Source organism: Aptenodytes patagonicus, chromosome Z (assembly GCF_965638725.1).
Source record: "Aptenodytes patagonicus chromosome Z, bAptPat1.pri.cur, whole genome shotgun sequence".
In the NCBI taxonomy this organism is placed as follows: Eukaryota; Metazoa; Chordata; class Aves; order Sphenisciformes; family Spheniscidae; genus Aptenodytes; species Aptenodytes patagonicus.
In genome coordinates, this window is record NC_134982.1 from 29,787,856 (window position 1) to 29,848,803 (window position 60,948).

The 60,948-nt window shown below is 40.1% G+C and overlaps 1 protein-coding gene across 3 annotated transcripts; it reads left to right on the forward strand.

The window, feature by feature from the left end:
* The first annotated feature begins 14,453 nt into the window (after positions 1-14,453).
* Positions 14,454-49,406, forward strand: ZNF366 (zinc finger protein 366). 3 transcript variants are annotated; one of them, XM_076362543.1, is made up of 6 exons: positions 14,454-14,592; positions 31,169-31,238; positions 35,450-36,777; positions 38,938-39,129; positions 44,852-45,026; positions 47,562-49,406. In XM_076362543.1, the coding sequence occupies exons 3-6, from the start codon at positions 35,479-35,481 to the stop codon at positions 48,092-48,094; spliced, it is 2,199 nt and encodes a 732-aa protein (XP_076218658.1). In that variant the 5' UTR covers positions 14,454-14,592; positions 31,169-31,238; positions 35,450-35,478; the 3' UTR covers positions 48,095-49,406. The 3 variants fall into 3 exon arrangements, with proteins under 3 accessions (XP_076218658.1, XP_076218657.1, XP_076218659.1); XM_076362544.1 differs by lacking the exon at positions 14,454-14,592 and adding an exon at positions 15,758-15,842; XM_076362542.1 differs by lacking the exon at positions 31,169-31,238.
* Positions 49,407-60,948: the final 11,542 nt, after the last annotated feature.

The window sequence follows — 60,948 nt, forward strand, 5'->3', positions numbered from 1 at the left end:
GAACTTGGATGTTGTAGCAAATGTGAATCAGAACTGAAAATAAATAAGCAGTTCAAGACAAATAGAAAGTGTAGTGGATTTTCACTGACTTAAACCTTTTTTAAGAATATTTACTGCTATTTCATATTAAAGATATGGTGTCACATATATATCTTTCAATCTTTCTTTGAAAATGTACTGCCACACTTAAGTACCCCCACTGTTTTGTTGAGCTTCTTGTGAAACTCCCTGACCACTACAACAACTCTTAAGTGGTTAACAAGTTACTCCAAGGCCTTATTGCTTGTAACTTAGTAGTAACAGGTTATCCCTTGAAGCAGGGATTCATGATCAGGCATGGTGATAAGAAACCCTGGATTCGTAGATTTGACTAAAACTCATCAGCGCTTTAGGCAATAATAAGAGATTAAGTCCATGTTGTCCTGGTTAAATTCTGATTTACCTGTCTTGTGCTGACATTTCGTTCTCCTGTAGTTTCAAATGGAGTGTGCTGTTTTTAATTTGCCTTCTCAAAAATGGTTGCACAACATTGGTAGTACACAGCAGCTGCTTTGGTTACATCTATCTCAGACACTGAGCCTCGACACTGGGTGGAATAACTGGTGAGATACTTCAACCCCTAAATATTCTGCAGGAAAACAAAAAGCTCTAACCATATAGAAATTTAGCAGTATAGACATTTTTTGTTAAAATGCATATCTGGTCACAAAGTTTGCTCTTCAGAAACCCATCTTTTTCCTTGCTTATATCAAGTTTATCTGATGTGATTTCAGAAAAGTCAGAACAGCATCAGCTGAGACACAGAAGGACTAAACCAACTTTTAGCAGTCAAAAACCTACAGAAATAAAAAGGAACTTTAAAAAATGCTCCAATTCAAATTAAATAACCTACATTTAAAATATTCTTGTTTTCTTTAAGATCTCTGGGAAGAGGTCAGCTTTTCTTAGGAAATGGCTTGGCTATAAAAAGCACACCAAAGCACACCAAATACCAACTATTGAGACTTGGGTCTGTTAACTGGGATACCAAAAAATTATGTTACTTTCACGTTTTTTCCTGCTCGGGACAGAGAAGCCCACAACTCACACAACTGAGAGCCCAAGCAAACATGGCTTTTCCTATTCTGTGCACACCTGCATTTGTGGGTTCATTTCTAGCACTCGGGCACGGCAAGGAGTGCTGGGTAACCACCTCCCCTGGCTCGTCTCAACAGGATGGATTTGATCTAGAGACAGGTAGTAACGTGATGCTGACCCTGATTTCAGGGTAGGCGACGAAGGCACAGGTCCAGCTCATGGTCCCTGGGGATGGGCTGGGGCACTTCTGTGGACTGCAGGTGGAAAACCTGCTCCCTGCTCTGCCTGTGTGTTGGAAAGGGCCTTGTCTGGAGAAAAGCAAAGCAGGCAGGGAAATGGAAAGAAAAAAATCTGGTTTCTTTGAGGCCTTACAGACAGTTTGGGTGCAAAACAGGTATAGTAATAGCAATATCTTTTTCTTTCTTGGGTGCAACGCAACAAGAGAAGTGTGTAAAGGCTGAGGCTAGTAGCTGGAACAAACCGGCCTCTCATGTGAGTCTTCACAAAGCTTTATTGGTAGTATTTTCATGCTGGTAGGTTTTAAATGATTTGTTACAGTCTATCATTATGACCCGTTTTAAATCATAAGGGGTGCCCTATTAATTCTGTAAAACGCCATCCTGAAAAGGGGAAAGTTTTTCAGACTGTCAGAAGTTCTAAGTTTCGTTACTTTCCAGCCTCAGAAACAGATTTTTAACAGGAGGATTTTTTCCCCCTCTCTCATACTATATAGAAAATTATTTTGAATGAGCAATTATGTTTATTTTAACATAATCTATTCCTAAAATCAGATGGACTATAAAAGAAGGATAAATATTAAGCTGTAGAGTTTCTATCCAATAACTGTAGAGAACTATTTTTATCAAGTATGTAACTTTGGGACAAAAAAAACACCTGATGTGTTACAGTAAGGCAGATGGGGCAACTCATCAGAGGGAGGTCAGAGGCTGGAAGAATTAGCACAGGAGTCTCATACAGATCACCTCTACTTAATATGTTTTTGTATTCCAATAGGTAATCACATACATTTTTGTATTCCAATAGGTAATCACATAAACATCGTCTGCACGCTTAAATGTTGAATTTAGCATTTCAAATCACAAACTGGACACCTTTTAAAAGCTGGTGAGAAGGACATAGCTTGGGAACCACAGTTTATGCAAAACACTCAAGCATGGGCATTTGCTGTGGAGATGAAGACATGGCTTGTCTTTGGGGTACTAAGTAACAGTTTCCCTGCTTGGGAGTAGCAGAGGCCCCTATCAAGCATGGGGCTGGACATCCTCACTTCTTTTCAATGAGGATTGGGGAATTCAGCACCTTGCAAGAACTGGATAATGTTAAGGAACTACAGTGTCATATTTTGCTGTAATTTGCTGTAAAGCTGAGAAAACATTCCTTTAGTAAATTGTAGTTGGAGAATTATTTAAGCATACTGCAAGTCAAATTTTTGATGCTGTAAGCACTAGGACCATTTTCTGCAACCTATTTATCTGGGGTTTTGTCCAAAACACATTAACAAAATTTACTGATTCATTAGGGAATGCACCACAATGCACAATGCCCCACAAGTACCTCTTGACAAAATGTAATTGTTTTGCTTTAGCAAACAAGGATGTAAAAGGCAAAGACTGCAATACATGAATATGACTGTTCACTTAAGGCCATGCTTTTCAAAATGTAGTCATCATAACTATTTGTTGGCAGTATGCTTGCTGCTCTGCAATAGCAAATAAAATCATATTTTAATATCTTTGAGCCAACATAGCAAAAACCAGACATGACAGAAAGGAATGAAGATATTAATATTAATATCAGTTAATAATAATTTCAGTTATTGCTGTTAAGTTCCAATTTTATGGCTACTGTAGAAGAAATGAGTTGTCAAAATGGATTGAGTGGAGAGCTATAACTTTGGTGAGATGAAATCAGGAGGATTCAAAGCACAGTTTCCAGATTGTGTTGGTCCTGTCATATGGCTCAGGCAATGGTCATGCCATGTAGTGGGCACTGGTTTTATAATTTTACCTGAAATCTACCCTCTCAGAACACCATATAATTTCTTGAAATAATACTTAGCTCTCCTAAAACTGTGGGAGAGATGTTGCAAAGGCTGAACCCCAGCATTCTCAGGTTGTTTTCTTTTATCATTTCCAGGTATCATGTTTAGCCTTCATCTAGACAAAACTACAGACGAAAGGTGACTATCCATTGATTTTCCCCCCTTTTCTTAAATACACATCATACAAAATATGGTGTGGAATTTAAATCTGTTTTGGCTTGCAAGAAAGCCCGTAATGGTAGCAGGAATCCAAAATAAGGAATACATAATAGATAGGATATATGAATATATATCATAGATAAGAAAACCTTTCTTTATTTTCAGGATCTGAAAATAAAGACCCTGAAAAAAAGAGGTCTGAAAATACGAGCAGGCAGGGAGGGGAAGTCCCTACATTTTTATGGGCTGTTACACAAATATGCCAAGACACATACAGCAAACTAGGAAGAAAGCTCAGGACAGGGATAAATAAAGAGCGGTTCACTCTAGCTTTGCCTAAGGGAGAGAGAGGGTGGGGGTCTCTGGCCGCCCTGGGAACTCTCTTCGCTGAAGGCACAGAGGAGCTCTTGATCCGAGAGCTCTGCAGGACTGCAAGGTGGCCTTTGGATGAGGGGCTAAAACGTCACCTTTCCCCTTGCTTCCCCACCCACCTTTCAGAAGGTGGTTGATTCATGAGTCTGTGGCTTCCTGACATGACGTTTTGGTGACAGAACCTGCTGTCAGTGCTGCTGCCCCCATTGCCCCACCCTACATGCACGCTGCATGGCAATGCTGTGGTTTCTAAGTGACCCAGGAAACAGAGACTATTCCTTTGCTTTGGGATGGATGAACCATTGTGCCAGGCGGGACTGTTTACTCACAGGGTCTCGACACCTCAGCACTGCCTGTGGGACCCTTCTTGCCCTAAGCGCTGCAGCTCTGTCCTGGCTTTTCATTCCCTCCACCACCAGTAGCTCGTTGCTGCCCCTCCACAGCCCAGCTGGAAGAATGAGTGACAGCACCGGGGAGCCTGCTAGGAAGATCACATGTGTGTACAGCAGGTTCTCTCATGCTCTTCCTCATATTCCAGGAGGTCCCAGGGCATGGAGGTGTTTTAGGGCCAGATGAAGAGAGAAGTGAGACAGCCATGAGAAAAGTGTGGGTCTTTGTGGGCCCAGCTTCTCCTTTGAACTGTGATCAACCCCTGGGACGCTTCATAAGACAATTAGAGCTTATCTGAGGCAGCATTAACACCCAAGAGATGTATTCTCACTGTCTAATTTTAGACATCTAACGTATGTGCTCTGACTAGTCTTCTGAACAGCTCTGTCTCTCTCTCCATTAACTCTGTTGGGAGCTCAGGCATCCAGGCTCCCCTCGCTGTTACAAGCCCAAAGTGGCCAAAATATTGAGACTACACAGTTGCACAAGCCACAGCTCTGCTTTCCTGAGCTCAACGCCAGGAGCTGCTAGGGGGTGCGTGAAGCAGAATGCCCTCAGCATTTCTTCTGCTGATGGACCAGCCCCTGCTGTGCATGGGGAGGGACCAGGGTAAGGACGTCTCCCCGTCAGCGAGCACTGCTGAGCGTTTGCACCCACATGTTCTCTGTGGTGCTCACCTGGACAGACCCCTTCTCCACAGCCACGCTTGAGCTTCCTCTGTCTTCCAAGGGAATGGCACAGGGACCCATGAGGCTAGGACTGTTATAATGAAGGCACACAGAACACAATAAAAAGCCTAGCAAACCAGCATTTCTAGTCTTTTTCAAGAATGGGTGATATTTTTATGAAGTGCTCAGCTCCCGCTTTATTCTCTAATAGGATGTGATCTGTCTTGCAACTGCAAAGTACTTCAAATCTTATCCTTTAGTGACATTGCGTTTTATGAAGCCTGTGAAAATGATGAGACACACCAGAGACTGAGGACTGTTTGCTTAGTGGATTACAGGACCAAATCGTTAGTGCTAACACACAGAGGATCTTTCTGTGGTTGATCTCTCCATGTATCTGGTTTAGTGACAGCTGTTGGCAAAGAAGATGAAAAGGGAATCTATGTTACAGGTGGCCATGGGGGAATGAAAAGAAAAGAAAAATGTCTTCGTAGTCTGTGAGTTAGTTTTTCATTAGTGCATTAAAGAAGTTTTAGGAGTGTGCTATTTGCTAGTCACAATAAAAATGTTAAAAGTAACCAACAGTTAGTTCAAGTCCAAATTTTACTGCTCCCAAAACCAATAAAATAAAGGTTTACAAAAGCTAAAGATTACTGAAGTATCTTTCAGATGCATGTGTTACCGAAAGATAATTTTTACTTTGGATTTTGTAAAAAACAATAAATGATACTAAACCTGACTTATAAGAATGGTATATCTGATTAATCTTATTTTTCTGAACTGAATGAAGGCAAACACTGAGCAAACATGAGAAATAATGAAAAATATATGGACTTGAAAAAATACTACTGAAATTCAAGAATCAAATTCTAGATTTGCCAATGCAAAAATGGTTAACTGATTTGCTATGAAAATGTCTGACTGTCCCTTGCTAGGGAGCGGGGATCCTCACTTGAACAGACATGCGGTGGCATTCCCATGACACCTGAGCACGTGCTACTTCCCACTCCTGGCCATGCATGTTAAAGGAGTGGTGCAGCCATTGTACGATGTGGATGCAAGGAATCAGTGTGGTGTGGGCAGCTGTCTGTCAAAGACTACAACCCTTCGTCCCCCACCCACCCTGCTCAGCGTGGCACAGAGATCGTCAGTGATTCTAGCCGCTGGAAAAAAAAAATCACCTTCTTTGAGTGTTTTTTTCTTAATCCTGTGCTGAATCACATTCAGTATACATTCCTGATCCTGTGGAAAGAGATCCAAATCATGTGCTCTTACAAGGACAGTCCCTCTTTCCCCTGCAAAAACTTGCCTAATCTTAGCTCCCCCCTGCCCTTGCAGAATGACTTAATTTGTATCTGATTTAAAGATCAAATTCTACTATTTTTCTTTAGCTACATCGATCCTGCAGATATTCAGATGGTATTGTGGAAACTGAATTTTGATATTGTTCTCCTTCACTCAGATTTAGGGTATATTCCCTGCTGTTCTAAGTTGCTACATGATAATTTTCACCCATGGAGAATGTGTTTGCTAGGTTCTGAACCAAAATCAGACCCACCCTAAACAATCTTGCCTTTTATTTCTGTTCTTAGCAGAAACCTCTCACTTCCCTCCTGGGACCTTCCCTCTCCCACATGTGGGACATTTAAGGCTCCATTTTTTCCCCTGCATGACTCCAGAATTGTTCTGTTTACTTAGAGTGAAGAAAATCAAGACATAAGCAGAATCAGGCATTCAGTTTCTGATTTGGTTTCATCCTGAAAGCAGGCTTTGCATGAAAATCAGCCATTTCAGTAAATCCAGCTAGCTTTTTCAACATACTCTCTGCCTAGGTTAGCAGTTGGAAAAGCCAGGTGTATTGCTCTGAGTAGTTCCTAGCATGCACACAAACTGGAAGATACTCAGAATAGCACAGAGCTTTTCGGTGAGCTCAATCTCCGTGAAAAGTAGACATCCAGACTGGCCAAGCAGAGATGTGTCATAAGCCTGCATATACATTCCTCTTGCACACAAAATCAAAACTCAGGCTGTTGGTTGGGAATATACATGATTTAGGAGATGAAGCCTATATAACAACTCTGAAATTTTAGCACTTTATGTTTTAGCAGTTTAAGTTTAAACTTTTGTTCATCTTAGACTTAAAGACAAAAATAATAAACAGGAACAATTTCATAAGTGATCTATCAATTTTCCGTAAGAATGCAATTAATTCGGGAGCCAAAGAAAACCTGGATTTGTTGTTATGTTATTTCTGCAGTATAAAATAGGTTTCTAATATCCGTAATTTTATTTTCTTGAAATGTGGAGGAAAACAATGATTACAAGAAAAACAATTAGTGATGTTTTTTGCAATGCTCTAGCAGCACAGTAAATCAAAAAATACTCAGTAAATCCAAAATACTTTGGTGGACTTCACAGGATTCATGCTGATGTAAGAGATTAAGATCATATTCACAGTTATATAGGGCAGGCTGGAACCAATCTTGCCATGCATTATAAAAATCTTAATCCACATCGTGACTTTACATGTGGAAAATTAACAAAAGCAATATTGCAGTTGAGCATGAGAATTATGTCACTACCAGTTGCACCCCATTGACAGCTATTTACAGTATTGTCTTGAGAGTGCTGATTCACTCCCACAGCCTGAATTGTGGCGTTAAAGTTATTAAGAAAAAGAACAGAGAAGAAACCTGCTCCTTATGTTATTGCTATTTGTTAACCATCTGATTTGGAGCCACTTGGGCACGTACTGTGTGGCTATAACCTCTGTGGATGGGACGGCTGCCAAGCAGAGAACATACGTACAATCTCTCCCCCCCTTTTCATGCTCACTGCCTGGCGCATGTAGGTTGCAGCATTATAGAAGCTAACAACCTTTGCAATGTAGGTGGTTTCAGACAAATAGAAGAAAGGCAAACAGCATGTGTGAGAAGGGAACAACAGGTTTGTCTGATGGCATCCCCACGCTGAGGGATGATTCACGAGCTCATTTGCATTTCTTTTCTCTTTCCCCAGCTTATTAACCTACTCATTGTCAGACGCCTTATGACAAACTGAAAAGGACAATGCTGTATGTAGACTGATTGTTCAGCTTCTAGGCAGCTTTCCCCAAGCTGGCACCTACTGGAGCTCGCTGCGGTTTCTGTCCAGGGCATGTGTCTGGGTTCGCTTTACTGCTGTGTTGTTGGTCTTGCTCCTAAACAGAAAAGCAATACAGGCAGAGTGTGCCAGGGCCTGGGGAGCAGCCTGTGCAGCTGAGGGTGCAGGCTAGAGAACTTCTGCAGCCAAAGAATTTGATTTTCTTTTGATCTGAGACTTCAGTCTTACCGAAAAACCCACCAACCACAAGAAAGGGAATTATGATCGGACGTTGTTGTCTAGGTCTGATAGTGTTTTAGACTGAGAAAGTCTCTCAAAGGGACAGTCCAGTGAGGAGGAAGCCATACAGCACCACTAATGATGCTTTAGTGGGCTAATCTATCCCTGTGAAAAGGGACCAGTTGTGATATACATTAGTGAGAAAGGAAGAACCAGTCCAATGAAGTTAGGAGGCTTGGAACAGTGTAAAGTAATCAGACCTAACAGCAACTTTTATGAAGGATTTCTTCTTGGAAGGAGACAGCAAAAGGCAGCAAACAGTATGCAGACTGTCACTGTGAACAGTGCTTCTAGCTGCAGTCCATTTCCAATGCTCTACCTAAAGCAGCGAGAGAAAATGTCCAGCATTTCAAGCCTGTGGTTGACAGGAGAAAAAAAACCTGCAGAAAGTTCAACACACAACCACGCAAGCCTAACAACCCAGAGATAATACCTGTTCTGTAACTGCAGTCTTCAGTTCTGCCCCATGTTGTTCTTCCACCCTCCTTTTTAATGACTGTTGCCTATGACCAAGTATTGCGAAGTCAAAAATCTCAATGGACTTTAAAAAATAATTAAAACTGCCCCACAAAATAGCGCTGTTGTCAGTCACTACACACACACACAGACAGCTTCTCCAGAAATATTCAGGAACCATGCAACACTGTTTACTGAGTAATAACTTCTTAGAAGGGATATTCGGGCATTATGCATATACAGAATGACCACCAGCAGTGTTGTATCAGGGTATGCTTTTGGTGTATGAACTGAAGTGAGCAGCCCTGATGAGCAAAAGGGAAATGTACAGCTGAAGAAATCCCAGTGGCAAGACTTCTAGTGTAGTCTGAGGTTTTTCCTGTAAATGGGGTTTTTTCCTGTGCTTTAAGTTATAACCAAATGCTTTTCTATGAAACAATAGCAGTCTCAGCAAAAGTGTTTTGTTAAAATAAAAAAACAAGGACCAGAAACAAAACCCGTTTAAACTTTTTGAAGAACAGAGGAAATCTAACAGACCTAAGAGCTCTGCTTTTCTTTTCCCCTAATTATTCTTGGCTAGATGTCTTAACACTCACTTTTTATTTATTGATAACTGCTTTGAACTCCTGTGAGCTCACGTGTCAATCCATATGCTCTGTCACATGCGGTCAATTAGTTTACATTGTCTGACTACTGGCTGTAGCCTTTAGTACGTGTGGGACCTAACACAATTATCTCCAGTTATGGGGAAGTAGTCAGTAGTTACAGCAGTCAGTAGGAGTATCAATGAGGATGAATGAGGACTGCAGGAGTACAGTGTTTGCTTTGCCTAGTATTTCCCAAGTGTCAACGTACAAAACAAACCCCAAAATACAAGAAAATCCCAACTCAAACCCAAAATAAAGAAACAAACACCCCCAAACCCCAACCTGAACACAAGTAGAAGGATTCTTCCTTTCTTTCTCTAAAGCACAGAGAGTTTAAAAAAGCCTTAGAGACACAATTTATCATCATTCACACAGGTGTGGAGAACTGATTTCCCAAGAGTTTTCTTGGCTCTACAGCCTAGCAGCTATAAATCAGAGGTGCACTACTTGCTAGCAGCGGTGGTAGGTTTTCACTATCTTTAGTTTGCTCCCAGAAAGGGCCTTTTTTAAGTGCCCACAGCACTTCAGCTGTAGCACAATCACTGAATACTTTGGAAAAATATCACAAACTAAAGGACAAAAGCATATCTCAAAAATCATTACTATTATTTACTTCATATGAGACAGAGAATACATTAGCTAAGTGACTAAAATAATTAAAATGAAAATGACTGCAATTGCAGACTCATTACGAAAATTAGATAAATTCATATCCATGTCAAATTCCTCCTGAAATATACTGTCAGGCTTCCAGAAGAAATACCGTCCTATTATCAGAGCTAACGAAGTAGAAACATCACTGCACAGGGAAGAATATGCAAACTGCCTTTTCCTGATATTGTCTGAAGAGTGACACATTTTACAACATTAGATGCCCAGCCTAAGCCTGTAAAGATGTTAAGTAATTTCAGGTGTTACAGTACACTTAGTGGACATTAGAGTACATGAACACTCTTAATCAAGTAAGATCACCAAGAAAGACCAGAACAAATGCTGGATTAATTTGCCAGTCTAAGCAGAGGTAAAACTGCAGCCTTTACTGCTGTCAAATGGCCAGCTTTGAGAAACCACCAAAAAACCTGGTGGATACTTTGGCAACTTTCCACATGTTAACAGCTCTTCAAATGTGACACCAAATTCAAACATACTGACCAAAGCCAAGTTCTTGTCCACCTCTGACCTGAATAGGGCTCACAATCCTGCTAACATAACTTTATGTATGTTAAAAGATGAAAACACATCCTCTTAATCATACCATCTTATTTTAAAATAGCTTTTGATGGTATTGTTTTAATAAAGGTAGTTGTGATGATTACATACAGGGTACAGGAAAAGCCTGTCTTTAAATGACTGCAGCTAATGTCATTTACCAGAAATGAGTTTGGCCCAGGATGAGTTATAAAGGCCACTTTAATTTATAATAAGGTGTTTATTGCCAGGAAAGCTCCTCTCTTTAATACAAATTCCCACTTTTCTCTCCCCAAAACAATTAACAAATGTGGTTGATCCAAAGGTTATAGTCTGCAAATGCTAACAGTTCATTAAAGTGGTGATTAGACATTACCTAACTCAAAAGTAAAGAGTATGTATATGACAGGGTAGTAAATCTAGCTGCTAAATCACATAGTCGTGAGAATACTGTGATCATACTATGATCATGAAAGACAGGTATTAGTGTGAAACCTTTGGAATATTTTCTAATATTCTAATATTTTCTAATCTGAGAAACTAAATAAGATACATATGACTGCAATAATTAAAAAAAAAAACCTGGAGATATATTATTGTGTAACAATGCATGCAGGCTTAACGCATAGCAATACCACAAATTGCAATACATAACCAAATATTGGTAACTAAAGCCACATTCTCCACATGCTGCAGCACAGAAGGGGGGTCCTTTAGACTCTGCTCCGCTTGTCTCTGGTCCCATTAGCATTCTGCCAGCTCGTTCCTGAACAGCCTACAGTAAACGTGCAATGCAGAAAAGAAACCAGGAAAGCACAGCAGAGAGTGACTTATGGAAAACAATTCAGTGTCCTTCAGTTTTTTTGTCTCTGAGAAGTGTATTATTTTTACTCAGTTAAAATGCCACAGGTATACTGTAGACGCGAAGGAAGATAATAATCTTATTTTTTCACAGACAGTTCAGATGTATATGGTTATTGTCCTAAAGCAATCAAGCAAAACAGTAAATGTCTCTGTTTTTTGCCTCTGGTCTCATTTTCTCAGGATGAAGTGGAATACTATTGCTGCTGCAGTTACCTCTGTGTTCTCTCCTATCTATGCTGGATAGAAGCTCAAATTATTTTTAGCACGCTGAAGTTGTTTATTTCGTTCTTATTTTGAACATATAGGAAAGCATCCCTGCTGTCATTGGAAAGAGCCTGTGAAACACAATTTATTCCCTACTGGAGCTAAAAAAAAAGAAAAAGGAAAAAAAAAGAAACCAAGGCCTTAACATCATAGATGCTAAGTCTGGTTGAAGATCTAGTCTGGTCATACAGACTGGTAGTAGAGGAGTCTTCCTGGTCCTCAGTACTTACCCGGACCATGACCACAGGAATGTTTTTTTTCCTGGCCACTCCTTACAAGAGACTATGTACTGGACCTGGGAAGCACTTTTACACTTGAAGTTGTTCACTTATCTGCATTGAGGCTGGCACTGTACCTTTCTGAATTTGTATCAGTGGCTTCATTTTGGTAACAGCACAGTGAGAAAAAGTAAAAAAAAAAAGGCGGCTAACACTTCTTCCGGAAATATGTTCCGAAAAACAGATGAACTTGTCCCTTAAAATTTGGGTAAATATAATAAATAGTGTAATCTGTTGTGACTTGGTTTGCATGACTCTAGATACCCATGATTTCAGCCATGCTTTTATTTCTCCACAGTCAGTAATTGCACAGGCAATGACCTTGCAAGGTATTTTTCTGGCGTGAAAATCACAGTTTCAGTGCCTCTTCCTCCTCGGGTTGTGATTTTCTGGCAGCAGTTGGGAGAAATTGGCAGAAGTAAGAGCGAGTCAAGTACTACAGTGGCCACACGCTGGGAAGCAAGATTACTCTACCTGGCCTCGGGTGGGGCAACTAAGTAAGTCCTGAGCACTTGGGTGGTGGAAAGGCTGCTGACAGGGACCGGAGGTAGGTTAAGCAAAGACATTACATCTGCTACCCTTGCTGAAGTGGGGGGCTCTCACAGTCTCCATCAATCAGAATAGCAAAGTCTTATAACCTGTTGAAGATGCCATATGGATGTTTGTGGCCAGCTTCTTAGCTTTGCAATCCTCAAGAAAGGGAAACCTGCTGTTTGAAGAAGTATGGGACATCTGTGACAATTAAGTCCTTCATAGAGGCTACACAGACTATCACATACCCTCAGCGACTTAGATAAGAATGATCCTAACTTGGTCGGTATAGGTTTTCAACTAAACTTCTGCAATGTGTTCCCAATGGAGAGAAACAAAATGATACGTAATGGCAGTCTTCAGGGTCTCATTAATCTGGCAGGCCTGGCAAAAAAATAAATAAAACAAACTTAAAAAGCCTGGAAACTGCTACCATCTTTAAGATCTTGAAAAACAATTTCAAAACAAAATCAAATTTTTTGAGCTATTAGCCTGACCCCACAGGACAATACAATTTGGTGGCTTCCCACACCTCTTTACTTTCCTTGTGCTTGGTATGTACTAGAGACCTGTTTGATTAGGGCCTCCATTCCCAAGGAAGTATCAAGCACTTAATTTCCAGTATATACCCTAAATGCATTGCATTCTTTTGCTTTTAAAATTCACCCTTCTGTTAAGCTTTCGCCCATTCCAGAAAACATGGTGATGTTCTAAGGCCAGAGATCACTCGTAGCACCTGCACTGCTCTGTCAACTACTGGTGTCCATTATCAAAGCTTTCAGTTTGTGAATATTAAAATAAAAGCCTCTCCAGCCAAATCATTGCTAGACATCTTCTGGAAATAGCACCAGGAATTGCATGAAGGAACACAGGTGCCAAAGAGCTACTTCCTATGTTGGTTTGCAACTTATCAATTCTCATTATTGTACAATAAAAGAAATAATAATCTTTATGGGATGGTGTACCAACTTGTCCTCCCATTAACACTGGATTTATAGCAATAACTCAATTTACTTCAGCAGCATTCATCTAGCTATTGCTCCCAGAGCAAAGTCTGGATGCACAGTTTATAGGAGAGGGCCATTTGAAATGGCTTTTTGTTCTATGCCTTTCATAGAACTCAAACCTGAATTGCTCGTCGATGAGCAGCCCCACCTTCAGGACTACATTACAAGGCCAGCTGAAAACGCAGCCCCAGCGATAGTGTGAAGGTGTTTACTGGCAAGAATATTAGAATGGAAAAAAAAAGCGGGAAAAAAAAGGGAGCATCTAATCACTAAAAGTGGACCTCAGATGACAGATAAAGTTAGAGGAAAACATACAAGCAAACAAAAACACAGTGGAGCACAATGGACTAAACTTATCCCAAGTATACCTCCAGCCAGCTGGCCAGTATCTGGTTGTGAAAATATGTTTAATGGGGAAAGAAAGAAATAAAATAAAGTATAAAATCTGTCCTAGAACATAGCACGTTGGTTTTGTTTGGAAAAATCAGGATGCCTTCTATAATGCAATTCTTTGAGATAAATTACTTGTTACTGCAACTCCAATATCAAGCTATGATCCTTACCATTTTTGTGACCCCTTTCATCCCCCTTTTTATTTCACAGCATTCTATAAATATCCAGCATGCTATTTTCTTGTGATCACAGTAAAGAGTGGTTTTAGGAATTTTTGTACCTATATCACCATGGAAACGAGATATGTGTATACATCTACGATCACTCCTTCTCTAGAGTAAAAGCCTACATTATCTGTGCAAGCTTATGGCTAATTTTTCTGCATAAGATATGGGTGTCTTATTCCTACCCACTACTTCGGAAATTCATTTCATGTAGTTGCACATAGCAAGCTGTAAAGTAGGTTTTATGAAGCCAATAATGCCGATATAATACTTGAAGAATTCCCTTTGGTTTGGATATATTTATTTTTCCAAACATTTTGTTTGAGAGAAAATGAGATTGCTATCTGCTGTTTCCTTATTTTTTTGCAGGAAAGCAAAGGGTTGTTGACTTCCTCTCCCCTCCCTTCCTTCCTTCTTTCTGAAGGTACTGTACTCATCTGAAAAAAAGAGAACGAAATGATTGTTCCTGTTCTCTTTCTTAAGTCATTTGAAACACTGTCCCTGCTAGTTTTCTAAGTTTACTGCAATCTCTGCACGGGGGGAGGGAGAGAGAGGGAGAGAGAGACAGAGATTACCAACATGAGAGCAGGTAGAGAGTTTAGGGCAAGACTCCTTCCAGCTTCAACAACTGGTAAGTTAAGCAAAAATGCTTTTACGGTTAACTCTTTAGAAGTGCAATATATACGCTTTTGTATTAAGAAAAGGCATTAATCAGATACACATTTAACTGATAAAAAGGTAATAACCATATGCATTGACAAGCAGTATATTTACGCTATAGATACCTGTAGTCTGCTTTTTAGATACTGGTGATAATAGCATATGGTTTAACCAACGCAGGCAAAAAAGTGTCTTCCAGTGAGGCTGATAATATTCATAACATAATTTGCTGTGAATTTTGCATATATGGCTTCTGCGATCAGAATCTTGTTACAGGCTTCACTAACTTTATCCTGAACGTTTCAGCAAGGTTCACTGGGCCATTGCTGAAATAAAAGAGAAGCTGTGTCATATGCAAATTGATGTATTTCATATATCATCTGCCACTACTGAAGTCTGCTCCAACCCACCAACCTGTGCTATAGTGGGAGAAGAATTGCTAGGGCTTTTTTTTTTTCCTTCAAACCATGTTGTGTTTATGATTACACATGTTTATCTCTGCTCCTCTGTGTATATGATTAGTCTAGGAACAGTGACATTTAAGACATGGTAAGACAGTTCCAGGTTCTCACTTGAAAAAAACAAAGAAAAGTTCATGTTGTGTAGTATATAACAACACCAAGGCAGATCACCAGCATCAGTAATAGGATGGACTCAAATGTTTATTTGTTGCTTGCATTGTTGTAGATACCAATAATATTTTTTATGTCGGGCATGAATGTATCAGAATGATCAGAAGTGGCATGTAAAATGAATGATTGAATGCAAGAGTACGTTCCAAATATTGGAAGAGAAAAATCCCCCCCTCCCGTGCTTTTATAAAAGCAGAATGCAGAGGTGGGGGGAAGAATTAGGACAGGTGTCCATTTCTCTGCAGAAGGTGAGCTTGGTCATCTTCTGATCCAGTATTTCTTCAAGCTGCAGCTCTGAAGTGTAGGGTCCTCTGTAGGACGCCTGGAGCCCAGGCAGAGTGGCTCCAAATGGCGGGCAGGCATCGCGGAGGGCCGGCAGGCAGCTCGAGCTGCCCCACTCCCGCTCCTGCTCCCGCTCCTGCTCCCGCCAGGGCACCTGGGTTGCACTTCCGCCCCGGGACAGCCCTCTGCTCCCACCCCTCGCTGAACCAACGGGTGGAAAGGATTTTCTTCCCCCTCTATCTGGTGTCTTTCTGCAAGTTTTTCCATAGGAAGGAGTGATCTACCCCAAATTCAGCCTGTGTTCTAGGTAAGTTGTAGATTCTCTTCGCTTTAGGAGCAGCAGATGGGTTCTGCCAAAGGAGGTGGAAATAACTCATTTCTTGAACTCCGTAGCTTAATGTTGCAACTCAGTCTAGTTTGGTACCAATTGTTAGGTTTATTTGGTTATACTTAACCCACAAAGAATCCTCTGCTAATAGCAAGTAAATGCCAGGTGTTGCCATGAAAACTACTTGCCACATCTTTCGCTCGGGATACCTGGGTTTATGTTTTACGTGACTAAATACTGATCCAAATTAAATAGATGATTTGGACAGCTATTTTGACAGTTACATGTCAAACATCTGGAAAACCACTTTTTACTTCAAGTGAGAAGTAGAAGAGTCTCCCAAACATTAAAAAAATACATAAGCACTGTATTTGCAGTGGTATTTTGCTCGAACTGCAGAGTGTTGGTCTGGATTGCAATCACCTGTAAGTTCTGATCTGGTTAGTTCAGAAGTTCAGTTTACCATGTAGGTAAGAGCCAGCTGCAGCCTTTCGGTACAGATTTTGTTTCTGAAGATACTAAACATTAATGTATTCTTGATTTGGACCATGTATACGATAAATTCTTTCTCTGAGAGATTGTCTGAAATACATAAAAAAGAATAAATGTGTTCATATTCATAATAAGTGGCCAAGAGCAGTACATGCTATTTTTAAACCCATTCCCCAATAATGAGCACACAGAGCATTTTTCAAGGAATGCTAATAATCTGACAGTAAAAAAATAGACCCTGAGTTTTGAACTTCATTCTTAGATGTCACCTATTGGGTTTACTTTTCCTTCAAGTAATACATTTTTGCAATCATTTAGAGTTTATTTGTTTTCACATTGTATAATTCATTGCTGGGATAACTGTAACATGATTTAGTATAATGGTAATTTGTAACACAACTAATACCTTTCTCTAGGTGTCAGGAAGAGGAGATTTTTGGCTGATATGTTATCCTTATCCCACATTGCTGAGATATTTACAACCAGAGAAGGGTATAGTCTGAGGCTGGATTGAGTACAGATCTACTACCAGCTTATGGCACAGATTAAATGTTTGTGAAATGAATTTTCAGTTATTCACCTCAATGTTATTAAAAAAAAAAGTTGAAGTAATAAATCAAGAATAAAAAGAGAGAGGCTCTGTTTATTTTGCTTAAAGTCTTATTGCTTCTATTGCTAAGAGCCATATTTATGTATATAGCATACATAAGTAAACGGTCAGTCAGTGTATGTATTTTCCCAGAGAATTTTTTAAAACCATTATTTCCATTTGACTTGTTCTCAGTTATAATGAAACAAAATATAGACAGTTTTTGCTTTTGTTCTGAAAAATAAAAACAAAACTACAGCAATGATGGCAAAGATGTTACAGAAACAAGTTGTAGCCCATGGAAATCCCAAGTTAACAGGTCTGATTCAAAAAGCATAGAAACTGATAGAAGTCTTTCTGTAAATGTCAATTGCCTTTTTATATTCAGGACCAGCTTCTTTAATGGTGAAAACTGTTCAGAATGTGAGTTTTGGATGTAGAATAGTAGCACTGAGTTACATTCCTAGTAACACTTTGGCATCTCTAATACAGATTTTTGACCAGGAGCTAATTTGAATCTTTGAATTTTAAGGAGTTTTTTATTGTTTTCGCATTCTTTCAAACAAGCACATCAATAAGCCTTGCCTTAGGACTATCTAGATGTAGAGCAGATACTGGTGGACTGAGGCACGATGTGCATCTCACAGATGAACATATTGGCATGTCTTTTAGGTGCCATTTCTAGTAGTGCCAGATAGATATGCAGGATTTAGAATGGGAGAAGCGCAGGGGGATGAATCATGGAAGTAACCCAAGACAAGCCTCATATACAGAGGCAGAAGAGTATGGATTACCCCAGATAGCACTTACATTGTTTCCAATCTTTGGTATTGCAAAACTGCGATGATGCAGAAAGACACCTATCTGAATGAAGCACTCCACTCAGTCAGACGTGTCAGCAGAATACCACCCTGAGAAACAAAAGCAGTAAAGGCTGCGTAAGGTGATAGGGTTTTTCTGTGGCCATGGTTTAAGGACACAAGTCAGGCAAAGGTGTGTAAGGAGAAGTAGCTTCTTATTAGTTGGTAACAAATGATCCATGGCTTCTGAGCACTAATGCATGTTCCCCAGTAGTAACTGATCCAATGAAACAAACTGCTCCTTCAAACAGACCTTACAAGTGCTGTGTAGACTGCTACAGATAGTTGTAAAATTATTCATTTGTTTGATGGAGTAATTTTATAACCCAACCAATTTTTGAAAACAGACTGTCTGTTAAAACCAAACAAGCATTTTCTTCTTAAATGCAGTAGTTTTCCCCATTCTAGTTTACCATCCCAGAAGACCACTGAAAAGGAAGGAATGTCGTCTTGGAGAAGAAAGAATTATAGAGAGACAAATAATGTGAAGCCTTTAAAAAGAAAGAAACAAGTGTGGAAAAAAGATGTCTCGGGTTATCCTCTTTCTGCTGAAAAGCTGATATTCTGAAACTGAGACCGCAGCACTCCACTGCTGTTAAAATGCAGTGGAATTTTATGGATGATATTCAGATTTTCATCCAATGAAAAGGCCCAAGTTAATACTTAACGGTTATTTAAAACACATCTAGAACTGCATGCTGGATGTCTGATTTTTCTTTATATCTATCTGGCAGGGACTAGTCCTTCTTGCCTGGCTTCTAAAATACTACTGATCCAATGAATAATATTATTTAATCTTTCTTTTAGTTCCTTCCTAACTTAATACCTTTGTGACTTGTTTTTGTAAAACAAATGGCTTTATACTAGTGTTACCCTGATCTTGATAAGCAAAATGCAGCATTTTCCTTCTAAACCAACAATGTTTAATGTATTATAAAGACTTCTAATGTCACTGGAAGTAATTAAGCTAAGTAATCATATATTAAAAGAAAATATTTTCATGCTCTGAAGGTTACGGGAAGAAATTATGTGAATGCTTGTGGTTTTTTACTTTCACTCCTTATTTCCTGCTTTGTATGTTAGAAAGACACATTATTAATTATTTGAATGAAGGATGAAAAAAAATATTATTCTTACTTTCTCTTCCCTCCCTCTACTACTATGAAATCTAAAACACTGACACATTTTCCATCTACTTTGTGGGCATGCATGAATTCATGTGATTTAAAAGAAAAAACTTAGGATAAAAAGTGTGTTTCCTGAAAACCTATTTCCCCCTTGTCAATCTTCATAAAAAGTAAACCTGGAAACATCCAACTTTCCAGCTGCTTAGGCTCATTAACAGCATTAGAATTCAGAGAACACTGAAAAATACAAACGTTCATTGAATCCGAAGGTTCATTTAATTACAAAATGCTACAAGGTAAACTGAGTCTCATACATTGATAACATCACTTTTCACTAATGAATTAGAGAAAGGTACAACTGATTTGAAATTGAAAGCAAGGCTGTGAGAAGGGTCATATGTTTTTAGTTGTTATTCTTAGATGATGCTGTACTACAAGGAATACTAGTGCACAGCAAGCAGGCATTACCCCCGCAGTCCTGTGTCTGGAGGCCTGATGAAGAATATAAACCACCTAATTTCTCCGCATGGAAAGAATTTTGCAGGGTGGTGTTCCCAGGGTGGAGGAGCAGGTGTGGCGGCTCTGGGATGGGAGCACGTAGCTTTGCCCCTTCTCAGGGAGCAGCTTATTCCGACACCAGGCCCTCTGATAAACCACAGGTGTGTTGTCTGGGAGGGACAAGATGACTTCCAGTCTTCCTCTTCACTGGTTTGTTGCTATTCCTGACTGTGCAAAAGCCACTTAAGCTTTAGTCTTCTCTAGTTAGGGCTGCAATGTAACTGTTAGACTCTTTCTGCAGTGATGAAAGACCTTTTGTTTTGTGGAGGGGTCTATGCTGGATCTGCTACTAAAGACTTTGTAAACTGGAAAGAGTATGTGCTCTTACCAACACCCAATACACTAGATTTAAACCGAACTTAAATATACCTACTCTAAAGATATCCAGGAAGAACACATTGGAATATAGTTACTATTTCAGGTTTAGCCCTCTCTCTGAAGTGCTTTCTAAAGCAAGAAGTGTTTCAGCTTGGTGTTTCAGTTCCAGGTAAAAATTATTTGAAATCATTATTTGAAAAGGGGGTGTCTTTCATACAGTACTTCCAGGTAGCATGATATTTTTCTACCTGTCTACTTTTTCTTAAAAGTACTTATAATACGTGTGTAATGAAAACAGTATCAGGAGGTAAAAAGGAAAGGGATGACCTGTTTTTAAAGCATCTGTCAGCTTCTAAGGAACAGCAGAACTTGTTTGAAACATCTGGTAGGCACCGGCCCACACTGGGTTGGTTCCCTAGTGCACGTTTCTGAAGCTATGAAGAGTGTCCTGTATTTGTCCAAAACTATTGTCCTGTGGTAGTAATTCCAGAAAACTGTAGAGGACCTCCTGGAAGGGCAAGTTGACAACAATGTGCTCGTAGGTTTAGCAGAAACTAAACCCATCCATTTATAAAGGTGCAGGAAAATAATATTTTTTATGCAGCACCAGAGCAAGGAATCACACCAGCACAAATGTTATACCAAACAGTTTTTCTGCATAATGCTGCACTCACAATATGAAGTCACCAAGGTTTCCAGAATAATTTTATATATCTGTAAGTAGCATTTTGTCAGGATGCAATGGAAGCAGTCATATGCATCAGAGAAATGGTGCTGACTGACTCCTCCTCCGTATCTCCTCTTCCCTCTACCAGAAAAATCAAAATACTAATACATTAATTTCTTTTTTCATGTCCCACAAAAAGGGACACCCCCCCAAGCTTAAGCCACAGGCAAAGAAATGGAATTGAACCGATGTCACTGGATTCTGTAGGCAAATGATCAGGACGCGGGGTTCCCTCTAATGACTGCTGTGAGGATTTTCACTAGCTTGTTCACTACTAGACACAGAAAAAAAGCATGAACAGGCACCCAGTGGAAGGCACGGAACATGGTTAGGACAGTAGGTTGGAACAGAATTTATACAACTACTTATCCTCCGGGTAACGTCCCCCTGCCCATACCACAGCCTTGCCTACTATTCCTTCCAAAACACAGCAATAATTTCTATCAAATCTTCCAGGTTTTTGTATGTGGCACTTAGCATTTTTCCAGGGAAAAAGCCCTGAATAGGGATTGAGAGAAAGAGTTATATTAATATATAAGGTGTTTTTTTACAAAACTTCATTTTATGTTGCTGGTTGGCCATTCTTAGTCATGGAGTAGAGTCACAGTGGTTTGATGGGGTTTTTTTGTTTCCTTTTTCTTGTGATGAAAATTTGAACTGAGTTAGTATCCAAACCAAGCCTCTGGCATCACTAATTGTGAAGGATTAGTACTAGGGTGGTTTGGGAAATGTTCAGAATTTCAGATTTCAAACTATGTTGAGTTTCTTCTCACTCTTTTTTTTTCTTTGGCAAAAAGTAATTTCTTATTTGTTTGTAGCTCTAGTCTCTGTTCCAGTATCTGCTGATGACATTTGGCTAAGTCTGAGCTGCCATTCCCACTCCGTATGCTAGTTTATTGAATTCAGTAAAACTGGCATTTTAAATCTGTTTCAGTTTAAAATAATTAACCTCAAGAATTTTTCCCTGTTAGTTGATTTACATAGATTTGTTTTCCAATTGATCAAAATCACAGAAGCAATATAATTTTTTTTTAAATTTCAGATTGTCTTCAGTTGTGGCAACAAACTAATGCTTATTTTTAAAATTTTCTAGAAGTTAACAAAATAATTAAGAGCAATATGCAGGATGCATTTTGGGGATCAGAGAGGGAAAGCATTTGCTTTTTGCTGTTCAGTCAAGGAGAAGATTCAAGTTTGGCATCACAGGTAAAGGGCAAAGCCAGAGAGGAAGTTCTTTTAAATTACTTCCTTGCAGGCACTTCATATGATCAGTCAAAAATACCATTTTATGCTGGAACTGAAGAACTAAGCACATTTCTCTTTCAACAAAATAAACTGATTTTTAAAAATGGACCCTCATTTGAATGCAATTGTGAGATGTATGTGAAGGTGATAAATTTTCTGAACAATAAATACATATTCAGCATGGTTTCAATGCATTAACACAGATTTTATGCTCTGGCAGTCTGGAAAGCAGAGCTCCCTAATCACAGTGCAGATATATCAAAAGTAGTTTCCTCCTATGCCTGAGTAATTTGGCTTAAGAGCCATTTTTAACTCTGTCTCATTGCTCATGATTCTTAGTTTTTTTCTATTTGGGTATCAATGGAATAAACACAGTGGTGTCCTACGAATGGCACTGACATCTCTAACTCCTTTGCTGTGTTTCCTATTGAACTTATGTTCAGAGGGAAATGTCTAAGCCACTACTGAACCAACTTAATTGCAAGTGAGTAATAGAGGTTGATAGGGATTAATCAGTCTTTTCAGCCAAGCAGCTTTTCCAGCAAGAAGTCTGCTCAAACTTCAGCTGAAATAAATTTTATTCATCTTTCCTAAATGATTAGGAAAGCATCATCTGGTAATTACTTTTAATGAACTGGACACCAAGAGAAGTGTTCAGTAGCAGGTATATTTTTCCTAATTCCGACAGTTTCTGGATGAATTCCTTTTCTTTCAGTTATTGTAGGATATAGCGTGTCTTACTGGAACACACGATACCTACCATTTTAGCAACCTTCAGTTTCACTATGAGTTTTGAGTTGTGTGAAACAAAGAATTGAACACAAAATAAATACAAAAAGCAATGGTCCTGCTAAAGACTAATAATACTCTCCCACGTTTAAGTAAAACTAGACTTTCATTAAAAAACTAACCTGTTTTGGAGACTATATGAAAACTCTCCCACACAATCCTCTTCTCCCTTGGCCCTTCTCCAAGCATACGTTCACATTTTACCTGGTACTTTCTTTTTTGAGGTACCTGTTGCTTTACACATGCAATGCCCAGAAGGTGCAATTAACTGCTAATGGTGTAGGAGGGTGCCAGCAGGCTGGCTTGAAGAACCAAGGCTGAAGGTGGCCCTTAGCTAGCCTTTAAGATAACAAAGAAGTGGGAGGAGACCAGACCATCCCTCTGGCCTCCATAGAGGTGATAACGACACTGGGACTACAGTAGGAAGGAAAGCTCAATCTATTTCCTTTTTAAAGGTCATGAAAGCCAATGAAAGGTTTACTTTCAAAACAACAGCTCAAGCAGGACAACATGAGGGTTATGGAAGGCCATGCTTTTTTGATCATTCTAATTTTGGGTGTTCTGCATAGCTCTGTTATTTGTTTTAAAATAATACTACTGTACAGCTCAAACCCCCTCTGTCTCCACTTCACTATAGTCTTCAATGATTGTGCTTTGTAGGTGGAAACATTATGTCCAAAGTGTTTCTTTCAAGGACTCCACACTCTATTCAATATTACTATTTTGCTACCAGATCCTTCCTTATATTGATATTATTTATTTGTTCTTCTGTTCACCCTGTCTCTTATAATATCTGTATGGTGGGAAAAAAATCCTAAAACTGTGTTAGTGTTATTTGATAATTTTCCAGAGGAAAAACTATTTAATACATAAGATTCCTATGGTGCGAGAAATGTACTTTTGTAGTGGCAGATATGGAAGTAGACAGGAAACAGGGATGGAGTGATAGGACTTCTATAAACAGTGATTAAAGTGACTCCACATACTTTATAAAGGCAGGGGCAGATCCATGGTTCCAGCCTTTGACATGGGAGTTCCTTATCCACTTAAGGAAGAAATTTGTCTTATTGGCATCACCTCATAACAGCCAAATCCCAAATCTTGTTCTCAGCTACACCCCAGATTTTCCATAATGATTTCAGTACAATGTGGATGATGCCAGGGAGAGAATTAGGATGAATTACTGCCATTGTTTAATTGAGAAATTAACTGAGCTGGCCAACCCATCGTTAATTCCAATCACTAGTGAGGGCAGGATCAAATTGCATTTCCACCCGGTCTGCTGGCACCAGTTAAGCTTTGCACATTTAAAGCTCTGCTACTGTATGTGCTCCCAATGTCACTATCATGGTCAATCTGGTCTTGTCAGCCCTGAACTCTGGGCAGGGTCTGGAAACTCAGTATACCTATGCCCAAATGCTCTTGGGGACCCAGTCTTGTAAGAATGTTTATTTGAAATTGAATATACACCAATGACATCAAATTCAGTGCAAAATATAGCAGCCACAAGGTGGGAGAATTTGATTCACTTCCTTCCTCCCTCCCCCCTGAGGAGTTTGGACCCACATCTCTAGCTTCTTAAGTGCGTGCCCTAACTAGAGCCTCTGAGGGTAACCCTGCTCTCCTTTGTCTGGAGCCGGCCCATTACACAGACAAAAAAGCAAGCGCCAAGGGGCAGGGAGCAGAGAGAAGTCAGACGAGGTAGTCAGGGGCTGCAGACTCCATCCCTCTAGAGATAGGTCTGGGGTCGCCTCCAGGCATCACTTCTCCTTTAGCTTTCAACTTATTTAAAGTTAAAGGCACTTCACCCTCCTGAGTGATTGTGTTTATGCCTTAGCTATGGTGTCAGGCTCCCTTCAGTTCATTCTGCCTCGTAACCTTTTCTCTGTAGTGCCAAAGGACTGAGGGTCCAGTATGGGTGAGCGCAATTTGTTAAGGTACATCTTCAGCCTAAACTCAGACCCGTACTCATTTCCTGGACAACAGCTCTCAGCACTCAGCCTTGCGCTTTTGTTTTCAAAACAGGTGAAACTAGTCTGGGGTACCTAAGACAATTTCTTCTTGACATGAACACAGGAGCACCTTCAAAAGCAGCCCAGTGCCACAGATTGGTTAGCCTGCTTGAGGCAATAGTTCACCCCCGCATATCCTCTGAACTTCTATTCAGAATATGAATGTATTTTGCTTTCCTGTTTTGGTGAATAAAAAAAGAAAAAAAGAGAGGCATTGTACATTTAAAAAACCCTAACCAATAAAGACTATGCAGTTAAAGGGTTATCAGCAAAAATGAACCAGCTTCACAGTGGCAAAATAATGGTTTCTAAACATGGGAGAAATTGAAGCAGGACAGGGTCAGCTGTTCAGGGAGTTGGTGGGGAGATGGAAAGTGGGGCATGAGTGAAATAACCTACAGTACACATGGGTTTCAGGGGACTTTAAGGAGAAGAAATAGAAGTGTTTCAGGGAGAGGTAGGTTGAGAAGAGCATGGGTGGGCATCTCTCCTCCTGCACAGTGCAGCTCTCACTGCCCTGGGTCCTCTCTAAATCTCTGGAGGTACAAGACCCTCCATCAAAGCACTCAGAGATATCTCACTTCCCCAGGACACAGTACCTATCTCCGTATGCCCCTCAGCCCACAAGAAGCCATTGTCTTTGGATTTTTATATTAAATAACTTTTATCCACTCCATCCTTCATGGAATAAAAAAAAAAATCAGAATGCAACATCTTTGGATCGGGAAAGCTCTGGGCCACAGACAGCTGGAGGCCTGAAGAAAATGCTGGAAAGTTGTCATGATACTCTTTCCTCTTTCTTATGTTCTTCACAAGACCAGTATCTTGGGTTAGCTACACTACTAGCCTGAGCTGATTTGTCTGGTTTTACATCCTCCTGTACCTCACCAGCAGCTCTGTTTCAGGCTGCACTTAACAAGTTTCTGTGGAGGGAAAGAGAAAGGCAAGAGGCTGGGCCAGAGCCCACCCTGCTGTGGGCAGAGATGGGGCAGGGCTGCGCTGTGGACCTAGAGGTAGACATCTGCCAACAAACAACTGTTCTGTCTCCCCTTCCCCCCCACTCCAAAGTAGCCTTGAATTCTCTGTTGGTACCAGAGAATCAGGCAGGTGGAGGTGCTCAGCTGAGGACATACAATCTTTGTCCCTTTACACACTTTTAGACCAGATAATTTGCTGTGCCTTGCAAGCTCCCACCATGTGTAGTTGTGGTTTGGGGTGACTTTGTGTGAACAGCTAACACTTCAGAGCCTGTGGACTTAACATCCACTTCATTATCCAGGTTATCTATGTGTTGCTGACCATTTTAGCAGATAGAATAGAGAAGCAGAGAGGGAGTGAACCACAGATGGAATGGAGAAGTGAAGAGGGAAGGAAACATAAGAGAAGAACTAAGAAAACTCACAAAGAGGAAGAAAAAAGGAAAAAAAAGGAGAAAGGAGGGTAAGAAAAAGAGAAATAAAGAGCCAAAACAGCAGCACGCCTAAACTGTACTCAAAGGGCACTTCATATGTACATCGAAATGACTAGAGATGGTCCATGAGGCTTAAGTACTGCTAGGGGCATTACCAGTAAGGCCCTATTGCAGAAGTTCAGTGGTTAACCCAGCCATACTGCTCTGTGACCTCCTCCCACTGTCTTGTTAGGCAACAGAAAAGTAGTGAGAATGATAGCAGAGGTTTTGCTAAACTAAGGACAGAGCACACACAAAAGCAACAAGAAGGATAGCAAATGATTCTGCTAAACTGAGAACACAGCATTTGTACTGGAGAGAAGGAAAATATCTACAGCTACCTCACTACAGCACCAGGCAAATTTTTTTTAATCTAATCAATGCCACCATTGAAAAGCAAATTATGCCATAAACCACTCTATAAGCACATCTGATGCCACAAACAGTGCCCACAGCTTTGGCAGGGTGGGCGGTGGGACTCCTCCAGACTTTCAGCGGAGGAAGCCTCAGAATCTAGTTTAACACTTTCAATGATTATCAGAACAAAAATTATCTGTAAGTTATGGAAAAGTGTATGTGCATTCATTTTGATACTATTTTAAACATTTTCTATATTACAAGAAATACAAAATAATTATAATCCTATAAAAGTGCTCATAGTGTCTTGCTCCCTGAAAATTGAGTACAAACCCAAGTTACACATATATCCAAATGATTCCAAAATCCACTCTATAGGCAATGCAAGCAAATGGGTATGTTTCCTAAACTTCTGTATTTCCCAGCTAAAATAAAACAAAAATTATGTCAGTTAAAATGTTAAAATTCAGGAATAACAAAGACAATGCAGTGAGGGTATTTCTATTGCACAGTTTTCTGAGAGATGACCCATTTCTTTTTATTGGTGTCATCTCCCAGGCAATATTAATGCAGCTACACTGCATAGGAAGCCCTTAGAGCAGAAGGAATATCTAAAATGATCAAACTTCAAACATGAAGCAAGGAAGACATGGCAAAACAGAGTCAATGAAGGAAAAAAATGATTATTTAATATATAAGATATCTTTGAAAGTTCATTGCTTGTTGCATCTGTTTGCTGTGCCATGTTAAGCTGTTTAAATGTGTCAGATTTTTTAATCAATTAAGTTTCTTAGGTGTGTGATTGTATGACTTCCATTAAGTTTGTCTGCAATGGTTACCATCTGTTAATATATTGTCTCAGGATGTACGTTTTTTTTTCCATATGTATACAATACATTTGTCAAAAGTATCAAATTTTGGTCATGGCATGGAGGGGTTCGTATCTTATCAGACAACAGAACCCATAACAAATAACAAGGAAAATTGTGAAGGATTAGTTTCAGAGTTCATTGGAAGTCTTTCCATAAGCCTTAGTGACCTCTGATTATGCCAAAGGAAGAGTTACCAAGGTTGTCAGTTTTCCTTTACCCAGCATTTGCTGAGAAAAACACCACATTTGTTGATGGAAAGAAGAAGTTTTATCCTGAGGCCTGATATCAGCAGATGAAGGTAATTTCCCAGGGAGAAGTGAAAAGATACCGAGCCTCTCAGTACTATCATGCTAATGTAGGAAGAAAAAACCTGATCTGGTTCACTTCTCATTTTCAGTCATTCCAGATCATTTTCATGAGCAATTGTTTACTTGTTTCCAACTCCAATTCTATTAATGATGGCAATCCAAAAGGGCAAGAGAAATATTTGTGGCAATATCTTTATCTTGATAGTGTTCTCCATTTAAGCGGACCTATCTGTTTCATAAAAGGCATGGGACAAGAAGCCTTATCTCAGAAGACAATTAAGCTGATGGTTAAATCATGGACTTCATTTGACACCACGTCTACATGCATGTGAGAGAGAGAAAACAAGTGTTTGTAGAAGTGGTATTGGAAAAGATTTGACCAAACTCCACAACAGCTATTATTCCCAGCTCAGGCCTGTTTTTTTAAGGCTTCCCCCAAATTTGTGTCTCCTTAATCAGTATCTGCACTCATTGATTTTTGATACTTTCCCTAAATCCGTGTTTATTTTTGTAAGGTAGTCCAAATTTCTGTCTTCTCCCAGCTCCACACTGTGGCAGAAAAAGTGCTCTCTTCATTTAAAATGTAAATAATCTTTTAGGTTAGCTTCAAATAACGTAGCATAAGGACATCAAGGCTGATTTGGGTCTATTAACAGGTACCCAGTTTATATACTCAGCTTGAGTATATTAACATACACTCAGTATATGTTAATGGAGTCCATTTTTCAAATTTGTGTGCTTGAAACATGGATATTTATGCCTGGAGAACATAGATGGGAAACACACCTTGCATGGACTTCTCTAAAGACTAAGAGAGTAGGCTTGACACTGATTTTAGAGAAGTTCTCGTATAGGTTGAACATGGTCTTTTATCTTCTGCCCTCCTCTAATGACTATAGTGACTGAAGCTTAGAGTAAATAAAGTACCTTAATTTGAAAAAAACTATACAAATAATCCATTATTGAATAACAATGGCAGTTTGAGCCAATATCTAGTGAACCTAGTATTGAAATAACTCTAAATTTTTTGAGCATATTTGGAACTTCTGCATCATTCACCAAGGCAGCAGCTACAAACAAAAAACTGACTGTACAAATGACAAGCAGGTGCATGGATTTTACAGATGCGGAACATTATTATCATCTAGTCCAACTTCTTACTCAAGACAGGCCATAAAACCAGCAAAACAGACAAGATACACTTGAAAATTACAGGTTAAAAACATCCACATGATTGTTTTCCAACTCTCTGAAACTATGAAATTCCCAATAGAAAAGGAAATGAGGAACGGCAACATTATTGCATGACTTCACTCACACACTGGAAGCAACAGAAAAGAAGTGGAAGAGAAAGAAAACAGGGACTTATGGAGGGTTCATGCTGCCATTGAAGGAAACTAGCAGGGAAAATCGTAAGGAGGGAATCAGATGTGTACTAACTGAAAATAGCTGGTTACCAGTAATGGATACATTCATGTTTGTACAGGTATTCCTGGCATTTTCAGTCTGACAAATAACTCAAAGCAGTGTTGATTTGGCAGGGAACACTGCTTCGCTGCTAAAATGAGATGAATTCATCATAGTAAATGATTTCGTCAGCTCCCGAGACTGATGCGACTTTTGCATAAATAGCAAATTAGTGAAAACTAAGTAAAGAATTTGTTGCTTAGTTAAACAGCAGTATGACTGAATACATTTAAAACCGAAACATATTTGGAAGTGTGAACTGAATGAAGGAGATCCCATTAAACCTATTAAGATAACTATAAACCTGTCTATTATAACAGTTTACAAAAGTCAGCGATTGAAAAAAAACAGCTGGTTGTTCAATAAGGCTGAAGCTCTCCAACTGCTCAACTTCAGCTCAAGAAATGTAATACTGTATATTTGTCACTGATCCTCACCACATCCAACACAGAAACAGCTGTTAGATTTCATTCTTTCCTTATAGATGCCAATATTTCAGGCCCCAAGAGGAGAGCAGAAATGCGCTCTTACAGGGCACGGTTTCTGCAGTCGTACATGTTCAATTAAGCGTGGAATTTCTCTTCCAGCTAAGAGAAGCTGTTCAGTCTATTCAGCCACCTTTAGATTTCCTATACTTTCCTCTGTTTCATCTTCTTCTGAAGTAGCAAACACAAGTGCAAACCTAATCAAGTAGCTCATTTCCCTTTGTGAGAGGGTACATATCACTTTCACTCATCTTGGTCTCATTTCTGGTTTTACCTTTGTGTTGCCCAAGAGCAAAATCAGAACAGTAGTAGTCAGTGTTTAAGCTTGAAAAACTTCATAATCTCACATTTTTTATGTCTGGGCTTATTATCAGTCTGTAGACAGAAGGCGCTTTCATACAGGAAGCAGAATTTCGGTTCTACTGAAGCCTAAAGAAAATTTGCTCTTGACTTCAGTACAGAATATTAACTGGAGACTGTAACAATGCATATGCTTGTAGAGTGAATAGCATGATTTATATACTTTTTAAAATCCTTTGTCTGTAGAAATAGGATGAGTGGAAATGAGAAAGTAAATGGTGGTTCATATTCTGTATTAAACTCTCTTCCTCTTTAATGGAAGTTAACAACTTTATTAGCTGCCGCATAGATATTCTATTTTGGAAATACCTCAACAACTATCTGAACTCACTGTAGCCTTTCTTTTCTGGTTTTGAAAGGGCAGGGAGAGAGCTTGTTTGTCGTTCTATTTTTCAAAATAGTGGATTGCCAAATATACTTATTTACATAAAGAAAGAAACTGTAGGGATGCTTGTCTGTTCTAAAGAAATTAACTTTTTTATAAGCTCTGGAGTGCTAGGTTTAGGGGGGGTTTTATGTTTAAGTGCCAATACAGCATGGAAACCTCTGTCTCAGTGAGCTTTCCGGACCAAGTTTTTAAAACTGAGGAGCTGAAATACTGCTGATAAAAGCTAGAATTTTTAATGTCTATCCAGGTTTAAACTAACCTTAATGTTTAGAATCACACCCTGCTGTGCTACATAGCATTACATTTTAAATACTAAGTGCCGAAGAAAGAAAGAAGTTTTAAAGTGCTTATATAGGAAACACAAAAGGTCCCTAGGAGATATTTAAAACAAAAATTTTTCAATTCTCTCCCCCTTACTTGTTGTTGAGTATTAAAATGAGATCAGCTACTCCAGAGTCAGATAGAACAAAATTATTGGGAAACTGTGCTATTAAAAGGTTTAAAGTTCTCTACTGAAGTTATTTAAAGAAGGAGGGACTGCTCCTTAACTATTTCTTGCATGGAGGTAAAATCTGTAGTCTCTTCTACGGTTTCCTCAGGATTCACATTTTTATGGAATTAAGTTCTGGTCAAGGTGAAGATCATGCGTCCATTCAAATTAGCAAGGGTTTGCTACCAACATGAAAGGAGATGAAAGGAGAGGCTACATTTAATCTCTCCTCAATTAATTTCTACGTCATGGGGGTTGACAGATTGAAGGGAAGAAAAAAACCAGCAAGGTGATCCATTTTTAGACTGCAAATCCGTACTTTCCCTCCCCTTTTAGGTGCTCTTTTGTTGGATTATATAGCACCTCTCTGACTGTGCTGGTCACTGACTGGTTAAACACTTTCCCTCGTAGGCTTGGTTCCATGATGTGTGTAGCTGTGGACAGTGGAATAAACCCATACGGTCAGTGAAAGCAGCCAAAGGTTAGTAGTGCAAGGAAATTATTTCTTTCTAGTAATTTCAAGCAGTTCTACAGCCTCTGCCATAACTCCGTGTTCCAGAGAGATTGAAATTTTGCATAAAACAGGCTGTGGAAGAAGGGAGTAACCGGCAGCCAAGAGACAAGAGAGCAATTATACACAACTCACTGCAACTTCTGTGTATTTTTGGCAGCATTTCAATAATCTAGTAAAAGCAGTAAATAACATAGCTGGGTTCTCAATTGCTATGGGCTTTCTGAAGCATTTTATACCCATATTGCTGGGAAAGAATCAGATGCACAAGATGAAAGGCATTTGAGGGACAGGCCCGTACTTTGAAGGGAAGATTTTGGTCTACAGGCATATTTTATGTTCAAATTTTTTAAGTTCAGCTTAGCTTAAAATGAATTTTGAAAATAAACTTTTTCCCTTTTGGAAAGAAGTGGAGTCTTTTTCAGTATTCAGAAGATTCCCTTCCCCTTCTCCCTTTTTAATAAGTCAAGCCTTTGTACCTAGAGTCTTCAAGATCCAACTGTTCCTTATTTTGCCCAGGAAGTTAAGGTGACAAGGAAACACGGCAGAATGCATACTCCCTAACAATCCTCTCTGATGCAACATACACACTCATATATATATTGCATATATATGCATACACACACACACAAATATAGTGTGTGTATATAGGTACACTATTTCCAATCAGTGAGCTAGGGACCGGAAGTCACATCCTGGTATAACTATTAGATACTTGTCCCAGTTGTAAGCAATTTTTTTTAGCCTTTTCCACCATCACAGGTGGTTTTTGAATCATCAGTTTAGAGATCCTACAATTTTTCTTCAATTACTACTCCTTCTTTGTGCATTGATTGATTCCTTTCTCTAAATTTTCCATCTTAAAGTTTTGTCACTGAGCCTTTGGCTTCACACAGTATCTCAAAGATAATTTCACAGTCTACCCTGTTAGAAGGAAGTAATCTGTTTGCAAGCAGGTTTTTAAGATGTCTTTCTCATGTCCACAGCCTAACTAGGTCACAGAGATGTGCTTTTATCTATCTTTAGAAGCAGGTTTACCCAGCACGGACCTTCCTGAAAAAGAAACAGGAGTGTCTTTAGTACTCCAACCACCTTCATGCTCTCCACCCAGCATTTCCAAGAACGGTGTTATAAATAGCATCAACATGTCACAGGTGACAGAGGGAAAATATGTCTAGTTTTCCAACCTAACCGCTGCCTGGTTGCATGGATGCGTGTACACAAACACACACAAACACATTCAGATAAATGCATGCCTCAGGACGACTACAAGGCATGCATTTATGAGGTTATGCAGGGAGAAAATTAGAAGGGCCAAAGCCCAGCTAGAACTTAATCTGGCAATTGCTGTAAAAGACAATAAAAAATGTTTCTATAAATACATTAACAACAAAAGGAGGGCTAAGGAGAATCTCCATCCTTTATTGGATGCTGAGGGAAACACAGTGACAAAGGATGAGGAAAAGGCTGAGGTACTTAATGCCTTCTTTGCCTCAGTCTTTACGAGTAAGACCAATTGTTCCTGGGGTACCCAGCCCCCTGAGCTGGAAGACAGGGACAGGGAGCAGAATGAAGCTCCCATAATTCAAGGGGAAATGGTTAGCAACCTGCTACACCACTTAGACACACACAAGTCTATGGGGCCAGGTGGGATCTGCCCAAGGGTACTGAGGGAGCTGGTGGAAGTGCTCACCAAGCCACTTTCCACCATTTATCAGCAGTTCTGGCTAACCGGGGAGGTCCCAGTTGACTGGAGGTTAGGAAAAGTGATGCCCATCTACAAGAATGACTGGAAGGAGAATCCTGGGAACTACAGGCCTGTCAGTCTGACCTCAGTACTGGGGAAGGTTATGGAGCAAATTATCTTGAGTGCCATCACACAGCATGTACAGGACAACCAGGTGATTAGGCTGAGTCAGCATGGGTTTATGAAAGGCAGGTCCTGCTTGACCAACCTGATCTCCTTCTATGACAAGATGACCCACTTAGTGGATGAGGGAAAGGCTGTGGATGTGGTCTACCTAGACTTTAGTAAAGCCTTTGACACCATTTCCCACAGCATTCTCCTGGAGAAACTGGCTGCTCATGGCTTGGATGGGCGTACTCTTTGCTGGGTAAAAAACTGGCTGTATGGCAGGGCCCAAAGAGTTGTGGTGAATGGAGTTAAATCCAGTCGGCGGCTGGTCACAAGTGGTGTTCCCAGGGCTCAGTATTGGGGCCAGTTCTGTTCAATATCTTTATCAATGATCTGGACAAGGGGATCAAGTGCACCCTCAGTAAGTTTGCAGACGACACCAAGTTGGGCGGGAGAGTGGATCTGCTTGAGGGTAGGAAGGCTCTAGAGAGGGATCTGGACAGGCTGGGTCGATGGGCTGAGGCCAATTGTATGAGGTTCAACAAGGCCAAGTGCCGGGTCCTGCACTTGAGTCACAACAACCCCACGCAACGCTACAGGCTTGGGGAAGAGTGGCTGGAAAGTTGCCCGGCAGAAAAGGACCTGGGGGTGTTGGTCAACAGCCAGCTGAATATGAGTCAGCAGTGTGCCCAGGTGGCCAAGAAGGCCAATGGCATCCTGGCCTGTGTCAGCAATAGTGTGGCCAGCAGGAGCAGGGAAGTGATCGTCCCCCTGCACTTGGCACTGGTGAGGCTGCACCTTGAATACTGTGTTCAGTTTTGGGCCCCTCGCTACAAGAAGGACGTTGAGGTGCTGGAGCGTGTCCAGAGAAGGGCAACGAAGCTGTTGAAGGGTCTGGAGAACAAGTCTTATGAGGAGCGGCTGAGGGAACTGGGGTTGTTTAGCCTGGAGAAAAGGAGGCTCAGGGGAGACCTCATCGCTCTCTACAACTACCTGAAAGGAGGTTGTAGCGAGGTGCATGTCAGTCTCGTCTCCCAGGTAACAAGTGATAGGACAAGAGGAAATGGCCTCAAGTTGCACCAGGGGAGGTTTAGTTTGGATATTATGAAAAATGTCTTTACTGAAAGAGTGGTTAAATATTGGAAGAGGCTGCCCAGGGAAGGGGTTGAGTCACCATCCCTGGAGGTATTTAAAAGACATGTAGATGTGGTGCTTAGGGACATGGTTTAGTGGTGGACTTGGCAGTGTTAGGTTAACGGTTGGACTCAATGATCTTAAAGGTCTTTTCCAACCTAAATGATTCTAGGATTCTAGAGAGCCAAGGGAAAAGGTAGCAGCCTTATTTAAGATGAATCAAAATTCATAACCAGTATTTTAGATTAACCCCAAATTCAGCAGAAGCTCCCTGCATGATCAGTGGAACATAAAATTTTGCCAGAAGAAAATTATTAATCATCTGCCTTGTCACACTGTACCACTAGAAAGGCTTGGAGCATTCTTAGGTGTCAATTACTCAGGAGACCTGGGGGGTTGTTGACATTAATTCTATATTTAGTTTTATAATAGAGATTTTGCTCACTTATTTAGAAACAAAACCCCCTAGATTAAGTCTATAAAACTGAATGTAAGTTGGAGAGTCGTCAAAGATCTTTCCTTCCCCAAATCTGCCAGGTAAATATCTCTGGGATTAAAACAAAGAAAATAAATTAATCTCCACCTTCTTATTACAATACAAATTGAGAGAAGCCAGGAAACACAGCACAAAACCTGATGGTACACAGTGTCCTTAGATCACTTGGCCATTGTTTTCTCTCACAGCAGCACATGTTAATGATACAAAGAAATTTAACATTTTTTGGCTTTGGCTTTTCATGTCACAACTGTAATAAATGTGCACATTATTGTTTGTATTGCCATATCCTTTAGATGCACCGCCAGTTTCTAGAGCCTGTGCATGCACAGCCAAGGACAGGATTTTGCCCACAAATAGCCTGGCTGAATTAAATTAAGCAGAAACATTGCCATACAGATTCAGCTGCAAAGTACTGTGTCACAGTACAGCAAGTTTATGTTGCAAAGATGTTGTATGGGTCAAACTTGATTTAAACCACCAATTCTACCACAGGAAGACCAAAGCTTCTTTGTTCTTCATTAACCAATTTAATTCTGCTTTAAAAGGCCTTTGTCTTATATGGGCCTAAGACATCCTTAGTTGCATTTAGTTAAAAAAACCCAACAACCTCCAAAACAATAAAATAGAAAATAAAATGCTAAACCCAGAAGAACAGGAAGAAATAAAGACATTCGGTTTTTTGTTTGTTTTAAGGAATTTGGGCAACACAGAAAAAATCAAATATGATGAAGAACGAAGAAACGAGTCTTAATGTGGACAGTACCCAAGCCTCTCCCTTCTCCCACTGCCTGCAGCCACTGAGCCCTGTTACAAAGCCACACAGAACAACTCCATTTGGTGAAGAATTCAGACCACACCTCTCACATTTCCGCTATGGCCCTCCTCCTCTTGGAGACATGGAAACATTCCAGGGGTCTTTGGAAGGAGGGTCTCGGAAACGCAAGAGCATGCCAACAAAAATGCCTCCTTCTATCTCCCTGGAGGGTTCTTCATCACCACCAGACAGACCTGAAGATCACAATGACGTAGGCTCTTCCAGTCTCCCCTTGGTGTTCCAACAGCCAGCACAGCCCAAGTACAGTTCCCAGATGATCGACCTCTGTAACTTTGGTTTTCAGTTCTACAGAACTCTGGAGCACTTTGGAGCCAAGCCCATTAAGCAAGAACCAGTGAAACCTAATATGCCATGGCCCAGTAGCCCAGCATTCATGCAGGCTCCTTACCCTTATTATCCTAAAGTCCACCCTGGCTTAATGTTTCCTTTTATTGTGCCACCAAACTTTCATTTCAGGAACCCCTTTCAAATGAAAAGACCTCCCGAGCCACCCTTCAGGAGAGCTGAAGTAAGAGAAAGTGGTGAAAATAAACAGAAAGTGGAAAGAGTAGATGTCAACCTTCAGATAGATGACAGTTACTATGTTGATGTGGGGGGTGAACAGAAACGCTGGCAATGTCCCATGTGTGAGAAGTCCTATACGTCCAAGTACAATTTGGTCACCCATATTTTGGGTCACAGTGGCATTAAGCCACATGCTTGCACCCGTTGTGGCAAGCTTTTCAAGCAGCTGAGCCACTTGCACACACATATGTTGACACACCAGGGCACTCGGCCACATAAGTGCCAGGTGTGCCACAAGGCTTTCACTCAAACCAGTCACCTTAAGAGACACATGATGCAACACAGTGACATCAAGCCTTACAACTGCAGGATCTGTGGCCGAGGTTTTGCCTACCCCAGCGAGCTGAAAGCTCACGAGTCTAAGCATGAGAGTGGCCGAGAGAACATTTGTGTGGAGTGTGGTCTGGACTTCCCAACCCTGGCCCAGCTGAAGAGACACTTAACAACCCACCGTGGCCCTATACAGTACAATTGCACTGAATGTGATAAGACCTTCCAGTATCCGAGTCAGCTGCAAAACCACATGATGAAGCACAAAGACATCCGCCCGTACATCTGCACTGAATGCGGCATGGAGTTTGTGCAGCCCCACCATCTCAAACAACACTCCCTAACTCACAAGGTAAGCCAGCATGGGTTGTGCTCTCACCTTGCATCGGTAGGTAGCACAAGGATTACAGGCTACTAAAGATACACGTATGTACCTCCTTGGAAAGAAAGTAATCAGTCTACAGAGCCTCATGCTGGCCCTTTGCCAGCTGGAGAGTTTTTTGCAGAGCAAAAGCCCCAGCAGTGCTGGCAATAGTAGAAGCTAGATGTCTCTGTCAGTCTTAAGAAAGTACACACAAAACCCACTTTGTTATAAACAGGAGTTCATTTAAACCACCTGTATTACTTCCCAAAACTGTATTCACATATCTCTGTTTCTGGGTTTCATTTTCAGAATGACCTTCCGTAACATAACAAAATTTTGTAGAGCTGTATAACCCCCCAAAAATTTTAACAGAAATCATCTACTGAAAACCAGTTCTATTGCTTTGCTCCCTTAATTGGGAAGTAGGTGGATTTGCAGTAGACTGTATGTATGCAGCAAAAGAAAGTATATTATTACTCATCAGATTTTGAAGAATCATTATAATGAGACATGTAGGGAAAAAAACCAACCTAATAAAAATTCCCCTTTGTGCAAAAGTTATCCAGAATGCCAGTTAGTAAAAGTGGACAAGCAGGACCATAATCCCAGCCAATTCGTATTAAGTGGCAGTCTTGCCACTGCTGACAGCAATGACAGCAGAGTCAGTTTAGGCTAGGAGCAGGCTTTGGAACACATCCAGAAAGATCGCTTTCAAAAATAGGACAAATATAACTGCTCCATTCAAGAATGTCTGAAATTGGTTTATCGACCTTTACAAAAATGTTAAGACAAGTCAAAACTCCACACATTTTATAAAAATTTGCTTCCAGCTTTGCATTTTTTTCCTTTAACACTTGAATTTTGGCTTTTATATGACAAACATTAAAAATACAGAAAGCTACAGCATTTCAGTCTTATAGACACATTTTCTTTTAAAAACCAACAACCTCTACTTCCGCATTTGCTCTTTCTTCCCTACTACATGATTATAATTTCTGCTCTTTTTGGAGATTCCCTGGTCTTTGGATTTACCATGCAAAATTCTACTAATTTAAGACTCGGTAGTTTTTTGTCACAGGAAATGCAATGCCCCTGAGCCTTTGGAGGGCTTCAGCTTCTTTGTCCACAGCTGCAGGTGGATTCAGCTGTGAATATAATTAACAGTACTTAGCTGCCCAAGTGCGGCCTCACATCAGATAGGCAGACGCTTAAAGCCGCTGTTGGTGTTCACAGTTTTAGCTTTGCAATTAACTGTGAAAAACACTGACTGGCATGAAAGTAGAGATTGTTTCAAGTCTTCTTCGTAATGGGGGCCTGCAGGAGGAGTAATTGCTCTTGGCACTTCGCTAGTAAATCCTCATTACCTTCAGAAAGTTATACTCAAACTCTTAAAGTGTTTAGTGGTAAAATAATTGATCTTCATGGCATCTAAATGACTTTTTGAGGAGCTGGCAGTTAGACCATATGGGTATGAGCAAGAATATTGAATTATGCATTAGTAAATTGACTGGATGGCATAAAAGGTGTTAGAAATGCTCTGTAAACACCAGATAAAAGGAGATCACTCCATTAGGGTTAGTGCAAGTCCCACTAAGAGTGAACAGTTTTTTCTCTTCATTGAATGTAACATATATATCCTTATTTGGTGACATTGCTTGACTACTTCTCGGTTGCTTCAGATTTTTTTCTATAGCTTTCTTCAAAACAGGGCTATGCCTTTTTTAGAAGCCAATGACATTCAGTTATCAAAGGCAAGCACTACTTTAGTCTCTTAACTGGTTAGTTTTTATTCTTGGTCAGTAAGTGTACACATTTGACCAATACCTCACATAATCAACAGAGTAGGACAGAAAAGCTCTGCTACTGACTGTATCATTGATTTGTAAACTTACTGATGGAAACAAAACTCATTGTTTCATTAAGCTTACATTTTGTTTTCCTTCTCTGCTTCTCAGATTCTTGTAAGAATTTGCCAGGAAAAAAACCCATAAGCATCTATTACTTGAGCAGATGATGTTAAAAGTGAAAAAATTTATTACCTGCTTTGCTAATGCAGAATGAATAATTCATATATTGCTGTACTGAAGACAAAACAATCTAGAAAATTTTCCATCTACAGAATTTTCTGATTTTTTCCTTTTCTTACAGGGTGTGAAAGAGCACAAATGTGGAATTTGTGGCCGGGAATTTACTCTGCTGGCCAACATGAAGCGACATGTCCTGATCCACACCAATATCAGAGCCTATCAGTGCCATTTGTGCTTCAAGAGCTTTGTGCAAAAGCAGACTCTTAAGGCCCACATGATTGTTCACTCTGATGTCAAACCCTTCAAATGCAAGGTAAGTGTATTTGGTGGCAGAGGCATTAACCCACTGGATATTTCTGTGATATTATCATCTTGCAATATGGTAGAATTGGAAGAACAAGACTTGCTAACACATACTGCAGTTGCATTTAAATTAGCATAAACCAGCCTGGTTTTCTTTCTTTATTCAGCTTCTGCTTATGTAGCACAAAATAATGGAGGTGAATATCTGTGGTTTACTCCCTTCCCCTTCAATATCAGTAACTTTCATCCTCAAATATTTTTTTCTGCTTCATGAGCAGTAAAATGACATGGTGGTTTGAGGACAATAAACATACCTGACATTTGCTTAGTACAGCCATCCAGTCAGAAGTCTAAGTGCTTAATAGCTTGAAACACTGACTAAAACCATAGATAAGTCATGTACCCCACAGAGGACCATGGAAAAGCAGCAGCCACGACTTCACACAGTGATGCTATGCGACAGTTCAGGGAAGGACTCAAAGAAAGCCACAGCAAAATACAACTGCAGAAGGGATTTGAATGGGCCAAGTGCAATTACAAGACTGAAATTCAGGTAATTTCAGTCTCAGAGACAAAACAGCCTCTGAAACCATCTGGCCTTTTTAGGATCCTGTGCGAATTCCAGTTTGCTGCCTCCCTCCAGCACATCGGAAGCTGACATTCCCTTTCTATCCTCTCTTCTCCTCCCTCCCCATAAACCTTTGAGGGTTTGGCTCTCTTGACCATGCTCATCTCTAATGTCTTCCTTATGAATTATTCATGTTTATATTCTTACTCAGTATTGGACACTACATCTGTTCCTTTTGCTGCCTATCTGGTTCATTACTGTAGTCGTATCTTGTGAAGTCAAAGGCTGTAGGTTTTATTCCGACTTTGATCTGCTCTAAGAGGACTATAAATACAGAGTGGAGCATATTACCCAGTTCATGCCTAAGTAACTGAAGATTGATCTGGAAGCAATTTCTAGAACTCTTTCATCCAACATCTTTATGGAATTAAATATTTTCTTAAAAGGAACGTTTCACTGAGAAGTAGAGCTGGATGAAAAATTTTAGATGGAATTATTTTCTCTTAAAAAAAGTAGAACTTCAAAATGTCATATGAAAATATGGCATTCAGTGATAATTTTAATAGGAAAACATGAAAATGAATCTTTTTGACTTCCTTATTTTGCTTTGATAACTTTGAAGCATTTCACTTTGAAAAAATAACAGCAAAGTATTTCAATTTTGGTGTTTTGTTTCATTTTAATTTATGTCGTATTAAAATGTTATTTTGTATACTAGGACTTATGTTATTCTATATTAATAAGATAATTTCTGTTACTGAAATGCTTGGGTAGTTCCATGTCAAGTCTGCTGGAGACATTCATTCTTTGAGAACACCTGCAAACCTGTCTTTTTGTTCCCATTTGGTCAAAGTCCTCCTCTGACTCCTCAAATTTCAGAAAAGAAACTCAATTGTATGATCAGCTGTTCTAGATGCAGTATCTGGACCCACACTATTTTTTAGGTATGTGCACATTAGCTGGAAGTTTTTTATTCAGGTTAGGGTTTGATGATGACAGACTATTAAAACTTAAGAGATGGCAATAGTTTGAAATGGGAGCTGGAGTACCACCAGTATGTTTTCCAGCCAGTAACAAATACTGTACAGGAACACCTGTTTTTCTTATTTTTTTTTCTTCTCTGTCCCCACCCAATGTTCCTAGGAGGAAAGAAACAAGTAAGCATAGTGAACCGGTTTCTCCTACGGCTGAAGGGGTGTGAATCAACATCAGGGCCCCTGAACGGAGCAGAGATTGTAACAATAAGCAAAGGAAGAATCAGGAATTGCTCTTTGGCATTAGGAACATCCCTTGCCTCTCTGCCAGAGCCCTGGAAAGACTCGAGCAAATATTTCTGGCTGGTATTCAGAGGGTTAAGGCAATGACCAGATAGCAGCCTTTTGGCACCAAGCTCCTCCTCAACAGAAGGAAGGATATAGCTGTATGAACAGCCTGCTTAACAATGGCTCACATGTCCCCAGGGAACCGCCTGCAAATAGATTTCATCTTGCTTTCTCTTGTACTTTTCAAAGCTTCCTGTTTTCTCACGGTCCTTTTGGACAGTTTACAGTCTTTCTCCCTCTCCCTCTCTCTTTGAGGAAAGGAACACCCTTCTTAAGAAGAAAAAAAAAAAGAAGAATGCAAGGGAAAGAGAGCACAGCAGTAGCCTTTCTTTCACCACATGCAATGATTTTCTTTACCTTTTTCTCACAGCAAAAGAAAACAGGAGGCTTTCCTATGTGTCTAATCACAGCTAAGCACAGACTATCTGAAGAGAGGGAGTAGCAAATAGTTGTCCCTTCTGTTTCCTCATCCAGCTGCAGCCTGGATCTGTGTTTGATTTTTCTCTGAAGAGTGAACTTCTCTGTAGCATTTAAAGGCCTGAGCCTGTGCTGCCTTGTTTCTGTTTAAAAAAAAACCCACTGAAGAGTTCTGAAGGAGTTGCACCAACTGGTGCAATAGTGCTAATTCTGATTTGTAGAGGAAGTGTCTATGAAATTTACAGTTGCTTTTAATGCTGAAGTCAGCAATGTTTCAGACCTCCAATAAAGAATGCAATGAAGTTTTCTCCAGCCCAGTCAAATACACTTCTCAGCAGATGTTTTGAACTCCACTTTTTTGCCATCTAAAATCATGGGTTTAGATCAGGAGTCAAAACGAAAGAAAATGTGAGAGATAAGTACTTTGGGAAGAAACAAAACAGACTGACAAATCTAGGAGGGTGATACCTCATGTGGTGGCTTAGGAAGACAAAATCTAGTGTTGAACTAATTCAGCTTTTCTAGCAAACTGTACTGAAGTCCATTTCACCAACTGGTGCAACAAAGTGTGTTCAGCAGACTTGCAGCTGAGGTCTTTCTCTTCAGGGCTTGAATTTTATTTTGCCTAAAGTAGACAGACCAACAAAAGGTCCACAAGTAAACCATGTTGTTCCTGCTATCCCAAGATCTCTTGCATGAGCTTTGCATCTCCCTGAGTGCTAAGGTGCTCTGTGGTGAGTTCTGCTGGAGCTCCCTCCCATTCAACTGGCTCAGGGTCATCTTTCACATTCTATTTATCAGTACTCACACCCCTGCCCTCTACAGAGAGCGAAAATCTTGTACACCTTCCTAGTTTGGTCTGCAGACTCAGGCTGTTCTTTAAGCACAAGCTGTGAACCCCATCTAGCTCTGAGTTGCTGTCTTCCAGCACGTGAGCCCAAAACCTGCTCCCTTCACCCTCTGGATCATGGACATTCATCTGAAAGTCATCTTGTGCCTTTTGAAAAGGATAGGTTACACAGAGACCATGCCACACAGAGCCATCATTCCGAAAAACAATTTTCATATCTGCATTTCTTTCATTTTCCTGCCACACCTCTCCACTCTAGTACCATTTCCTAATGTCCCCAGAGGAGATTTCAGGACAAGAACACATTGCACATCCCTAAGACTGTGCGTGACTTTGGGAAATGGAAAACCTACCCGCTTTATTCAGAGACACAAAACTTTTATGCTGTAAGGGACTATCCCTTACGAAGTCTCCTGTCGTTTCATTATGAAGAAAGAGAAATAAAGGTTGCCTTCACAGAAACAAAGTAAATGCTTCTACTAGACCCATTTTGATACTCAATACCTTATAAAAATATAGATTTGCATGAAGTACTCTAGCCATTCACCTGTTCAACCTGATTTTCCCTGATTACCAGTTTAAATGGAGAAGTAAAGACCTAGCTATCAGAAAGCAAAAGCTGGTGAGAACACAGATCAGCCACAATACAAGCAGATAACCAGAAGCCTTCTGCTAAGAGGTATTAGAGACGTATTATTATTGGCATTCTTGTAGCCAGAGAAATATTGACATTGTCATAGGTCGTTCCAGCAGTTGTCAAGATATAATCAGCTGCTGTTCTTCCTTGCAAATATTCTGTGCTCATCAGTGCTTCTCCTCTTTGTTTCCTCCCAGCACCTTCTGCGTGTTTTTTTGGTGCATTCATTTCCCTGAATATAAGTCATTAGCTGTACTATCTTTCTTTGAATGCAAAGAAGAGACAGTCTTCTTTCCTAAGTGGATGGATGACCCTTGGAATCAGATATCTTACTTTTACAAATAAATAACTAATTTTCAGTGCCTATTCCGCCCCCCCTCCACCCCACCCCCCCTGTCTTGGTGAACGCTTTGCTGATAAATTTATTTATCATCAGTAGAATGTTCATTTTAGCAAAATCACAGAGAGCAAATCATGGAAGAGAACTTATGCAGCTGAAACAAATATTTTTTTAAAAGCAAGTGAATATTTCTAGACTCTTCATTTTTGCATCATTGACTCAGCTCTAATTTTTATTTAAAAACAATACCCCTACAAATTTTTGTATTAATGAACTGCTTCCATTTTCCCTCAAGAGATGCTTTAAAATACAAAGGATACAGTACTATTTCACCAAGGATCATTCCACTATCTACATTTCATCCAGATATTCCAGGTGATGGCTTTGTGAATTTGAATCAAAAAGTACTGTAGCAGACTTTCTGTACTACCAAAATAAATTAAATCAGAAGTCAGATTAGACCAAAAATTTGGTGGAATCTCACTAATTGATTTTTAGTAATTTTCTCCCAGATGAGTGCACTGCTTGATGGAAATTTCAATTACTCAGTAATGCTGATTCTGGCTCATATAGTAATAAAGATCATTAAAAAAAAAAAACCTGATGATAAAAGTCTTTGTCTAAAACCATTCCAAAAAAAGGAGATGAAGTAGAAAGCAAACACAGAAGTTTGCAGAGCATGGAAATAGCCACTTGAATGTGAATAAAATTATAAATCCTGATAAGGAAAGACCAGAAGACAAGTAAGACTAGAAGCCCGTAATAGTGATGTCAAACTCTCATGTCTCGGGAATACATTTGATTTATAAGGGACCAGACTACAAAAGGACCCATCTAGATAAACAACAACAATGAAAAAAAAACCCTTATTGTTTCATCAAAGGGAAACTTGCACGATCAATAGCTGGAGCTGGCAGGAACGTGCTTCAGGGAAAGCTGAGTCATTCTTGCAGTCCCATGACTGTTTAAATTCCAGCTTACTCACCAGAGACACTGAAACACAGAAGTTGGTAAACAGAAGACAAGAGGATCAGAGAAAAATGGGGGAGCAAGAAACAAAGAAAAAAAGGAATTGCTTTTTCTAGCTTTAAGCAAAATGTACAGCCATTTCATTTCCACTTAAGGAGAAGTAATATTCTGCTTGACTGTTTCACAGAAACCCTTCATTGGTTTTATTTTGTATCTCCATCTCTGCCTGGCGTTGTTCTTGATTAAAGCTAGATTTATAAACTACAAATGAAATGGTTCACCAGGGCAGAAAGTTATACTTTGAATTTCATTCAGGTTAAGAGCCTTCCAGGTTACACACTTAAGCCTCTCCCCTCCTTACAACAACATTCCCTGCTTTTGGGGAATCCTTGACTGTGTGTCCTAGTCACCAAATTAAAAAAATGGCAGCAATGCAGAAGGCCCTAGATAGATCAGACTCAACCACATATTCTTGTCTGTAGGATTTTTGCATGTATCTTTGAAAAACAAATGGCAGCCAGAAGCTGCCAGGGCTCAAGTTGAGAAGAGTAGGTCCTATTTCCTTTTAAAATGTTCCCCTTGGAAGTACCCCTTCAAACTAATAATTTTCATTTTTACTGTTTTTACAGCTGTGTGGAAAGGAATTTAACAGAATGCACAATTTAATGGGACACATGCACCTGCACTCGGACAGTAAGCCTTTCAAGTGCCTCTACTGTCCCAGTAAATTCACCTTGAAGGGGAACCTAACCAGGCACATGAAAGTCAAACATGGAGTCATGGAAAGAGGATTTCATTCTCAAGGTAATATTTTTCAGCATGGTTATTCTGAGAGATTTGAAGATGCATATCAGTAAACCCAAATGGGCTTTGTACCACAGATCCACAATCTTCTACCATAGATCCAATGCTATTGAAGAGATTGAATCCCATAAGCCTAGGAGGTTGTTATTAACTATCTATATTACTCCAGTGCTACAGATCAGAGATCCCCAAGGTAGTGACCCTTACCTCAGAAACCTTTCAGACCAGATATCTAGTGACACAGAGGTACAGACTGAGATGGAGGAGTAGATGGAGACAAAATGAGACAGTATTTATGAGCACAAAGGAAATAATTTTAGCACACTAAGTTGCTGTTGTCAGGTGTTAGGGAGAATATGGTCAGTAGTGTGAGAGCAGAGGATTTATCAAGCCATACCAAGTGTTCTTGTACTTAAGCCCAGGGCCCCCCATCCATCACTGTAAGGAGGTGCAATATCCACAGCACCACAGATCTTCTCCCAGCATGTGGGTACCCTGAGACACAAATGGGAGCGAGCTGGTGGAGACTCAGCCTTAGTGAGGCTGTGGCACATGTAGTTGGCCAGGGGAACGACTGGATGACATGATCTTCCTAACTGAAGGTGTAGTTCCATTATTTTTTAATAAATGTTACTGTTTCAAGGGGCTTGATTCCCAGAGGCTGACAGACCACAGCCTAGCAGCCACAAACAAGCAGACATTTTTCCCCAGACACATCTGGTCAGGAGTTTATAGTTTTTCTCTCATGTTTGAGGTACATCATAAATCATAAATTATTCAAAGCTGACAGAACCAAAAAACCCAGAAGATTTCATGGATCTTGCTCACTGCTTTTGGATTCCACTCTGGAATGGGAATGGAAGCCTGAATGGCTCTACGTCCAGAAGCTTTGGTTATTCTGTACCACGTTGACATAGCTGACATTAGGCAAAAGCCATAGGCTCAAGACCTAGTTTACAAAGAAGCATGTGAACAGGAGACACTCCTCCCCCATCTCAAAGTATATGGATTTTTGACTACCCAGGGTACCCTGCAAAGCATTTCCTATCTCTCACCTACTACATACACTTCCTAAAGACAGCTTCATGTGTGCACACATGCCAATGCTATCTAAAGAAGTGGGGGAATTAGGGAGGATTGTTTTCAGAGTTTGAGTATTCAAGATATTTTGTTTATTAAGACTTTCTGGATAAATAATTCTTTCATGGGTAAGATTTCTTAGTGTTCCTTAAATTCAAGCTTTAGGGCAGCCTAATATGTAAGTAAAACACATACTCTAATGACATTTGGCATACAATTTACAAAGATCCTAACAGGTAATGAAATAAATGGCTCTTTTTTTCCTGTGAATCTCCTACAGCACCATGCTAGTTACACAATTACTTGTAATTTAGGACAGCCTAAGAGCTTTTCAGTGTACAGAGATTCTGCAGTCCTTGAGGCTCATCAGACACAAGACAATTTGTAAGGGCTGCCACCTGCTCATGAACCATTTTAATAAATACAACCCATTGCAAAGTAGCAGCTGTATCTAGTGAGGTTGCACAGGTCCTGCAGAAACTGGATTCAATTACTGATGGAAAAAACCAAACCAAACCAAATGAAAACAAAGCAAGTTTGCTATTAGATATTTGCTACTGGGTGAAATCCTCACCCCAGTACTGTCACTATTCTTTTAATTAAGATGGACCATAGTCCATCTGCAGCAGACACCACTGCCTGCAGTGTCTGAATCTTCTTTGGTGCATCCTGATGCTCAGAGCGTATTTGAGTCCACAGATGTCTCCTGGATTTCCAGCATGAGAGGAGACACTCTGACAAATATTAAGACAAACCAGATCCAGGACTACACTCTAACTTATACCATACCGCTCAAAATCATCATTTTTTTATAATTATTTCCTTAAGCTGAAGCACTATCTAGTGCATAGAGCTTTTCAGTGGCATGAGTGGCTTCTCAGTGGGCGAAAGAGGAAAAATTAAGGAGAGTGGAGGTTGTAGACTGCTGAGACTTGGTTGCCTTTCCATTTTTGAAGTAGTAACTTTGAACCAGAGTGTCATAGAACAAACACATTAACATGTTTTGAATCTCTTCCACTCCTCTGGGGAAAAAAAAAAAAGTACAAAACCTGGGACTTCAGTTATGGCCTGTGATGCTTTAGATCAATGTTTTCATTTAAAAAAAATAGGAAGGAGGAAGTGGGTAGGTTCACTGGCAAAAATAGTTTACAAGAGGCCAGGCCACTTCACTTTTATTCCTAGCTCCCTCATCAAGTGTCTGGCAGGTACAGCACAATGGTTTGTGTGTCCTGACCTGGCTGTGAAGTGTATACAGTAGTACTTTTTTTAACAGCGTCTCAAAGGAGATGCCATGAGATGTAAACAGTAAAGTACTTGGGAGATAGCTGGGTGGAAGACAAAGGTAAAGTATGAAATAGAAGGTCGCTACACGTTTTGTTTTTTAACCATGTATCATGTAGTAAAATTTCCTATATATAAATTGTTTCTTTTCTCCTCCCCTCAAACCACTACAAGGTTTTGGAAGAGGAAGAATTGCTCTGTCCCAGACAAATGTCTTGAGAAGCTTGGAACAGGAAGAGCCCTTTGATCTTTCCCAGAAAAGCCAAGGGAAGGGAATCTCATTTCATTCGGATGGCGAGAGTGCCAAGGGAAGCTCATGTCAGGAAGAAGAGGAAGATAACTGCTATGAGGCAGAACGGTATAGCCCTGACATATACCACCACGATGACAACAAGCTGTACATGGCTCAAGATCTGTCTGGCAAGCCTGAGTGCATGATGAAGGACTTCAGAGAGTCCTACTGCAATGAGAAGGAAGAAGTGCTAAGTGAGGGAGGACTGGAGAAGAGAGTAGGAAATTCAGACAAACAGGAGAGCCAGGGAGAGAGAGACCTTGCAAACAACAAACACCTCAGCCTTAGATCCTTTGAAAAGGCCAGACTTGGCCACTCTCTCTCTGATTATTTGTATTTCAAGCACAGGAACAAGAGTTTGAAAGAATTGCTGGAAAGAAAAATGGAAAAACAAACAATGCTCATAGACATTTAAAATGGACATTTTAAAACAGCTGGAAAATGGGAACCAGATAGCTTTTAACATGAACTGTAATTTAGCAAAGCCTGGAAGTTTGTAGTAGTCTTTAGAAATAAACAAGCCAAATTAATAAAAATAATTTAAGGTAAAACACGTACATTAAAAGAATAAAGCAGTCCAAGGTCACCAAGACATGCAATAGATATTGAACAATAACATTTTTATACTTATCCATTTGATGTATAAGCAGACAATGGGGTAGGTACAGAAGTTTATTTTCCTTTATCTGGGGTGATAGAGACTTATACGCAATTTTCTAGTTATCAAAAAGCAACATACTTTAGCATTTGATTTATTACCTGAGTAAATATATATGAATACTTCTAACCATATGTCTCAAAAAAAATCTGAAAATACTAAGTATTTCACAGTATAAGCAAAAGTACTATTAAACACGGTGTGAATGAAAGTGCTGTCACTCTCAGACCTAACACAGTCCAAATACTTTCATTTACTGAAGTGACTGTTAGTTCAACCACTTACAATGAGAAATGGGAAACAAATTAAGAAGAAATACTAATGTCTTGTGAGATAGTGAAGGGCAGCTCTGTCAGGCTTTGAAAGGACTGGAATTTATTATGGTCATAGAAGCTTTTCCTCTGGCACATGTCAGAGGGATGTCCGTGCTTTGCTGTGTTTCAGTCAGTATGGGAGTATTCAGCAATTCTTCAGGTGAAATAGCATAGATTGTGTTGACATTTTGTTCTACTGTCTGCTCAGACTAATACATCTAATGAGCAGCAGCAATGTGTAGCATTTGCAAGTCTTGCTGTAATTACACATAAAACAATACGAGTAATTTCATTGAGAAAATGATGCAATTTTGCTGTTTATCTCTTCAGTTTATCTTGGCTAGCAAGGATGATTTTGAAATACACAGGTCTGATCAGATTTTACTTCAGAAGGTATGCCAAAAAAGAGCCCTTACAGGGCAAACAGTACCTCACAGAGGAAAACTGTTTCTGGATATCCTCTTATCAGAGTCAGAAATTTTCCCTTATCAACATGGCTTGACCAGTAAGCTCCAGGCCTTTCAGAAGAATTCCACTCACGCTGTTTTTACTAAGTCTTTCACAACTTTTCATCCTCTGATTCCCATACAATTATATGTTTATAACAAAGATGTTAAAAGCACATTCCATTAAGCACATTCCATTAATTGCATGAATAGTTTGACCAGGACCTTGATTCCTGCATCTTCAAGGTAGATGACAAACAGCCCCACACCATCCTATTGCTTATAAGGAAATAAAGATTTAATAAGTCATTTGACTAGTCCTATGTCATTCTGACATCCCAGCTCAAAAGGTTAAAATCCATATATATGGTACATCTTTTCCAAATATTACTACCTTCTTCACTTACCTGCCAAGTTCTTGATTTGAAATACCTTGCTATCATGCTCAATATATAGCAAGTTATAATTAAATATAGTCATATACTTACGGCTTGCTAAGGCTAGAGTCATGTAGCTGCAGCTCTCTGCAATTATAAGAAACCACTCACCTTACAGAACTAATGATTCTTATACCTACCAGTTAATCAGCATTCACAGGGCAGCAGCCCTTATTCATCATATAAACCTGGGTTTGTGTGGTCCAAGGTTGCAGAATGTGGTTTCATTTTTCTGGGCTCGAACATGGCATAATAAAGATTCTGCATGAAGAGCAGAAAAAGCTGTTCATAAAAGAAGCTGTAACATAGAGGTGACTCTTCTAAATGTAATTAACTCTACAGCTGGTGTACATACTTTTTTAAAATAAAAAGGCTATACCAAATTGGAGTGGAATGTAGGTCACTTTAGGCCTAGAATTAATGTCTTTCAAAATGAGGTGTATTTCAGAGGTACATAGCCATGTTTTTTCACTGATGAACTGTTTTATCATATACATTCAACTTCCTTGCTTCCACTGCAAGATAACTCCTCTTGAAAAAGGAGCCATCTTTCTTTCAAGGAAGACATTGTGGTCAAGCAGAAGAATCAGAAAATTTTCAGAGTAATGTGTGTAACTGCGTTCTTTCTTAGACTAGAGGGGAAACGATCAGGTAGAAATTTGGCATGGTCTAGGAGATTGTCTCTCAGAAATGGGAACAAGTCCTTCAGTTACCGTCTTGGCAAAATCTTGTCTCTGCCAGAGAAAAGCTCTGATTTGAGAACATATACAGCAAAGAGCTGGGAGCCAGCCACTGACTCTGAGAAATGTCTCTTTCAAGGTGGTGTAGTTTCCAGCTGTGCATGATTCAAGAGCAGTCCACTCCACCTTTGCAGCCATATTAGTTATATGATAAAAGGAATAAGCAAGGAATCAGGAACCTGGCTGCAATTTCTAGAATGGTGATCGTGCAGATGAGTTGAACGTAGCAAGTCCCTTCACTACTTTGGTGGGTAAAGCAGAAAGGCACGCAGCCCTGTTGTCTATGCATTGGAGAGTGTTATGGGACAGCTAGCCAATCCTTATCAAGAAAGAGACAAATGATTACATATCAACAGCACTCCAGGCAAATGAAGCAAAGGAGACATTTTCAGGAGAGCTCAGGTCCCAGTAGATAACATCGTAACCACAAAAATTATGTCTACTGGAAGAATGCACTCCAGCGTTCCCTTACAGACCTTGTAAGGGAAAGTGCCAGACGTGTGCTTAGGAAAGGAAATCACTGCAAACAGTTCTGGGTTGTCTGAATGGTTAACCCAAACACTTTCAACCACACAGTCACTGCAGCCAATTTATCTACTTCTACAGTCCCACTTCTCATTGGAGCAAAAGCAACTGCCAGCCACATACAGCCAGGTGGAAAGCAGTAGAGGTCCCCAGAATGGCAATGCTGTTTGGGAATAATTCGTAATGTGAATCCCTTTTATTACATTTTTCCTAGAAAGCAGAGAATATTCCATTACAATGAAGCCTTGAGACTGTGCCCAGCCGCACAGTCATACTAGGCTAATTCACAAACACCCAAGGCTAATTCATGTTAGAATAGTAAAGAATTAATCTAAAACTGTAAGTCACCAGTAAGAGGAATTGCAAACAAAACTACTACTGAGATAAGTAGACAGTGCCAAATGACCCAAGCAAAGAGATTAGGAGATGATAGTCCTCCCTACTGCAGAACATAATGCAGCTGGGTCTAAGACACTTATTACAAAGAGGCCCCAAGGGACAAATTAAAAGTGAAATAACAGCCTTCATTGTGAAGCACCTTGCTTTTCAAACATAAGTTATTTTCACGCTATTTACATTGGCACCATTTGGGGAACAGACAGTAACAGCCTTTGCTTTTTAATAGGTTTCAAAATGCTTTATAGAAATTTGCTCTCATAATTAAGTTATTTCCCATTTCTAATTTTCCAGGGATTAGCTTCCTTGTTTTGCTTTGAACAGAGGCTCAGAAGTCCTGCAGAGACATTGCCTGTGTCCTGGACCTTGGGGGACACATTTTCTTTTTTTCCTCCTTCTTAATCTCCTTCTTGTTGCTACGTTGTGGAAAAAAATGTATTTGTCTGACTCTTCCCTGTTATTTGGGTTTTCAGCTTGTGGTAACACATGAAATTAAAGCCCAGTCTCCACCACCTCTATATTAAATCACATCCATACCATTTCCCTGCATTATTATATGAATCCTAGCTTCATCTTCTTGGAGAGCATCAGAGCAAATAAGAGTGGCCACAAATGCATACAACTGAGATGCTTTCCAAACTCATAAAACCGGAGATGCTTCAAGAAGCCGTGCTGAGGAAAGGTAAACTGGCCACACCATAATGAGTCTGGGCAAGTGAAGGCATGTGGTTTCTTAAATTAGAGGCTTTTCTGCTGTTAAGGCAGCAGGGAGAATTCTGCAAGACACTGTACAGAACAGAGTAGGTGGATGAAAAGTCAAAAGTTGGTTAGTAAATCTTGAGGGTAAAGAAATACAATGCATTTACTGAAAAAGTGAAGTTGTAAGTAACCCCGGAACAAGCTGTTTTGAGTCTGGCCACCAGGACTCAGCCATCTCCTTGTGAACCTGAGTTCTCCTGGCTGCCGGGCAGCCTCCAGCCTGTGAAGGCAAAGACAGGTGCTCTGTGTTCAGCAGCTCAAAGGATAAAACACTTTATGATAATATTATAATAGAAGTGTATCCTGTGCTGTGTCCTATAAAACAAGTTACTGGGGAACACGTAATGCTACTGCACCCACCTTTTTACAACTCTGTGTTGGTCTACTAGCTATTCTCCAATTTCTCTCTTCATATGGTGCTGCTGGGCTCTGCTGTTATGAGTGTACAGTTAAGAAGTAATATAAGTACTATATTTATTATTCCAAGAAGTTTTTAATAATTATTAACAGTTTTGAAAATAAGTCATGTCTGCTTAGCTGAACAAGATGTAACAGAGCTAACATTTTGTACTTCTAACAGATTTTGCAAATAATGTGGTGTATATTTATTTCACATAGAACACTGGGTTCCTATTTAAAGCCCCAATTCAAAAAATGGACCAACTATCTGTGAATATTTAGTTTCTGGCTTTCTATCTCAGTAGTAAAAGCATGTATGATGTATTGTATTAATTTAAGCAAATAAATATGCACTGGAGAAGCTGCTGTACTTTGTATTGAAATCGGTCTGGACTTCTTGGCGTTCTAGCTATTTTATATAGTAAATGGATGGGGCTGGTCTGACAAGGTCATACTTCACTCAGAATCACTGAAGAGTGGTCCTTGTAAAGGGAAGCCTAAATCAATGATGGAGGACTAGTTAGAAGACAAAGGCAGAAGAGCTGCCAGGTCCTCTGAGGTAGAGAGATCACTTTATTATTACAGACTGCAGGGAGGACATAAAGAATACTCTTTATGGCATTTGTTAACTTGGCCTCAGACAAACTAAAAAAGAAAGATGTAATCCTCATCTTAAAGATGTTTCAAAGATCTGCATCATGTAAAAAGAAAGGAAAAACCAGCCAGACGTGTTAAAGATTGAAGTTAAGAAAGTAGGAATACCTTTATAACTCAAGGAATAAGCAGAAGACTCTGAACTCAGAGTCTCAGAGTTTCTTTTTTCTAATGAAAAGCATCAATTTTAAGTGATGATTTGGATTTGTTTGTTTTAATGAGATCCTGATGGAATTGGCATCATCAGACTTCACAGAGAACATTTTAAGCTGTTTTTGAGCACAGAGAGAAAGCAACTGGAATGTTTGCTATAAAATAACTCAAGTAATAAAGAAAATAGAGATATTCAGTTTCTAATTCTCAGAGGTAGATACCTTAAAAAGTGCAAGAAGGCTTATACAAACACTAGAAATACATGTAACAGGCTAAATGCAACAGAACTAAGCATTTTTTGCTTTCCTGTTTTCTTATTTTCTTTCTTTTCCCTTCTGTTTTGATTGCAGGTAACAACCACGATGAAGATTATACACTACCTCTACATGAGGAGGAGAAAGATATGTTGGGGAGTGACCTAGTTCATTTCCATGTGACTCAGTATTAGTAAATCACAAAGTTTCCCCTTTGCCAGTCACAAAAATACAATTTAGAAAAACATATGTTTCGTCCTTTTCACAAATCTCTTTTTCATTTTTGTTGCAAACTGAGCTATGGTTACTTCTGTCTTCAAACAAGCAGAAATGAAGTAGACAAGAAAGAGAGCCTCTCAGATGTTGCCAGGGGGCTTTTCTGTGCCTGTAGTGAAATGGTGAAAGGCCCAGTATAGCTAAAGTATTTTCATGGAGACAGCCAAATTAATATTGATAATACAACAAAAAGTGGTGAATCATTAAAAGGAAGGACAACCCTAGTTAGATACAAGTGATATGGGATATCTCTGAGAAGAGCAAGTCAGAGTCAAGTTGCCGTGTGTTAGACCTTCAACAGATTAATATCCTAGTTTAAGTAACAAGGCTGCACACACAACCTCTTGCCAAATATGTCCCATTAATACACTCTATAGTTTGTGTAGTGTGATACAGCTAAATGTGTTTGCCCATTGGTTCATGATGCAAAAATCTGATCTAAAAACACATGCAAGGTGTCAGTCATTTCAGCAATTGTAAATGATGAAACCCTAAATAGGGATCACTGCTAATGCTGTTCCCAGATATGATATGATGTTGTGTTGGATCATACAACATATATTTCCCTAGTGATCAGCCTGCAATGAAAGAACCACTGAATGGAGAACAGCCACTTTTTGAATAAGCTTTCTGGTGTGCTATCATTCTGTTTACCCTGTCTGAAAAAATACTGTATATCAAGTCCAATTGTATAAATGATTTAATTTGGATGGAGCCAGACACCATTCACTTTCAGTGAATTACTTCCTGGGTTGAAAAATCTCTCATAGTGTGAGCATTTTTGATCAACAGACCTCTGTCAATTTACATCAGTAGAGAATGTTGGCTTGTATTTTTGGAGCTGGGATTGTCTGGTTTTACTGTACTTTTTTCAGTACTTAAGTACCCTTACAGTTCTGAATGGAAAATTGTTAAAGAATAGGTTATGATCGAGACCCTAATTAGCCAACTAAAAGATGGGGTGCAGTAAAATGAGAATAATGGAGTTGTTTGGAAATAAGAAATGTATTTCTACCTTATGGAGAGCTATTATAAAATTAACGGAGACGGGAACAGTATAAAGATGACAGACAAGGTGTCACAGGACTGTCTCTAAAATAAATATAGTTTAGCAAGATAAGTGGCAGATATAAACCCAGAAAAATATCTATCAATACAGAGTGATATCTTGCCAAGGAATTCTGCAAGCTGCTTAATTCTTTACAGACCTTGCCATTTTCTACTACAAGCTATAGGACTTCTCTGGAAACACTAACTCTTGACCTTTTTTATTTGTTTCATAGGCCAACATGATTTTTTTTAAATCAGTATATAAAGCATTTGTACAAGAGAGAGAATCAACTCTCCAGCCAGCTATATAAATGTAATGAAAACTGACAACAATGGTGAAGTCTTGCTGTGAAGAAAGTTACACTAAAATTGAAACAGGATTGTGCCTAGTACAATCTGCCTTGGAAGTCTATGAGAGCAGCACAAAGACCAGACAGATCCAAGATGATATAAGTCTGATAAATGCACATGCAAACACTGCCTGGGAGCTTAGAAACAAATGTAATCTTACTTAAGGGGAAAAAATTAAAAGCTGTCCCCTAATGAGAGTTTTTATTAAACTGGGATTAACTACATTGCAAGTTCTAAAAGGATTGTATGAGGCAGACTTCACATGAGCAATCAGTTGAGACTAGACACCAGGAAAACTAATGCCACTCCGAAATATTTCCTACAAAAATATCTGGGGTTGCTTACGATAACAGTAGCTCACACATGCTTGTTAGCATCACTCTGCAGGAGGCAACCACTGCACCAGCCAACCAGCAGAATGGATCATGAGAGAGGATTGTGCAAACATCACCCACTCCAGTGCAGTTAGTCCATTTTAATTATATCATCCCCAGGTTAAGTGAACCTGCCTAATTTCACTCTGAAGGGGATGAGGCATGCTCGTGCAGTCTGTTCCACCCACTCTTCTGTAACATGCAGCTGTGGGACAAATACATTTTAAATAGCTGCACCCATTCTACTAATAAACATCTGATGAGGACATCCACTAACATGCCTGATTTCAGCAGTGAGGTCAGTGAACCTTCTACCTGAATTGTCTTAGCAGATCCAACCCCTGTGCAGCGTGAAACCACCCAACTACTCATACCCCGTTGGATAATGTAGGGTTTTTTCATTTCCGTTGCCCCAGTAGTCTCATTGTGGGAGTCTAATAACCTTGCAGACGGTTTGACCTGCTTCCTCAGTTTCTTACAATCACATACTTCAGGTTTATTTTTCCAGGGCTTTACTTCTGCATTCTTAGGCTTCCATGTAGAACCGATTTTTGTGTAGATCTTATCATGCATACCGAGGAGAGTAAGTGTAAGTGATTACTTGCATGCATTTTTGACAGATGGTCGCAAACTAGCAGATTATATTTTCTTATGCTTCTGCTTTTTCATTTTGTATTTTTAAAAAATGTTTCCTTTTTTTCCATTTTACTTTTTCTGATTAACTCTTCAGGACCCTGGTGCATAGACCACTGATCAGCTTCCTACAGGAGACTCTAATTTTTCAGGGTGATCTACTCTGAGACCACTGCTGCACAGCCATTTCCATCCTTTTCTTATGAAATGCTTGAAAGAAAAAAGAATACCCCAGTGTGACAGACAAGCAGACAGAACAACAGACCCAGGTGCACTTAGTATTATTTCCAAGAGCCAGCATCGTAAGTATGGCACATTAGTCCTTGCTTCTAAGCAAGATGCAGATTTAAGCATTTTTAGATTAATTTTAAAAAACTGTTTCAGTGTTTTGGGGTTTGCATTTTTCAGATTACGGACTGAATGTGTGAGTATTAGCAGGCAGTGGGAACATACACATTCACTCATAGTGGACAAAGATTGTTGATCTCCCTTTTATCTTTATATCCCATGAATTAGCGGTCTAGGCAGCCAGAGTATATTTATAATGCAGATATTTCCATATGTGAGTTCTTTTAAAGATGCATGAAAAAAATCCCTTTGTATTGACAGCAAGCACAAAATCCTGCCAATCAGGATATGAAGGGTGGTCTTATCCCATTCGTATTATCCCAAAACAAGAGCTTCATAAAGCAGAACAGTCAGCAAACCTAGACTTGCTCTTGTTGTGCAAATGTGGGTTTGTAAGTGCACAGTTAAAAATCCCTTTGCCAAAAATAATCTGCCACCTTCTCTTTTCTGCAGCTCAAGCACCTCAATTACAGTGTGGTCAAAAGGAGAGGAGAATTTGCTTGTACATCAGAAGATTGTCCCCATTTTAACTATGTTTTCAATGGTCTTCAAATATTGACCTTAAAATCGCAACCTGAATTGCCATGAGTCACACAAAAAAAAGTTAGAGGAGCAGGGAAAGACAGCATAGTCATTTTGGAGATCTAGGTTGATTAAAAAAATAGGTAATCTTACCAATATTAAACACCTTCCAACCTGTATATTAAACATCCTTAAAATTTCTTTTTTTTTAGAGCTTTGTTACGATGTTACCATGAAGAGGAGGCCTAGTTGCCCAGCAAGTAGAAAGCTATCCTACACTGTTCAAACATGAAAACCCTCCAAAAACATTTAATTAAATATGTAGCTTTTCAAGCCTTACTCTGCAGCTTTTTTGTTATATTGTACTTTCACATTACTGACCCTCCTGCCGCTTTCTGAATCAGTTATGCCAGAGCATGCCCAGAGGCAAGGCCGTCAGAGCAAACACACTTCCCTTGCCCTGCAGCCCTGTCCTCTCCAGCCAAGGCATCTCCTCAGCTGGTACCTCCTGACCACTGCATTTTACAGACTGGTTACTGAGCAAAAGCTTTCCAGCTTGGTCTACTGGGGTGCAAGCCATTGCAATCAGTTTTACAGGAGAGACGTGAGGCTTTTCCCCACCATGTTAGAGGCTGACAAGCTTCAACCAGACCCAACGGCTCCCAGGGCTGAAATGGCTGCACCACAGCTGCCAGGGTTGCCCTGTGGCCCACAGTTGGGCCACTGGGGTCAGCCTGCCACTGGTGGGAGAAAAAGATGCAAAAGGTGTACAAAAAGGGACTACACTACATCTGTGCATCACCACTATCATGAGTAAGCACTTACACTTTCTCCCATAAAGCTCAATCTGAGTGGATGCGAGAGATAGAGTCTTGTTTCGACCTGCTCTGTGCATTGGCAGGAACTATTTTAAGAAACATGTCTTTCAGGAGAGCGTGAATACTCTCAGGAGAAGCCAGCTCTGTTGAAAACCAGCCCTAGAGCTCATCAGGGGAGAAACATGCACTCATAACTGAGATGCAGTTGTGTATTTCACTTTTTCTAGCTTCTCCCTGCACTTAGCCCTACCTCCATTTTCTGATGGTCCTTCACCACTGCAGGGTACAAGCCCTTCTCATAACACCTCCAGTAACCATCTGACAAGGACAGCCAGTCCTTATGCTCCTCTTCTCATTTTTCATTACAGGTTTCCTACAACTTTAAAGCAAAGTTACATGTCAAAACCTCAGTTTTTCCTCCAAGCAAACAGTCCTCCAACAGGACTTCTTCCCTCCAGACCCCCTGACTGCCTCTCTCCACCTCTCTGCTCCCACTGACGAATCTCCCTCACTTAGTGGGTGAGCTCACTTGGTTTCCACACTGATGGAAGCGCTCCAACCCATTCCTTTCCTGGTCACAACCCTTCTCCTCACATCTTCTCTACTTTATCTTCTGCTAACCTTTGGGTGTTTGACTTTACAACCTGAATAATGTTCTGTTAGGGTATACATTTTGCTATTATGGAGCCCTCCTTTGTGAGAGGAGGAATAACATCACTAGCTTCAAGTGCCATCAGACCGTGCTCCATGTCTTTTCTAGCAATCTTTTTTTCCCTTCTGCTCTTTCTTCCTTTTGCTTGTTTTTTACTCTTTCTTCTAGGCAGATGCAGCTGGCACATCCTCTCTTCAGGTGAGAAGCAGCAGGTGGTTATGTTAGTCAGACTATAAGACCAAATGAAAATATAGAGCAAAACTGCATGCTGCCCTAACTGTGCAGCTGAAGCACATGTTAAGATTCACTGTGCAAGACAGTAATAGTAGCTTCATATCTATGGCAGATGTGATTGCACTCTCCACCTTTAAATGAAAGTTTTAATTCTCTTGTCTTTAGCCATCTCAGGGATGTTGTTTTTAAAAGGGTAAATTTTAAAACCATGATCCACAGGAAAGTTGAATAGGCTTTCAGAACCAACTTTCACTTTACCACAAACCAATTGTAACACATAGGAGAGTAAAGAGGACTTCATAGAGCCAGTTCAGCACGTGTGAACAGCATCCCAGGTCTGTTCCCTGTCTTTAATGGGCAGCAGATTGGGCCTGACAGCCAGAACAGCGGTTGCCTCATCCACCGGTCATGACAACGTTGACCTGAGCTGTATGGCCATAGGCAGGGCATACACACAGAACTTACAGATCAACATAGTCCACCGCGCAGCTGAAATGGAAAATGGCTTTAGCTGTCAGTTGAGGCTGCTGCCTGATGCTTATGCTTTCAGCCCATTAACTGAGGAAGGGATGTACCTAAAACAGGTGCCACTAGACCTTTCAACTTTGAATGCCTGACCAGCTGCCAGTTGGCTATTTACAATAGAAGATAAAACAAGGTTTCTGACAGCCAAATTTCCTTTGCTCTCTCTTCCTCCTCCCATGGCTGAGCAGTCTCTGATCTGAAAATGCTCCTGTGCTGGTGTCTGACTAGACAGCATTACCCTGGTAAAGTGCAAACCTGACCCAGTTTGACTTGGCTGTTCAATTTTGAATGGCACACAGCCAACTTGCTACCAGTTGGGTTATTCATGCTGCAATAGGAAGCAATCTTCCTGACATGCAAACTTCCTTCTTCTTCTGCCTGAGCAGCAGTGCAGGCAGTCAAAGATGCTGAGCTAGATAAAGAACAATTTGACCCTGTAAAGATATGGGTCTTGACCCAAGGCTGTACTTCAGCTTCATTGTGCTAGCCAGCAGCAAAAAACATCATTACCCATGGCAAATCCTGTAAAGACAGAAAGGAGCTCTTGCAATAGAGAATTGCTGTTACAGCTCCTATAGCAGCACTTACCCCATATTCACATGCAAATGTGTGATCTGGAAATCCTTGGTAAAAAAAATGGGCCATGGGAGGTGGTAGTCTAAATTGGAATTCAAGGTGCCACTGCAGAGTTTGATTACATTCATCTTGCTGTCAAGAATGCTAACCTATTAGAAAGGACTTCATCATCTGCAGGTTAAACTGGTTATATGAGATCACTTTCTTCCTCTCCCTTTCCATCCTCATGGAAACTCTTAATCCTACTTAAAAAAAGGCTACATCAGCCTGCAATAGGTTTTGTTAGTCTGGTCACTTGAGCTTATATGCAACATTCTTCCCGAAGGACAGCAGGTTAGAAGAACTATCTGTCCTATCTAAAGAACACCAAGGCACCAATACAAGCCATGTGTTTGTATAAGGCTCTCCTCAGCTCCTTATCTGAAGGGGAAGGAGGGGCTTGGAATAGCAGGAGGAAAGAAATGGGGAGCCTATATTTTAGTTTCCAACTGAAACAAAGATGTTCTGTTACAGCTCATACTCTCACACTCTCATACTTTTTACTCATTCTCACTGTTTGTTACACCATTGTATCATGGGTGTAGCTGTAGGACTGGTTTACACTCCAACCCTGAAAGCAAGGTGGTAGACATTGGAGGTCTACCATACTGTTCAGTTGAGTAACTGGAAATCAAAGTCAGTGATAAGAAAGTGTTTAGGGAAATTAAAATAATTGGAAGTTCGTTAATAGCCAATTGTAGGCTCCATGGTGTACAGCGTATTTGTCTAAGCCAGACAGATAAGAAATTCACAGCAGGAATAAAGTAGGAGTATTCATAGAAGAATATCATGCTTCAGGCAGAATAACTTCCCCCTCAAGCTGCTTCATCTTTGTGGCCGTGGTGTTTTTGAGTCAGGTCCCCATGAGCATCTTTCACCTCTTGCTGATCATTTCCACTAGTTTCCCAGAAGACTGAGAGGTGAGCTCAGGCAAGGGCTGTCATTCTCACAAAGCTGCTGTGTTGCAGAGGAGGATGTGGGTTCACATTGGCTGAAAACAGCCCAGGCCAGCACCCAGGGAGCTTCTCCCAGGAATGAAGACCTTGTGCTAACCATCCCCTCAGTAAGTTTGCAGATGACAGCAAGTTGGGCAGGAGTGTTGATCTGCTTGAGGGTAGGAAGGCTCTAGAGAGGGA

Excerpts from the sequence above, each read along its gene's own strand:
- ZNF366 (XM_076362542.1), top strand. The coding sequence starts at position 14,541 with ATGAGAGCAGGTAGAGAGTTTAGGGCAAGACTCCTTCCAGCTTCAACA. Across the intron at positions 14,593-35,449 it reads CCTTCCAGCTTCAACAACTG|GAATTTGGGCAACACAGAAA; the intron begins GTAAGTTAAGCA and ends GTTTGTTTTAAG. Across the intron at positions 45,027-47,561 it reads AAGAGGATTTCATTCTCAAG|GTTTTGGAAGAGGAAGAATT; the intron begins GTAATATTTTTC and ends AACCACTACAAG.